This window comes from Triticum dicoccoides, chromosome 4A (genome assembly GCF_002162155.2).
Source record: "Triticum dicoccoides isolate Atlit2015 ecotype Zavitan chromosome 4A, WEW_v2.0, whole genome shotgun sequence".
NCBI lineage: Eukaryota > Viridiplantae > Streptophyta > Magnoliopsida > Poales > Poaceae > Triticum > Triticum dicoccoides.
This window is the reverse complement of record NC_041386.1, coordinates 170,416,419-170,488,507: the sequence shown is the minus strand read 5'-3', so window position 1 is coordinate 170,488,507 and position 72,089 is coordinate 170,416,419.

Genomic DNA, 72,089 nt, shown 5'->3' with positions numbered 1-72,089 from the left:
CGCTTTTATTAGTTACTAGCTTATGTTCTTGCCCATTGTGACCAGCCTTAGTACCACGGCCACGATATGGAATCCTGTGCAAGCGCGTGAACCGCGACCGCGCGGTCGATCGAACGGTGCGTCACCGTGTCGCGCTCGAAGGACATCCACCGAACCTTTTTGTGTGTGTGAAAAAAATCCTAGAATATTACTCAACTTTTTTTCCTGTGAAAGTTCTTGACGCTGCAATATTTCCCTATATTTGAATTTAGCTCCAGTTCGTGTTTATTTGGATTTGGACGGTAGAAGATCGTCCCTATATTTGGATTTAGCTCCAGTTGCGCCCTAGTTTTTTTAATACTGATTTTGTGTGTGTAACTGAGAGAGAACGTGTGTATGTGTCCATATGTGTGTTGTGGTGGAAGGGCAATGTGGAGACGGTGTGCGGATACAGACATAGAGAGGTGTGAATGTGCAAATGATCGTGCATGAGTGAGACATAGACAGATGCCGATACGTTGTGTATACATGAGAGAACGGTCTTCTAGTTTACTTGTGTGTGTGCGTGTGTGTGAGAGAGAGAGAGGGAGAGAGAGAGATAGAGAGAGGAGCATCCGTAACACAACAACCATCTCTCTCGACTCGTCCGTCCCTCGCACGGTCGCATGCAACACATGCATCAACGCGCACATTTTGACACCCTCACCCGGCCCCTGCCCACCTCAAGGCCCGCACAATCTCTTCGTGAATACCCATTTCTCTCCTCAGGTTTGTTTTCTCTCAATATCTGACACACACACACACACACACAGAGAGAGAGAGAGAGAGACACGCAGCACAACACACACACACACACTCCCCCGAGCACACAATTCATCCCCATCCAAGGTTATACGGCAACCACTCTCGCTTGTGCTTCTTTGCACCCCAACATGCACAACACCTCAATATTCAAAGAGGGAAACGAGCAGATCGAAGACGGCGACCACACCGTGCTAGAGAATGCGGGGTCATTTGGAAGCAGGGTGATGTGATGACGGCTGACTGACTCCTCCCCCCACCCTCTCTCTCTCTCTTGCACAAAATTACCAATCCCTCTCTCCCCCGCACAAAATTGTCAATCCCTCAACCCACGAGATCCTTCCCCTCTCGTCCATGTTTTCCTGCTCTCTCATCAAACATGTTGTCTCTTCTCCTTCCACGTATACGGAATCCAAATGCACACGCATCTCATGTATATTACATGTATGCATCTTTCTCATAGACCTAACTTCTTCCTCTCTCTTTCTCTCTCTATCTCTCTCTCTCTGTCTCGTTAGGTTTGTCTCCTGCTCTCTCGTCCACATACATATAATCTTTCCCGCCCTATCTGCTCCATCTTCAAAAGCTCTCTCTGCATGTTTCATTCGCACATTGGGATATGTCAAAGTGTTGCTTCTATAATGGCTGATGTAGAGTTATGGTTGTTCTTGTTGCATCCTACAAAGTAATAACTATGAAATGCATTTAGATTCTCATTTGACTGGGATTATGTGAGTTTGAGCATGTTGTGAAGTACTATAGACCTTGTATACATCTTGGGATTCAACAATGATTGTAACTATTGAATTGTATAGACCATTACATTCAAAGTCAATAGCCTAATATATTTATTAGTTCACTACAAACTAAGAAAACAAATGTGTACTCCCTCCGTTTTTATTTAAGTCCGCGTATTAGCATTGGTCAAAGTCAAGTTTTGTAAACTCTCAGAAAGCTTATAACAAAAAATATTAACATATACAATAACAAATAAATACCATTAGATTCATTATTGAATGTACTTTCACATCATACATATTTGTTATGGTAAATGTTTATATTTTTCTATAAACTTGGTCAAACTTTAGGAAGTTTGACTTCGGTCAAACTTAATATGCAGAGTTTACTACTACTACTCGCTAGTTGCTTAGCCGAATGACTCAACACGCCACATGGGGAGTCAAGTGTCACAAAATTTTGAGGTCGACGGGAAAATCTCCCGCGACCCTGATTCAAGCAGTGGGAAGTTATCATCATAGCCTTCGGAACAGGCCTACGGATGACGCTTGGTAGGGGGCTGTTTTCGTAACTTCAGGTTCACCCTACCCAGCCAACCCCACCCTGGCACCCAGAGTAGTACACCTGAATACTCCCCAATTTCTATCCCCACTGCAAAATAGACTTCTCCACGGCACTGTAGCCTTCGTGCTCCTCCCCTTTACATCGGCGCACTCATCCACCACAGCGCATCTGCCTAATCGACGACCTCGTATGCCGCACTAGAGCCGGTCCACGGTCGTCGTCGTACATGGAGCCACTTCCCCGCCGTCGTCTTCCACGGTCTCATATCTGCTTCCCGGAAGTTGACGCCAAGCGCAGAAGTACCACTGTCGTGGACAATGAACTGACTCCCATTGCCGACCATGACTCACAGAGGCCGCCGTGACAATCGTTCTCCTCCTTGATTGGTAATGTGTGTATTGAATCACTTAGCAGTACATGTGCAGTTCCAATTTTGTTCATACCTACCCTTCAAATTTCCTGGGTGCTATTGTTCCCGTAAAAGTAATTGGTTATAGCCTCCATTGTCCAACAGAATATCAGCTTGTAATTGTGTGTCGCTCCTGTATCACGCTGTGCTTGGGTAGGTTTTTCGTCTGCAACCAGTAGTGTGGCAAATGATGGAAAGATTTTTAGAACTAGCAAAATGCCCATGCGTTGCACGCATCAAGATGCATTTGTATGAGTAGTTTATCTTGTTGGAGATGCTCTAACATGGCAGACGAGTGCTTTAATGTTGCCCACAAGATGCGCGAGTATTACTAGTAGTATATTTTTCTTGCCATGTTGAGATTTTAAAACCACGAGTGCGAACATGTAGAGGAGCAATGAAGATCAAACACGGGATATTCGGGACATCTTCAAGGAGCGTGGCAAGTTAAAGAGGAGCTGCACCGAACCTGTAAAACGAGCTTTGGTAAGTAACACCCTTTCAATTACTTTCATGTAGCCTGATGTTACTTTCATGTAAAACGAACTTGTTTCTCTTAAGCGTGGTGTTCTTCGATGTGTAATAATGTAACGACCCGAGACCGATGTGCCAGGTGTCTTCCAGTTATTCGCCGTTGTTGCCTTGTCATGTGCTTGCGTGTCATGCATTGCATATCATGTCATCATGTGCATTGCATTTGCATACGTGTTCGTCTCATGCATCCGAGCATTTTCCCCGTTGTCCGTTTTGCAATTCGGCGCTCCTATGTCACCTGGTGTCCCTTTCTACCTCTTTTCGTGTGAGGGTGTTAAACGTTTTCGGATTGGACTGAGATTTGTCATGCGGCCTTGGTTTACTACCGGTAGACCGCCTGTCAAGTTTCGTGCCATTTGGACTTCGTTTGATACTCCAACGGTTAACCGAGGGACCGAAAAGGCCTCGTGTGTCTTGCAGCCCAACACCCCTCCAAAGTGGCCCAAAACCCACCAAAACCTCCTCCATCCTCTTGGTCGTTCGATCACGATCGCGTGGCCGAAAACCGCACCTCATTTGGACTCTCCTAGCTCCCTCTACCTATATATTTGTGCCCTCCTCCGAAATTCCGCGTAGATCAAACCCTAACCTCCTCCTCCGCGTGCACCGGACATTTCTTCCACCTCCGGACATGTCCGCCCTCCACCTCACTCCAGCCAATCCCTTTGCGCCACGTCATCACCGCCGCCTACCGCATCCAATCACGCGCCGCCACCTCATCCGAGCGTCCCGCGCGCCACCGCGGCCCGCGCTCGGCCCTCCCCGGCACGGCTCCTGCGCGCCGCGTGCCGCCCGCTCCACCGCGGCTCCGCGCGACGCCCGTTCGCCGGCGCCGCCACGCCCACTCGCCGGACTTCACCGGCCATCGTCGCCGTCGCTTGGATATGGATCCCGGTGACCGGATCCGCCTCCCCCGGGCTCCTCCACCTCGGATCTGGGCGCCCCGCCCCGACTCCCTCTGCGCTGCGCCGTTCCTCCTCGCCGGAGCACATCGGGCCCGCCGCCGCTCGCCGTGCCTCGCCTCGGCCTCGACAGGAGGTAGGAAAGGAGCTCCCCTCACGTGGGCCCGCGCTCGTCCCAGCCGCGACCGAGCCGGCCCAGCCCAACCGGTATCGCAGTGGGCCCATCTCCAGCATCGGCCTGCCTCGCCTCCTCTGCACTTGGGCCGAGCCCATGGGTGAGCAGTCCCGTCCATTTTCTCGCACATGCGTCATATAGCTATTCTACGGTCGGGTGTTTTTTTCACCAAGTCCCCAGATCTGCATAATTTTTAGCATTTTTCATCGCATCATAACTCCGCATCCGTGGTCCGATTCGCGTGTGTAGCATATCAAAATGTTTGTCTCGACGAGTACATCATTTCATCTCATTGCATCATTTTCAGTTGAGCTCATCTTGATGCACGAAATGCTGTTGGAAGAGGGCTATGTGAGGATTGTTTCAGATCTATTTCAACAAATGCCCTTTTGTCATTTTTGCCATGTTTAATGTGTGCATGCTATGATCCTGAGCTCTACATGTGTTTTGAAATATGCCATGTTATCTTTACAGGGGTGTATGCCATGTATTTTTGTGATCTTCGTGGTGACTAGCACAAGCATGCAAAGTAGCTTACTCAATGTTGCTGATTTCAGGGACTTAGAAATATTCTAAGTCTCTGCCCTGTCCTTATTTTTATGCCATATGTTCAGGTTGATACCGAGTGATCCGTGCATGTTTTGAGCATGATCAGTAAGGATGTTTTGTAGATATTGTGGTGCTCTATCCATCCATGTCTTTGTTTGAAATTATGGAGCACCCTAGCTTGAGTCAATCAAGCTCTACTTTTGCTATAAAATGTTCCTGGCAGATTGTTAACATGTTTAGCAATTTTGCCGAGCTTGTTGTTGTTGATCCGTGCATGCTATCTTGTTGTTCTTGTCATGTCTAGCTTCTATGCCATGTCTATTTGCTGGGTGTATGCTTAGTTTGTTATGAAATTCCTAGTAGTGAGTGCATCGAGCTCGTAAACATGCCTACTCGTTATCTGTTTTGCATGCTCCAGTTTTTCACTAAGTCTGAATCTGTTTATGTTTTTGCTATGTTCACATGCTTGCAATTGTATTTTCCGATCCCTTTTGGCTGATGGTCACTAAGGGACTTTTGTTGTATACTTTGAGTAGCTTCATACCATGCCTTGATTTGCCATGATATGTTCCTGTAGCATGTAGTTTTCATGCTCTAAAGTTTGCTTCCTGATGATAAATTCCTGACATGCTGTTAATTTCACCAAGTCTGAAACCTGTTATCTTTTGCACTTTTGCCATGCTTGTTTAAACCTTTTAATGAGTGAATTAGCCGTAGCTCAGTGTTCATATTTTGTCAAGCATCAGGAGTGGATCCCTGCCATGTATTTTGTTGCCATGTTTGAGTGCTGTAGCATATTTATCTTGATGCATTTAAGAGGCTACTTGTTGTTTATCGCATACCGGTGCCATATTTGTTTTGCTTGCCATTTCCAAACAGTGCATCCGATTCCGGTGATCTTTATATCGATTTCGACCGAAATCAACTCCTCTTTCCAGTGGCACTCTTGGATTTCCAAGTTGAGGCCAGGTTCAATCATTCCTTTCCAAATCATGCATATGCACCGCATACCGCATCCCGCATATAATGCCATGTTCATGTGTTGGTTGTTTACTATGTTGTGTGCTTCTTTCCGGTGTTGCTTCTTCAGGTTGGTTCCGATAACGTCGTGTTTGTGAGGACCCGTTTGACTACGTCCATTTGTCTTCTTCATGGACTCATTCTTCTTCCTTGCGGGATTTCAGGCAAGATGACCATACCCTCAAAATCACTTCTATCTTTGTTTGCTAGATGCTCGCTCTTTTGCTATGCCTATGCTGCGATACCTACCACTTGCTTATCATGCCTCCCATATTGTTAAGCCAAGCCTCTAACCACCTTGTCCTAGCAAACCGTTGTTTGGCTATGTTACCGCTTTGCTCAGCCCCTCTTATAGCGTTGTTAGTTGCAGGTGAAGATTGGAGCTTGTTCCATGTTTGGAACATGGTTATTTGGTTGGGATATCACAATATCTCTTATTTATATTAATGCATCTATATACTTGGTAAAGGGTGGAAGGCTCGGCCTTATGCCTGGTGTTTTGTTCCACTCTTGCCGCCCTAGTTTCTGTCATATCGGTGTTATGTTCCCGGATTTTGCGTTCCTTACACGGTTGGGTTATAATGGGAACCCCTTGACAGTTCGCCTTGAATAAAACTCCTCCAGCAAGGCCCAACATTGGTTTTACCATTCGCCACCTAGCCTCTTTTTCCCTTGGGTTAGGCCAGCCCAAGGGTCATCTTTATTTTAACCCCCCGGGGCCAGTGCTTGTCTAAGTGTTGGTCCAAACTGAGCGATGTCCGGAGCTACCAGGGGCAACTCTGGGCTGGCCCACCCGACATCTGGCTCATCTGGTGTGCCCTGAGAACGAGATATGTGCAGCTCCTATTGGGATTTGTCGGCACATCTGGGTGGCTTTGCTGGACTTGTTTTACCATTGTCGAGGATGTCTTGTAATCGGGATGCCGAGTCTGATCGGATTGTATTGGGAGAAGGAATATCCTTCATTGACCATGAGAGCTTGTGATGGGCTAAGTTGGGACACCCCTGCAGGGTTTGAACTTTCGAAAGTCGTGCCCGCGGTTATGGGCAGATGGGAATTTGTTAATGTCCGGTTGTAGAAAACCTGAAGCTTACCTTAATTAAAATGCATCAACCGCGTGTGTAACCGTGATGGTCTCTTTCCGGCGGAGTCCGGGAAGTGAACACGGTGTTGGAGTTGTGCTTGATCGTAGGTTGTTCTAGGATCACTTCTTGATCATAGTTTCTCGACCGTGCATTGCCTTCTCTTCTCGCTCTCATTTGCGTATGTTAGCCACCAACTATGCTAGTCGCTTGCTGCAGCTCCACCTCATACCTTTTACCCTACCCATAAGCTTAAATAGTCTTGATCACGAGGGTGTGAGATTGATGAGTCCCCGTGACTCACAGATACTTCCAAAACCAGCTTGCAGGTGCCGATGATATCGTGCAGGTGACGCAACCAAGCTCAGGAGGATCTCGATGAAGATCGTGTTTGTTATGTTGTTTCCGTTTCTAGTTGATCAGTAGTGGAGCCCAGTTGGGACAATCGGGGATCTGTGTAGCATTTGGGGTAGTCTTCTTTTATTTTGGTTCCATAGTTGGACCTTGTTTTTATCTGGATGATGTAATGCTTTATTCATGTATTTGTGTGAAGTGGCGATTGTAAGCCAGCTATGTATCTCTTTTCCCTTATGTATTACATGGGTTGTGTGAAGATTACCTCAATTGCGACATTGCTTTCAATGCGGTTATGCCTCTAAGTCGTGCTTCAACACGTGGGAGATATAGCCGCATCGAGGGTGTTACAAATAAGAAGATTCTTAATCGTCCTATTGCTTTCGTTTTTAGCTTGATGTAGGAAGTGGGTGTTCTCACCTTGTAGTCTGTTTTTATTTATTTACTCCTTTTGAATTCACTTCTCCGAGTTCTGTTTATCTGGCTTCTACTAAATGGATCTAGGTTGTTGTGAGTATTGATCTAAAAAAGAAGTAACTTCATGTCAGGATGTAGTTCCTACGAGGACGGAAGTATGGTCAACCTCGAGATCATGTTTCCAAAATGAGGCTGGATTACACACAAGGTGCCAGTTCCCTAATGATGCTGGATTAGACACAAGGTGCAAATTCCCAGATGATGCTGGATTACACACAAGCCAGGTGGAGTCGTCAGCTGTTCGTGTCCTTGTGGCATTAGTAAAGGCTGAAAGAAAGCATGCAACAGCCCTTGAGAATGTAGCTGAGTTCCTGAAGAAGCGAAAAGAGCAATCAGATGCTCTCTTCACCCAAGCCAAAGAAGAGATGGAAGAAGCCAGAAATAAGCTAGCAGAGGCAGAGCAGGCTAGGCGTCTCCTGCTATCTAAAACTATTGTCAATACAAAATTTCCTTCATAATAGCTAGGTTCAAATGATTATCCAGTCAGCATGCCTGTTGTGATGTCCGTGCATCTACTGATGTGGCACAAAATGTTTTTTTGGTCATGTAATAACAGCAATTACTTTCCAAACAATAACAGACGAAGCATTGGACATGGTATAGTTCACACGCAAGCCCGACATTCCAAGTTCAACTTCCACATCAAACTCATGTTCACAGATATCTGCACATTCATACATAATGTCCACAACCATGATTCACTTCAAAGCCAAAAAATGTGAGGAGAGTTATAAATAAAGAAAATCCTCTACTAGTTCCTGCTACCAGTGCGAGCACAACAAGTCAAGACCATGCGTAAATTAATTATATTTTAGTCATTTTTTGTGTTCTAAAATTCCTGCCGGCTCGCGGAAGGACATGTTGTCGGCACACGCGCGGATTCAATGAAGGCAGACGGGGCAGTCTTAAGCTGGTTGCACGCGGCGAGGAGGCATGCTTAGCCGGGCCTGTAGCGAGTGCGGCCCTCTTGGCCGGCACGCCGGTTCAATGCCTGCGCTATGAGAGGTCGCGTCCGTGTCAGAGCAATCACTCCCTCCAGTCCTTTTTTGTTTGGGTATAACAAAATCTTGTTTTCCATTCACATTTTAGTGATAGGAGTTGTACGTGTGTGTCTGTGTGTGTGAGAGAGAGGAGACGGTAGCCGGGGTTGTCTGATCGGTAAACAAATGAATAATGTCAGTCTGGGATGGAGACGAAAAGGAGACCGCAACAAATGTTGTGTCTACAGGAGAGATAGAGAGAGTAATTTTAGTGGTATGAGTCATATGTAGAGACATATAGGGTGTGTGAGAGAATCCCATAGAGAGAAAGACAAAGTGAAATACGAGTGGAGACTGTGTGTTTGGCGGTGAAAAAGAAAGCTTAGGTACCGAGTGATACTAGAGAACAGTAGAGACGTGAGAGATAATGAAAACTGATGTAATTTATAATGATAGGGAGAGTGTGACACTTCTCAAGGGAGACGTCGAGAGACCATGTTTGCGAGGATAGGAGCAACATGAAGTGACCGTGCGGGTGAGCTGGAGAAAAGAGAGTGATAGCTACCTGAAGGAGCATGCATGCGAGATAGATGGGCGTGAAAGGAGTGAACAAAAAAGGGATTCAAATATTTGAATTCGAGATGATGATACATGTAATCCATACTCGAACCAAAATTGATCTATCAAACATGCATACTCATATGAATTCACGCACATCTATGTTATTTAATATGTAGATATTACTGATCCATACATTTTAGTAGAACATAATTTGTTTAATTTTTTTGAATTCAACCTTAAGATTTCGAGATCGTTGTATTTGTAAATCATATTATACATATAAAGGAGCAGAATTCTTTGTTGTGCTTTTGAAAGTATATATATTAAAAAATGATGTATATAGAATGTAATTCCAATTGAAAATGGATCCCGCCGGAAAAAAATAGAATACAAATGGGATTCGAATTGAGTTGGCATGGTAAACGTGCACTCTGCAAAATTTGAACGAAGCGGGGAAAGTCGCAGTAACCGCCCGAAACCAAAATCTACGAGATGGAAATCACTACTGCCTATCCCTGCCACGCAAAGCCTATATGATGGATTTCTATAGGTTTCGATAGGGGTAGGTTTGTAATTTCACCCAAACGTGAAGTAACCGCCTCTCACCTAGATTCATACACGGTGGGCGCCAAAACACAGTGTGTCCTAGGCCGAAATCGACTCCCTCCCCGATTCATATTCATACACGGTGGGTGCCAAAAACAAACTCTCGTCGGCAAATATTCGGTGTATGCGAGATTACCGTCCTATCCCCAACCGACTAGTGATGTTGTGATGTAGTAGAAATTTGAAACGGGGGCTAAGTTTGTAAATTTCCTCGCATTTGAGACAAGCACGCCCTGAATACATGGTTCCCCCCTTTGTCTCTACCTCCCTTTTCCCCATTCGTACTCCGTGGGCGCCAAAACACCCTATCCACCCCACCCTCCTCCGTCCGCCGCCGTCCGCCACCCCATCCACCGCCGTCCTCCTCCACCATGTCGGAGCTGATACCCCGACGCCGCCGTCCATTACAAGAGATCGACCTCTCTCATCCACGGCTTCGGACCGGGATCATTGCCTCCCATCCTCTCGCTTCATCCCCGTCGTCGTCCACCTTGCCGGCGCTGCTCCTACGACCGTCTCATCCACCGCTCCCCGCCTCCACCGTCTACCCTCCTAGATCTGCTTCCACGCCGCCGACAGCCATCTCTACCGCAGCACCGTCAAATTCTCAGCAGATGCGTACACGGCGCCGCACCAGAGGCGGTACTCTTTTGTATCTGCTCAACTTATTTATCGTAGCAAGAAAATAGATCGCCACTGCTTTACTCTTATTTCTTGTCTTGGTTGCGAAGTTGCCTTTGTCTGATTTTCACCTTTAGATCCGCCATGGCACGCTCAACACCATACTCGCAATGCTTATGGTTTTCCCCTTTTATATTCCACACTAGTTAAATCACAGTAGACTAAATTTCAAAATTGGGCCAGTCGATTTTTTAGAGCTCGTCGGAGTTCGCCGGTGCGATCGAAGGGGCTCGGGTGGTTGTGGGGCCTCACCGAACGAAGAAAACTCGACGCGGGTGGGGGTGGGGGTGGGGGTGGCGGAGGAACACAGGCGATGGGGGCCGGTGGTCCGACCGGCGGCTCGTGCGGTGTTCTGTACAGGAAGAATCAGAGACGAGGAAGAAGAAGGGTTAGGAGACGTAGGATCTTCATCCAACCGCCTAAAATGGTCGAGAGACAGCTAGGAGTTGCATTTTTAATGCGCTCTGGATCATCATGTGTGGGCACTGCGCAACCAACATTTTATTATCCAAAATCTGCTTGCTCTTCTTTACCATGTTCCTCTTCCGTTCTTCTTTAATATGTACTCTCTCTGTTCCTAAATACAAGTCTTTGTATAGATTCCACCATGGACTACATATGGAGCAAAATGAGTGAATCTACACTCTAAAATGTACCTGGATACATCTGTATATGATCCATAGTGGAAATCTCTACCAAGACTTATATTTTGGAACGGAGGGAGTATGATAGTAGTACAGTATGTTCCTTGTACTGAAGATGAGCAGGGACATTTGCAGTGTAGAGGTCTATACAGTCAGTTGTGATGGACACTTTGAGCCTCTTTGATTCGTAGGATCTTGTAAACATAGGAATAGGATTTGTAGTGGCCTGCCCACTTGAATCCTATAAGAATAGCAAGGAAATGCGGGGAGCTGTGTCGCCTTTGAGAGTTACATTGATATTAACAGTACCGCACCTTCACTTGAAGAGAGCTGGTATCCGAAGACTTTCTAGCCGTACTAGCAATACTAGCACATATATTCCAGCAAGTTCCACTTTGCTAATTTTACTCTGATGCTTAAGGTTTTCCCATTATATCTACACTATGATCTGTGTAGCTGCTTTGTGTCGCACTAGCAGCAGTCCACTCTTGAAGCTAAACACTGCAATGACTTACAAAATTGGCACCAAGGCATTGAGTGCCATTCTGGATGCAATGAAACTCATACGCTCCCCACCTATTGATTCTTGTTTAGAATACGATCCTAATGACTATTCTAACCTCGAGGAGTCAAAGGCAGATGGACTGTCCTGTTCACCCATCAAGGTGTCTGTTCTAATTTGGCAATGTTTTATTGATTGTGGGTATCTTGGATATGTTGTCTTGCATTTCTTCTACTTTGTTGCACCGCCATCTGCTTAGTTTACTCATCATATATGTTGAGATGCCATGCCCATCCATTATCAATACATATTCCATCTGTCATCATACCATGTTTTTCCACTCAAATGTTGTTCTTGTGCATCAGACATCAAAAAGGAAGAGGGTGATTGCCGAACTTGAAGGAGCACCAGCAAAGTCCTTGAAAAACATGGTGGTGCCGGAGAAATCAGGCAGGACCCCACTTATATTGGTTGTACAACCAGTGACACAAAACGTAGGACCGACTCCAGCAGACTATACCCATACTTCACTAGCCACACCACTAGCCCCACCACACAGGACCTGCACTCCAGCAAAAGGTATACCAATTTCATTTGCCATAGCACCAGCTATACCACAGAAAAATCCCACTCCAGCAAAAAGTACAGCAAGTCCACTGGCCGAAGACCTATCCCAACTGCAGAGACGGCCAATTCCTGTAGATTGGAACCCCATTCCATTTATTCCCAGTTTAAAAGACAATGCTTTCAATGTTGTTAGGGACTATGTGCATACATTCCCATCATGGGAAGATTATTGTGAAGACAAACACCATTTTCACATCTTCCTGTCCAACTTACATGTAAGTGCTATTATTCATGGCTATTATTTTCCTGTTTTCTGCTGATTGAACACATCAATGATTTACATTACATTGTTGTAACTAGGCGAGGGTCAATCTGGATAGTCATGACGAGCAAAGCTTGCTTGTGCTTTTCAAGGAAGCATTGCAGCAGTATCAGTGTTACCTGAGGAAATCACACTTTGATGGCAAGTCTATAAACGAATTTCTGGTGAAGTCTCCTGTGCTAAATTTAGAAGAAATTGAATGGAAAAACCTTGTTATGCACTGGTCTCCTTCCCAGGATGAGGTACTGTCTATGAAATCACATGACAATTTGAACTTCTACTTTTTCGCATGTGCCTTACGGATCTTTTTTGCAGGAAATCTTCTCGAAGAAGAATTCCAGTTTGACAAGAACGACAGGATATCGCAAATATGCTTCTTGTTGCTTTGCTCTTGTTAGTACCTGTTGTCCTGTATCACTGTACTTGCATACATACCTGGTTCATTATGTGACAGCAGTATGCATGATAGCTTGCTTATCAATTGTTCGCTCCAAATTATCTGATCTGTACGAATGGTTACATTAGTGTAGAATATATCTAATGCCAATGTTTTTTATCTCTGCATTGTTCTTGTAAGTACATGATGTCCTTTATCAGTGTACTTATAATGACAGGTAGTTGTTCATGTACCATCACTCTCCAGCATATTTTCCTTTGTCCTCCATTTTTTACACATCAGATCTATATTTACTCTTACATAAGGTCGGTACTGAAGAAGTTTAGTTGTGCATTGCTCTTGGCTGTACCTTTTGCCTATATCCCTGCACTTACATTTATAGCTACTTGGTTATGTAGCATCACTCTTCATCTTATCTTAAATATTCTCCATTTTTTCGTATATTATCACATCTATATTTACTCTTAACAAAATGTAGAATAAAGGCAATGCTTTTGAAGAAGATTATGTGGTAAACTTCTTGAATTGCCCCCCCCATCAGCATGGACAAGGCCTTTATAGAGACTGTCTTCACCAATAATGTAAGTTTGTCCATCTCAAGCCTTCAAACTTTGTTGTATATATTTGGTTAGGCATGACTGCAACAGCTGTTTATTTTTGGTGTTTGCATCAAATTGCTTGTTTAAAGTTTATTATATGTAGTTCATAAACAAAAGTTCGTCCTTTCTTAATTTAAGTTTTCAGTTTTACAACCAAGTTCCTTCTTCATACCATGTAAATTAAACTATACAGAGCAAGTGATCTTCTTTTGCACTGCATGTATGCTTCTGTTCTTCATCTGTAATCCAGTGGTGTGGTGAACCTACCCACTACAGCACAATGTCATATTCTGCAATGTCTTAACTATGAAAAATGTCATATCATTCTACTATTATTTAAACCATCTCTTTATTTGCCAATCTGAAATGGTATAAATTGATAGCACACTAACCATTGATACTTATGAGTTCTTGATCTGTAATCCAGTGGTGTCGTGAAGCTGCCAACTCCTTCACAATGTCATTTCCTGCCATGTCTTGACCTGAACATATTGTGTTAATGCAAATTTAAACTGTGTCACTTTATTCATCAGTAAGAAATGTGATGAATTGTCAGCATTGATACTTTTATGTGCAAAACCTGTCATCTGTCTGCTTGTTTATCTTTCAGAGTGAGGAAGATATAAGTGTTGAACAAGCGCAGTCTCATCATCTTGCTCAGCTGCTTGCGCTGCAGCTCCCCAGCAGGGCTAACCTTTCTTGAACTCTATTGAAGTGATGTCGGTTTTGTATATTATTTTGTCGGCGTGTTTATTCGCACTGGTGGCGATCTTTGATGCCCAATGTATGTAATCTGCTGTCTGCTTATGCTTTATTATCATAGTGACGAACTTTGATGCCCAGTGGATGTAATATGACGTAATTTCTTTATTGTATAGTATAGGTTTTTTTCTTATTCACGATGCTGCAGTTATTTTACTGTATATATATCCTGTCTTCGCAGTAAACCGGCCAAACCGTAAAATTATGGTACATAATCGGGCCGTCATGCAATCACGATGTTTGGGCCTGAAACATGCCGATCAGCTCACGGGCCGGCAGCAGCCCGAAATGAACCCCGACCCATGATTGTGCGAATCAAATCACATGCTTTTAACAGGCCAAAAAATTGTCTCGGTCCTTGTTTGGCCCAATCAGATATCGGCTGCGAGCAGGCCGGATGCAAACCGGGTCGTAGTTAGGCCCAACTATATGACGGGCTTTTAATAGGCTGAAATTAATATAGGGCCGAAATGTTAAACGGGCCCTTAACAGGCCAAAACTAATATCAAGCCAAATTACTAAGTGGGACTTTAGCAAGTGGGCCCAAAAGCATAGTGTCCAGTTGACGGGCTGAATCTGATATGGGCCATAATTAGGCCCAAAACCTCTTAAAGGGCCAGACCTGATCTGGGCCGTAATTTGGCCCAGAACGTGGTAGGCTTTTAACAGGCCGGATCTCATATGGGCCACTATTAGGCCCGGAGCGTGGCAGGCCATTAATAGACCATATCAAATATGGGTCGACATTTGGCCCAAAACATGGCAGCCAGTTAACGGGCCGGCCTACTAGGGTCCTCAAAATCTTGTGGGCCTATAGCTGGGCCGGCCCATTAATGTCGGTGAAATCTCGTGGGCCTTTAGCTGGGCCGGCCCATTATGATCTGCAAGAATTTTGTGGGCCTTTACCTAGGTCGGACTATTATGGCACACAAAAATCTTGTGGGCTTTTACCTGGGCCGGCCCATTATGGCCCGCAAAATCTTGTGGGCCTTTAGCTGGGCCAGCCCATTATGGTCCGCAAAATCTCGTGGGCCTTTAGCTGGGCCAGCCCATTATGGTCCGCAAAATCTTGTGGGCCTTTAGTTGGGCCGGCCCATTTAAACTTGTTGGGCCGTGCCACGTGTCGACGTATCATAGGCGCCTTCTGTCCGGTGAGTGGATGACATCTGTCCCGACGATGAGCCGACATGTGTTTCCTCTAGACAATGATGATTTTACACATGGAAAATCCCCATTGGTCGGGGCTGTTAACGGGTTATCAGATTCAAAACCCGACCCGATAGTTTAACGGTGTTCCGTTACGATGGATGCCACGTGTCGGTCACCCTTGACGAAAGCACTTCTGTGACGTGCGATTTATCGTCATGGAAGTGGACACTTCCGTGATGATAATCTTGGTAATGTCATGGAACACTTCTACGACAGCACATGTATGACTATCTTGATTCTGTCATAAATTTGTCATGGATGTACATGCATGACAAAAAAAGTGACCTACTGTGACAAACACGTATCATCACGGAAGTGTATTTTTTGTAGTGATTTTGAGCGGTATACTTTCATTGTCAACATAACAACCGAGAGATCTCGATATCTTCCATGCTACACACATTATAGGCGGTTCCCAAACAGAATGGTAAAGTTTATACTCCCCCCCACCAACAAGCATGGCTTGCTCGAAACAACGAGTGCCTCCAACTAACAAAAGTCCGGGGGGAGTTTTGTTTGCAGTTATTTTGATTTGATTTGCATAAAGCACGGGACTGGGCATCCCGGTGACCAGCCATTTTCTCATGAGTGAGGAGCGGACTCCACTCATCTTGAGAATAACCCGCCTAGCATGGAAGATACAGACAGCCCTAGTTGATACATGAGCTATTCAAGCATACAAAACAGGATGTTTATTTGAAAGTTTAGAGTTTGTCACATACAAATTTACTTGGAAAGGCAGGTAGATACCGTATATAGGTAGGTATGGTGCACTCATATAGAACAACTTTGGGGTTTATGGAGTTGGATGCACAGGCAGTATTCCCGCTTAGTATAGGTGAAGGCTAGAAAAAGACTGGGAAGCGACCAGCTAGAGAGCAACAACAGTCATGAACATGCATTAAAATTAATCAACACGAATGCAAGCATGAGTAGGATATAATGCACCATGGACATAAATATCGTAGAGGCTATGTTGATTTTGTCTCAACTACATGCGTGAACATGTGCCAAGTCAAGCCACTCAAATCGTTCAAAAGAGGATACCACCCTATCATACCACATCACAACCATTTTAATAGCATGTTGGCACGCAAGGTAAACCATTATAAGCTCCTAGCTAATTAAGCATGGCATAAGCAACTATAATATCTAATTGTCATTGCAAATATGTTTTGTTCATAACAGGCTGAATTAGGAACGATGAACTAATCATATTTTTCAAAACAAGAGAGGTCGAGTTCATACCAACTTTTCTCATCTCAATAAGTTCATCATATAATCATCATTATTGCCTTTCACTTGCACGACCGAATAGTGTGGATAATAATAATAGTGCACGTGCATTGGACTAAGCTGGAATCTGCAAGCATTCAATTCAAGAGAGAAGACAAGGTAATATGGGCTCTTTGTTAGATCAAGAATAATGCATATGAGAGCCACTCAACATTTTCATTATGGCCTTCTCCTCTCGACCCCCAAAGGAATGAAACAAAACTATTTACACGGGAAAGATCCCAACAAGCAAAAGAAGAACGAGAAATCTTTTTGGGTTTTCTATTTAATTATTACTACTACATGCATGGAAAGTAAACTAGCTAAAAGCTACAACTATTTTTTTTGTTTTTTCCTTAAGGTTTATCAAACACACAAGAAGAAAACATAAAAAGGAAAATAAACTGGCATGGATATTACAGTGAAAAAGTATGAGCACCGACAACTAGCATGAGTGTGTGAACATAAATGTAATGTCGGTGAGAAATACGTACTCCCCCAAGCTTAGGCTTTTGGCCTAAGTTGGTCTATGGCCACGGCGGCGGATATCCAAAGTTGTAGCTGGGGTCGTACTGAGATGCAGCGGCAATTGCCTGATGAGCTGCAACATGGAGGCGAGCTGTCTCCGCCCTCCTCTCGTACTCGGTCGCCTCCTTCCTGGTTATAACATATCTCCCTTTTGCCTGAAAGTCAAAGAAAGTAGGAGCAGGGAGAGCGACGTGATAGGTGTGTCGTCTGTCAAAGAATAGTCGGTACAGGAGGAACTAATCGTTCCTCTCAACAAACTGATGACGAACTATAGCATCATAATCTAGATAAGAAGGAGGCAACTCAATATCATGTCCACATTTGGGTATCTCAAGAAAGTAAGCTATACAGGTTGCATAAATCCACCAAAGAAATATCCATGAATACGATTATTATGCAACCTACGTGCAATGATAGCCCCCAAGTTGTATTGTTTATCTCCTAAAACAGCGCTTCTGAGAACGCTAAGATCAGGCACACGCATGTGACATGCTTCATCTTTACCATTAATGCGTCTACCTATGAAGAGAGCAAAATAATGTATAGCAGGAAAATGAATGCTCCCTATGGTAGCTTGCGTCACATCCCTAGATTCCTCCACAGTTATACTAGCAAGAAAATCTCTAAATTCAGACTTGCGAGGTTCACTAACATCACCCCACTATGGGAGTTTACAAGCAGTGTTAAAATCTTCGAAGTCCATGGTATAAGATTTATCATAAAGATTGCACAGGACAGTTTGAGAATTGTGTGATTATGAAAATTTAAACCTTCTCACAAATGAATCAGTTAAATACAGGTATTGATGGCACTTATCTGCCTCGAAGCTCCCAAGATCAGCATTACGCACATAAGCTTCAAATTCCTCCTTGATTCCTGCTCGAACCATGAAGTCCTCTGACGGCCATTCACAGGGCCGCACTTGATCATCCCTTGGTGGTTCCTCGTCCGCATCATGTATTGTGAGTCTGGGTCCTTGCTTCCTTGAAGAACCACCTTGGTACATTTTCCTAAACATATTTCTTCCTTTGAAAAATTTCTGAAATTTTTAGTAACTTCAAAATAAAAGTGAACCAAACTCAACAATATTGATAGCAACTACTCCTACAAGTACCTAGAGGATATATCATGCATTAAAACTACTTTTGACCATATAAATTTGACATGCAAGCTCAAGAACAGGGTCACCTAAGTAGCAAAAATTTGCAATGAATAAAGCACTAGAACAAAAACTAATTGGGCCATTGGAGGAGTCACATACCAAAGAACAATCCCCCAAAGCAGTTTTGTGAATGGAGCTTTGAGCAAGGAGATCGAAAATGGCAGCAAGATGAGTTTGGACTCGGGTTTCAGCTGGCTAGTGAAGTTTTTGGGAGGAAGAAGGAGTGTGTGGTAGCTGGAATAAGTGGAGGGGAGCCACCGTGGGACCACGAGGCAGGGGGCGCCCTCCACCCTCGTGGCCAGGTGCTTGCTCCTCCTGTTGTGTTCTCAGTGCCAGATATTCTCAAATATTCTAGAAAAAATCATATTTAAATTTTAGGGCATTTGGAGAACTTTTATTTTCAGGGTATTTTTTATTGCATTGATAATTCAGAAAACAGAATTTTTTTTTACTATTTTTGCTTCATTTAAATAAATAACAGAAAGTAAAAAGAGGGTGCAGAGAGTTGTGTTTTCTAAATTCATCCATCTCATGCTCATCAAAAGGAATCCACTCAGAAGGTTGATCAGGTCTTGTTAACAAACTCATTCTGAATAACATGGAACCGGAGAATTTTCGAATAACACTAGGTTACCTCAACGGGGATATGCACATCTCCAACAATAAGAATATCATATTTCTTCTTGACAGTAGGAAGAGGAAATTCAAAACCTCCAATAGTACTTGTTGAAATTTTTCCAATAGAATTCATACTGTCGACTTGAGGTTGTTTCCTCGGAAAGTGTACCGTATGCTCATTAGCATTAACATGAAAAGTGACATTGCCTTTGGTGCAATCAATAATAGCCCCTGCAGTATTCAAAAAGGGTCTTCCAAGAATAATAGACATACTATCGTCCTCGGGAATATCAAGAATAACAAAGTCTGTTAAAATAGTAATGTTTGCAACCACAATAGGCACATCCTCACAAATACCGACGGGTATAGCAGTTGATTTGTCAGCCATTTGCAAAGATATTTCAGTAGGTGTCAACTTATTCAAATCAAGTCTATGATATAAAGAGAGAGGCATAACACTAACACCGGCTCCAAGATCACATAAAGCAGTTTTAACATAGTTTATTTTAATGGAGCATGGTATAGTTGGTACTCCTGGATCTCCAAGTTTCTTTGGTATTCCACCCTTAAAAGTATAATTAGCAAGCATGGTGGAAATTTAAGCTTCCGGTATCTTTCTTTTATTAGTAACTATTTCCTTCATGTATTTAGCATAAGGATTCATTTTAAGCATATCAGTCAAACACATACGCAAAAAGATAGGTCTAATCATTTCAGCAAAGCGCTCAAAATCCTCATCATCCTTTTTCTTGGATGGTTTAGGAGGAAAAGGCATGGGTTTCTGAACCCATGGTTCTCTTTCTTTATCGTGCTTCCTAGCAACAAAGTCTCTCTTATCATAACGTTGGTTCTTTGATTGTGGGTTATCAAGATCAACAATAGGTTCAATCTCTACATCATTATCATTACTAGGTTGAGCATCAACATGAACATCATCATTAACATTATCACTAGGTTCATGTTCATTACCAGATTGTGTTTCAGCATCAGAAATAGAAATATCATTGGGATTCTCAGGTGTGTCTACAACAGGTTCACTAGAAGCATGCAAAGTCCTATCATTTTTCTTTTTCTTCCTCTTAGAAGGACTAGGTGCATCAATATTATTCTCTGAGAATCTTGCTCAATTCTCTTAGGGTGGCCCTCAGGATACAAAGGTTCCTGAGTCACTTTACCTCCTCTAGTTGCAACTCTAACAACAAAGTCATTATTTTTACTATTCAATTCATTGAGCAAATCATTCTGAGCTTTAAGTACTTTCTCTACTTGAGTGGTAACCATAGAAGCATGTTTAATAATAAGTTTAAGTTCACCTTGAAGATTAGCCATATAATCACTCGAGTGTTCAATCATGTAAGCATTATGTTTCAATTGTCTACCAACATAAGCATTAAAATCTTCTTGCTTAACCATAAAGTTATCAAATTCATCCAAACATTGGCTAGCAAACTTAGCAGGAGGGATTTCAGCTTTATCATATCTATAGAGAGAATTTACCTTTACTACCCGTGTCGGGTTATCGAGACCGTGTATTTCTTCAACAGGCGGCAAATTAAGACCATGTATTTCTTCAATAGGAGGTAAATTCTTAACATCTTCAGCTTTAATACCTTTTTCTTTCATAGATTTCTTTGCCTCTTGCATATCTTCAGGACTGAGAAATAGAATACCCCTTTTCTTCGGAGTTGGCTTAGGAGTTGGTTCAGGAAATGTCCAATTATTTTCATTAGTCAACATATTATTCAATAGAATTTTAGCTTGATCAATAGTTCTTTCCGTGAAAACACAACCAACACAACTATCCAGGTAATCTCTGGAAGCATCGGTTAGTCCATTATAATAGATATCAACTATTTCATTTTTCTTGAGAGGATGGTCAGGCAAAGCATTAAGTAATTGGAGAAGCCTCCCCCAAGCTTGTGGGAGACTCTCTTCTTCAATTTGCACAAAATTATATATCTCCCTTAAAGCAGCTTATTTCTTATGAGCGGGGAAATATTTAGCAGAGAAGTAGTAAATCATATCCTGGGGACTACGCACACAACCAGGATCAAGAGAATTAAACCATATCTTAGCATCACCCTTTAATGAGAACGGAAATAATTTAAGGATATAATGGTAGCGAGTTTTCTCATCATTAGTGAACAAGGTGGCTATATCATTTAATTTAGTAAGATGTGCCACAACAGTTTCAGATTCATAGCCATAGAAAGGATCAGATTCAACCAAAGTAATTAACTCAGGATCAACAGAGAAATCATAATCCTTATCAGTAACAAAGATAGGTGATGTAGCATAAGCAGGATCATATTTCATTCTAGCATTTAGAGTTTTTTCTTTAAGCTTAGCTAATAGTTTCTTAAGATCACTTCTATCATTGCAAGCAAGAAAGTCTCTAGCAGTTTCTTCATCCATAACATAACCCTCAGGAACAACGGGCAATTCATATCTAGGGGGAGAATCTTCATCACTACTTTCATCAATATTATCAGTTTCAATAATTTCATTCTCTCTAGCCCTAGCAAGTTGTTCATCAAGAAATTCACCAAGTGGCATAGTAGTATCAAGCATAGAAGTAGATTCATCATAAGTATCATGCATAGTAGAAGTGGCATCATCAATAACATGCAACATATCAGAATTAATAGCAGAAGCAGGTTTAGGTGTCGCAAGCTTACTCAAAACAGAAGGTGAATCAAGTACAGAGCTAGATGGCAGTTCCTTACCTCCCCTCGTGGTTGAGGGAAAAATCTTGGTTCTTTGATCTTTCAAGTTCTTCATAATGAGAAGCAGATATAAATCCCAAGTGACTCAAAGAATAGAGCTATGCTCCTCGGCAACGGCGCCAGAAAATGTTCTTGATAACCCACAAGTATAGGGGATCGCAATAGTTTTTGAGGGTAGAGTATTCAACCCAAATTTAATGATTCGACACAAGGGATCGAAGCAATTTCTTCACCACTTCATGGTCGATGATGTCAGTGGTAGCAAGTGCTTGAAGCTCATTTGAAATGTCAGTGAGGCGATTGAAGGTTTGTTGAAAATTTTCATTGTCGAGTCTTTTGAAGCGGTTGAAGAGATTGTGAAGAACGTCAACTCGATAGTCACGCTGTGTTGAGACTCCTTCATTGACCTTGGACAGCCTGTCCCAGATAAGCTTTGCTGTCTCCAGAGCACTCACTCTGCCATACTGCCCTTTACTCAGATGACCACATATGATGTTCTTCGCTTGAGAATCGAGTTGCTTGAATCTCTTCACATCAGCAGCGTTGATGGTAGGAGTTTCAGAGGGAACGCCATTTTCCATAACGTACCAAAGATCGTTGTCAATTGCCTCAAGATGCATTGGCATCTTATTCTTCCAGTAGGGGTAGTCCATCCCTGATAACCCACAAGTATAGGGGATCACAACAGTTTTCGAGGGTAGAGTATTCAACCCAAATTTATTGATTCGACACAAGGGGAGCCAAAGAATATTCTTAAGTATTAGCAGCTGAGTTGTCAATTCAACCACACCTGGAAACTTAATATCTGTAGCAAGGTATTTAGTAGCAAATTAATATGATAGTAGTGGTAACGGTGGCAAAAGGTAACGGTAGCAAAAGTAATATTTTTGGGTTTTGTAGTGATTGTAACAGTAGCAACGGAAAAGTAAATAAGCGAAGAACAATATATGAAAAGATCATAGGCATTGGATCGGTGATGGAGAATTATGCCAGATGCGATCGATCATGTAATATGCATAACCTAGGGTGACACAGAACTAGCTCCAGTTCATCAATGTAATGTAGGCATGTATTCCGAATATAGTCATACGTGCTTATGGAAAAGAACTTGCATGACAACTTTTTTCCTACCCTCCCGTGGCAGCGGGGTCCTAATGGAAACTAAGGGATATTAAGGCCTCCTTTTAATAGAGTACCGGACGAAAGCATTAACACATAGTGAATACATGAACTCCTCAAACTACGGTCATTACCGGGAGTGGTCCCGATTATTGTCACTTCGGGGTTGCCGGATCATAACACATAGTAGGTGACTATAGACTTGCAAGATAGGATCAAGAACTCTTATATATTGATGAAAACATAATAGGTTCAGATCTGAAATCATGGCACTCGGGCCCTAGTGACAAGCATTAAGCATGGCAAAGTCATATCAACATCAATCTCATAACATAGTGGATACTAGGGATCAAACCTAACAAAACTAACTCGATTACATGATAAATCTCATCCAACCCATCACCGTCCAGCAAGCCTACGATGGAATTACTCACACACGACGGTGAGAATCATGAAGTTGGTGATGGAGGAAGGTTGATGATGACGATGGCGATGGATTCCCCTCTCCGGAGCCCCGAACGGACTCCAGATCAGCCCTCCCGAGAGAGTTTAGGGCTTGGCAGCTGCTCTGTATCATAAAACACGATGAATCCTTCTCTCTGGGTTTTTACTCCCCGAAAGTGAATATATGGAGTCAGGGTTGAGGTCGGTGGAGCATCAGGGGGCCCACGAGGCAGGGGGCGCGCCCCCACCCTCGTGGACAGGTGGAGGCCCCCTGATGTTGATCTTTCTTCGGTATTTTTTATATATTCCAAAATAATTCTCCGTTGATTTTCAAGTCATTCTGAGAACTTCTATTTCTGCACAAAAATAACACCATGGCAATTCTGCTGACAACAGCGTCAGTCTGGGTTAGTTCCATTCAAATCATGCAAGTTAGAGTCCAAAACAAGGGCAAAAGTGTTTGTAAAAGTAGATACGACGGAGACGTATCAGAGAGCCAGGAGCTCACATGGCGCGCCCTATGGGGTGGGGCGTTCTCCCTGAGCTCATGACGCCCATGCAACTCTGTTTGACCTTACTTTGGGTCTATAAATTCCCAAATAATCCAAAAACACCAAAGAGACATCTGAAACACTTTTTTCGCCACCGCAAACTTCTGGTCTTCCTCAATCCCATATGGAGGCCTTTTCTGGTACTGTGCCAGAGGGGGAATCGATCAGGGGGGCTTCTAGATCATCCTTGTTGCCTTCCGATGATGTGCGAGTAATTTACCACAGACCTACGGGTCCATAGTTAGTAGCTAGATGGCTTCTTCTCTCTCTCTCTCTGATCTTCAATACCATGTTCTCCTCAATCTTCTTGGAGTTCTATCTGATGTAATCTTATTTTGCGGTGTCTTTGTTGGGATTCGATGAATTGTGGGTTTATGACCAGATTATTCATTGAAACTAACTGAATCTTTTCTAGACTTTATTGTGCATGATTGTTATAGCTTTGTATTTCTCTCTGATGTATTAGTTTGGTTTGGCGAACTAAATTGATTTATCTTCAGTGGGAGAGGTGCTTTGTAATGGGTTTAATCTTGCGGTGTCCTCACCAAGTGACAGAAAGGGTAGCAAGGCATGTATTTTTATTGTTTCCATTAAGGATAAAACAATGGTGCTTATTCATATTGCTTGAGTTTACTTTGTGTGCATCATGTCATCATACCTCATGCATTACTTTGTTTGTTATGAACTTAATACGTAGGGAGACAAAAATGGAAGTGCTCTTGAAGTGGAGTAATAGTAGTAGATGCAGGCAGGAGTCGGTCTACTTGTCACGGATGTGATGCCTATATACATGATCATTGCGATGAATAACATCATAACTATCCGCCTTTCTATCAATTGCCCAACAGTAATTTGTTTACCCACCGTATGTTATTATTTCAAGAGAGAGAAACCTCTAGTGAAAACTATGCCCCCCGGGTCTAATTTAATCATATTACTAAAACCAAAAATACCTTCCTGTAATTTATTTACTTTTATTCTGTTTTGCAGTTTATCTATCTACCATTACATGATTTGATCCTTGCAAGTAACGAGTTCAAGGGGATTGACAACCCTATTGTCCGCATTGGGTGCAAGCATTTGCTTTTGTGTGTGCGGGTACTATTCACTAGGATTCGTGTGGTTCTCATTTTGGCTTGATAAACCTTGGTTCTCACTGAGGGAAATACTTATCAGCCACTATATTGCTTCACCGTTCCTCTTTGGGGACAAGCTCAACGCAGTTCACAAGTAGCAAGGACGTCGCTGCACTAGTGGGGGTTTGAGTGTTGAGAATTTGGAGTTTAAAAAACAAGTGTTTGTGTAGTAAATGGCTTTATAGGTTACTAAGGAGGAAGGGGTATGGATACGGTTATTGCATAACAAGTGTCTACATTCCAAGACCTTATCGCAAGTAACGGGTCAACTAAATGATTCGTTCTTTTGAAAGGGTCTGATGATAATTAAGTTTGGTTTTCTTTAATAGGGGTAAGTTTATTGTTGGTGCAATATCTGCCTACCTATATTTTGGAGATTGTTGATAGAAACAGGTATGGACTGATTTGTTTGCTAGTTCATACAAAGAGAAATACTCCATACAGAAACCAAAGAGAATGATGTCTCCGGTTCCAAGTTCGAGGAACTTCACTGAAGTATATTTGCGTTGGAGAGAAGAAAGAGCTACATCTGTTGAAGATATGTAGACAAGAAGATTGATGTGAAGGAATTAACCCCTCAAATGTTTACTGCTAAAGCGAAGCATTTGGTTCAGTATCATCATCCGAAGAAATTGACTACAACGAATGGAAGTCGAAGACAAAGTGAAGACGCAGTATTCATTTCGTTGTTCTTCTTTTGTTCATTTGAGTCATAGGACCTCCATACTATTAAGAGGGGTATAGGTTCTCGAAGCTTAGATCCGCTGTGATACTTAGCCCAAAAACCTATGAAAGATGTGAGAGAAATCTCTTTATGCTCCGAATGATTACCTAGTAGGAGTAGACGTTGTTCTTCGTGCTGTAGGAGATATCTTTCGGACTAAGGAGTTAGCATTACTTGCTCCGCAAGTAATGTTACCATTGTGCTCAAATTTCCGACCGCTAGACTCGTGTCATTCGGTCGTTGGCTGATCCTCGTGTTTGATGACCCACAAGTATATGGGATCAATTGTAGCTCTTTCCGATAAGTAAGAGTGTCAAATCCAATGAGGAGCAGAAGGAAATGACAAGTGGTTTTCAGCAAGGTAATGTCTGCAAGTGCTGAAATTGTAAGTAACAGAGTAGTTTGATAGCAGGATAATTTGTAATGAGCAAGTAACGATAATAGTAGCAAAGGTGCAGCAAGGTAGCCCAATCCTTTTGAGGCAAAGGACAGGCCAAAATGGTCTCTTATGATAAGCAAAGCGTTCTTGAGGGTACACGGGATTTTCATCTAGTCACTTTCATCATGTTGGTTTAATTCGTGTTTGGTACTTTGATAATTTGATATGTGGGTGGACCGGTGCTTACGTGATGTTCTTACTTGAACAAACCTCCTACTTATGATTAACCCTCCCGCAAGCATCCGCAACTATGATAAAAGTATTAAGAATAAATTCTAACCATAGCATTAAACTTTTGGATCCAATCAGTCCCTTACGGAATAGCACATAAACTAGGGTTTAAGCTTCTGTCACTCTCGCAACCCATCATCTAATTGCTACTCCACAATGCATACCCTTAGGCCCAAATATGGTGAAGTGTCATGTAGTCGACGTTCACATGACACCACTAAGGGAATCACAACATACATACTATCAAAATATCGAACACATATCAAGTTCACATGATTACTTGCAACATGATTTCTCCCGTGACCTCAAGAACAAAAGTAACTACTCAGTGAGATATAATCATGCTCAAGATCAGAGGGGTATTAAATAGCATAATGGATCTGAACATATAATCTTCCACCAAATAAACCATATAGTAATCAACTACAAGATGTAATCTACACTACTAGTCACCCACAAGCACCAATCTATAGTTTCGGTAACAAGATTGAACACAAGAGATGAACTAGGGTTTGAGATGAGATGGTGATGTTGAAGATGTTGATGGAGATTGCCCTCCTCAAGATGGGAGAGTTGTTGGTGATGATGATGACGATGATTTCCCCCTCCGGGAGGGAAGTTCCCCCAGCGGAATCGCTTCGCCGGAGGGCAAAAGTGCTCCTGCCCAAGTTCCGCTTCGAGACGGCGGCGCTCCATCCCAAAAGTCCTCTCTTTATTTTTTTTCTAGGTTAAAATGACTTATATACCAGAAGATGGGCACCGGAGGTGGGCCTAGGTGAGCATAACCCACCAGGGCGTGCCTGGGCTCCCTGGCACGCCTAGGTGGGTTGTGCCCACCTGGTGGGCCCCCTCTGGTAGTTATTTGCTCCAATATTCATCATATGTTTGATAAAAAATCTCCGTGAAGTTTCAACTTGTTTGGAGCTGTGCAGAATAGGTGGCCTGATGTAGCTTTTCGAAGTCCAGATTTTCCAGCTGCCAGAATTCTCCCTCTTTGTGTATACCTTGCATATTATGAGAGAAAAGGCATTAGAATTACTCTAAAAAGCATTATTATGGATAAAAACATCATAAATAACAGTAGGAAAACATGATGCAAAATGGATGTATCAACTCCCCCAAGCTTAGACCTCGCTTGTCCTCAAGCGAAAAACCGAAATCGAAAAACATGTCCACATGCTTAGAGACAGATGTCGATAAAAACAAAATACGGACATAGAAGCATCATGTTCATTATTATAACAGCAACAAACTTAAACATAAGACTCTTGTGATAGAACTTTTATCATATACTTCTCATGAATAAATATCAGTTCATCACACAATCGAAGTATAAAGAAAAAACTCTATTAAAAACTAACAAACTATGTTCTCAGTCAACTTTGCAACTACAATTCATCATCTTTTCAGGAAGGGTCACGTATCGGAGCCTTTAGGCAAGTCCACATACTCAACCATCATATAGTCTTCTATGATTGCTAACACTCACCGTGTACACATGAGCAAAACTATTCAACCGGACACATAGAAAGATAGGGGCTTATAGTTTCGCCTCCCAACATATTCACCTCAAGGGCGATGTTAACAATAATAACTCATGCTATCTATATTCAACTGGACATATGTGCCTAGATCTTTCCTCACCACATGATGCTTGCCAAAGGAGGAAAATAAAAAAGAATAGAAGGAAAACTTTGACTCTTTGCATAAAAGTAAATACATAAAAGTAAAAGATAGGCCCTTCGCAGATGGAAGCAGAGGTTGCCATGCGCTTATTTGTTTGTATACTCAACCCCTTAGTGCAAAAGAATGTCATGTTGTATTGCCCCTTGTGATAGCAACCTTTATTATGCAGTCTGTCGCTTTTATTCTTCACCATCACAAGTTTGTACAATGCTCAATTTTCTCTTACACTAAATGATCTCACACTTTTAGAAGCCATTTTTATTGCCTTTTTGCACCGATGACAACTTACTTGAGGGATCTTGCTCAATCCATAGGTAGGAATGGTGGACTCTTAAAGATAAGATTTGGGTTTAAGGGTTTTTGGATGCACAAGTAGTATATCTACTTAGTGCGGAATTTTTGGCTAGCAAAGATAGGGGCAAGAACCACATGTTAAAGGATCCATGACAGTATGACTTCTATGTGAATACAAAACAAACATAAACCATTAAGTTGTCTTCCTTGTCCAACATCAACCATTTTGGCATATAATATTTTGATGAGGGCTCACAATCATAAAAGATTTCTAGGATAGTATATTTATATGTGAATCTTCGCTTCCCTTATTAATTATTTCATGAGTTGCATCACTGACTAATGCTATGTTTGTCAATCTCTAATAAAATTTTCTACTTATACTTGTCCTTATGTGGTGTCATCACCTACCATAAGATTAGCATATGATATTTTTCATTTATTTCCTTTCTCTTTTTCTTTGTTATTTCTTTTATTTTATTTGCAACATGAAAGTAAAGAAAGCAAAACCTCAAACTAAACTTTATTATATAGCTTGCACATGATTACATGGATATATCACTAATCAAACTCTCGAAAAGAAAGGATCGAACTAAACTTTTATTCATCTAAAGCAAAAGATCGAACTAAAATAAGTATAGGCAAAAGATAATGGGATGATACGATACCGAGGCACCTCCCCCAAGCTTGGCGGAAGCCAAGGGGAGTGCCCATACCCTATACTCAATTCTCTTTCGGTGATGAAGAAGAAGGTGGTGGTGAGGAGATCTTGTCCTTGGATTTCCATGGCAGTAGTCCACCATCATAAGAGGAGGAGTGAGTCTCACGGGTCCTGCAACTAGAAGCCAAACTCATACCTTTAAACCTCGCCTCATATTCAAAGACTTGGTTTTGGAGATGTTGATTTTCTCGTTGAGGGTGAATACAATGTCCTTCACGGGCTTGCCGTCCACCTTGAGATCACGAGAAAGGTCTATGATCATGAGGTGATTAGCGTTGAGTCCATGCTCCACCATCCCCTTGCAGCGGAAGACATCTTCTTCCATAGCTTCAAGCCTGGCCTCCACGGTTCCCGTCCCCTTGGGACATGGCACATCGCGGAGGTGAAGCACCCCCTCCCACAAATATGGGTTGATGACGTTCTTGAAGAACTTGTCCTCTTGGAGGAGCTTTAAGCGGCCATGGTAGATGGGATCTGACAGAAAATAGCAAGAAAAGAAAACAGAAGATTTCTCCGCGATACGGCGGTCAATAGGTTCCGGGGGTATGTAAAGATTTTTTATCTTAGGAAACAAACAACGTATAGAAAAACGGAGTCCGAAAGGTACCCTAGGTGGGCATAACCCACCTGGGCGCGCCTAGTGTGTCTTGTGCCCATCATGGTATGCTTCTTAGAAGTTTCTTATTTTCCTATTTTTCTAAATATTTCAAAACTCACAAAATATATTTTTGCGGATTTTTTGGAGTCCATTTACTTACCGTATCATGTACCTCCTTATTTTCACGATTCTGGAGTGTTCCGGAGGGACTCTTTTATGTGTTCTTCCGGTGTCATAGTTTGGATAATATTACTTTCAACATTAATGGGCATACCTGATATAATGTTTTATTTGTTGCCCGTTAACAACCTTCGGGTTAGTACATTCGGCATTATTTATTTTGATCGCTCCATACCGATAAACCTCCTCGATAACATAGGGTCCTTCCCATTTTGAGAGGAGTTTTCCAGCAAAGAATCTAAAATGAGAGTTGTACGAAAGAACATATTCTCCGACTTTAAACTCACGTTTTTGGATTCTTTTATCATGCCATCTTTTAAATTTTTCTTTAAACGACTTAGCATTTTCATAAGCTTGTGTTCTCCATTCATCTAAAGAGCTAATATCAAATAACCTCTTTTCACCAGCAAGTTTGAAATCATAGTTGAGTTCTTTGATGGCCCAATATGCTTTATGTTCTAACTCAAGAGGCAAATGACAAGCTTTTCTATAAAGCATTTTATAAGGAGACATGCCCATAGGATTTTTATATGTTGTTCTATAAGCCCAAAGTGCATCATCTAATTTCTTAGACCAATTCTTCCTGGACCTATTGACAGTCTTTTGCAAAATTAATTTTATTTCTCTATTGCTAAGTTCAACTTGACCACTAGACTGAGGATGATATATAAGGCAATGCAATTCTATGCTTAACATCATACTTGGCAAGAATTTTACGAAAAACACCATAAATAAAGTGTGAACCACCATTAGTCATTAAATATCTAGGGACTCCAAACCTTGGGAAAATAACTTCCTTAACCATTTAAAATAGAGGTGTTGTGATCAGCACCACTGGTTGGAATAGCTTCTACCCATTTAGTAACATAATCAACAGCAACCAAAATATGTGTATACCCATTAGAGGAAGGAAAAGGTCCCATGTAATCAAATCCCCAAACATAAAATGGTTCAACAACAAGTGAATAATTCATAGGCATTTCTTTACACTTACAGATATTACCTATTCTTTGACATTCATCACAAGATAAGACGAACTTACGGGCATCCTTGAAGAGAGTAGGCCAATAAAATCCAGATTGCAATACCTTGTAAGAAGTTCTATCTCCAGCATGATGCCCTCCATAAGCTTTGGAGTGACATTTCCGTAGGATTTGTCCCTGTTCATGCTCAGGTACACAACATCTAATAATACCATCTACTCCTTTATAAAGATGTGGGTCATACCAAAAGTAATGTCTTAAATTATAGAAGAATTTTTTTCCTTTTTTTGATATGTAAAACTAGGTGGTAAATATTTAGCAATAATGTAACTAGCATAGTCAGCATACCAAGGAGTGTTGTGAGCAACATTTATTGCAGCTAACTGCTCATCAGGAAAACTATCATCAATAGGTAGTGGGTCATCAGGCACATTTTCAAGCCTAGATAGGTTATTAGCAACGGGGTTCTCAGCTCCTTTTCTATCAATAATATGCAAATCAAATTCTTGTAACAAGAGAACCCATATAGTAAGTCTAGGTTTAGCCTCTTTCTTTTCCATAAGATATTTAATCGCAGCATGGTCTGTGAACAATCACTTTTGAATCAACAATATAAGGTCTAAATTTATCACAAGCAAACACCACTGCTAAGAATTCTTTTTCAATAGTTGCATAGTTTCGTTGAGCATTGTCTAGAGTTTTACTAGCATAATGAATAACATTTAGTTTCTTATCAACTCTTTGTCCTAGAACAGCACCAACAACATAATCACTAGCATCACACATACTTTCAAAAGGCAAGTTCCAATCAGGTGGTTGAACAATAGGTGCCGAAATTAAGGCTTTCTTGAGTGTTTCAAAGGCTTCTAAACAATCATCATCAAAAACAAAAGGAATATCCTTTTGCAAAAGATTCGTAAGAGGCCTAGAAATTTTGGAAAAGTCTTTGATAAATCTCCTATAGAAACCAGCATGACCTAAGAAACTACGGATACCTTTTATATCTTTAGGACATGGCATTTACTCAATTGCATCAACCTTAGCTTTGTCCACTTCAATGCCTCTTTCAAAAAATTTATGACCCAAGACAATGCCTTCATTAACCATAAAGTGGCACTTCTCCCAATTTAAGACAAGATGTGTTTGTTCACATCTCTGCAAAACTCGATCAAGATTGCTTAAACAATCATCAAAAGACATTCCCATAAACAGAGAAGTCATCCATGAAAACCTCAACAATCTTTTCACAAAATTCAAAGAATATAGTAGTCATACATCTTTGAAAGGTAGCAGGTGCATTACATAAACCAAAAGGCATACGTCTATAAGCATAGGTTCCAAAGGGACAAGTAAAAGTGGTCTTTTCTTGATCAGGTTGAGAGACAGGTATTTGTGAAAAAACAGAATATCCATCAAGGAAGCAAAAATGTGTGTGCATGGATAATCTTTCAAGCATTTAATCAATAAAAGGCAGAGGGTAATGATCTTTCCTAGTTGGTTTGTTTAATTTTCTAAAATCAATTACCATTCTATAGCCTGTAATAATTCTTTGTGGAATAAGTTCATTCTTATCATTAGGAACAACAGTTATACCTCCTTTCTTAGGGACACAATGAAAAGGACTTACCCATCTACTATCAGCTATGAGATAGATTATACCTCCTTCCAGAAGTTTTAAGATTTCCGTTCTTACAACTTCCTTCATTTTCGGATTTAACCGACGTTGGTGATCAACAACGGGTTTAGCATCAGGTTCCATATTAATTTTGTATTGTAGAGTGGGACTAATGCCCTTTAAATCATCAAGAGTATATCCAATAACAGCCCGGTGCTTCCTTAGAACTTTCAATAATCTTTCTTCTTCATGTTCTGAAAGGTTAGCACTAATAATATATATATATATATATATATATATATATATATATATATATATATATCTTCTTTTCACCAATATAAGCATATTTCAAAGTGTCTGGCAATTTTTTTAACTCGAACACATGATCACCTTTAGGTGGAGGAGGACCTCCTAGAGTTTGAATAGGCAAATTGTGTTTAAGCAGAGGACGTTATTCAAAAAAATCTTATCTATTTCATTTCTTTCATGTATATGTAAATAATTTTCATGGTCTAGCAAATATTGTTCTAGTGGATCAGTAGGTGGTACAACAATATAAGCAAGACCAATTATTTTGTCCTTACTAGGCAATTCTTTTTCATGATGCTTTCTACTAAACTTGGAAAAACTAAACTCATGAGACTCATCACTAAAACTAACACCGACAAATTGTTTCTCACAGTCTATTCTGGCATTAACGGTGTTCAAGAAAGGTATACCAAAGATAATGGGACAAAAGTCATGTTGTGGGGAACCAAGAACAAGAAAATAAGTAGGGTATTTTATTTTCCCACACAAGACTTCAACATCTTTAACAATCCCAATTGGTGATATAGTGTCTCTATTAGCAAGTTTAATAGTAACATCTATGTCTTCTATCCCTGCATGTGCTATGTCATTCATAATTTCTTGATATAATGTGTAAGGAATAGCACTCACGCTAGCACCTATGTCACATAAACCATGATAACAGTGATCTCCTATTTTAACTGAGACAACAGGCATGCCAACAACAGGTCTATGTTTATCCTTTTTATCAAGTTTGGCAATTCTAGTAGCTTCTTCGCAGAAGTAAATAACATGCCCATCCATATCTTCTTCCAAGAGATCTTTAGCCATAGCAATACTAGGTTCTACTTTGATTTGTTCATCAGGTTTAGGTGTTGTAATATAGCTTTTGTTAACCACAGTTGAAACTTTAGCATGTTCCTTTATCCTAACAGGGAAATGTGGTTTCTCAATATAAGCAGAAAAAACAACTAGATCAACATTATAAATTATGGTTTGTTCCTTAATTGGTACCGGTTCTTTAATTTCTTCTTTAATAGGTGGGTGATATTTAAACCACTTCTCTTTAGGGAGATCAACATGAGTAGCAAATAATTCACAAAAGGAGGCTACTATCTCAGAATCAAGTCCATATTTAGTGCTAAACTTTTGAAAAGCATCGGTATTCATAAAAGGTTTAACACAATCATACTTAAGTTTAACACCTGACTCTTTTCCTTCGTCGAGTTCCCAATCTTCAGAGTTGCGTTTAATTCTTTCCAAAAGATCCCACTGGAATTTAATAGTCTTCTTCATAAAAGAACTAGCATAAGAAGTATCAAGCATGGTTTGATCATTATGAGAAAGCCGAGCATAAAAATTCTGGATAATAATTTCTCTTGAGAGATCATGATTGGGGCATGAATATAACATTGACTTAAGCCTCCCCCAAGCTAGAGCGATACTTTCTCCTTCACGAGGCCAAAAATTATATATGTAATTCCGATCACGATGAACTAGATGCATAGGATAATTTTTTTGGTGGAACTCCAATTTCAAACGATTCCAATTCCAAGATCCAATATCATCGCATAGCCTATACCATGCCAATGCTTTTACCTTCAAAGATAAAGGGAAAACCTTTTTCATAACTTCATCCCCGGGTAAACCTGCAAGCTTGAAGAATCCACAAATTTGTTCTACATATATCAAGTGCATATCAGGATGTTCGGTTCCATCTCCTGCATAAGGATTAGCTAGCAGTTGTTCTATTATACCTGAAGGAATTTCATATCCAATATTTTCAGTAGGTGCAGTAGGTTGAGGGGTAGCTAATTGTGGTTCCGGTCAAGGTAAAGATTCCCCGAACAAACCCCTCAAAGGATTGTTTTCCATAGTAACAAGTGACAACAAATTTCAACACACTATATAAATGTTTCCTTACCAAAGGTGCTTCACTCCCCGGCAACGGCGACAGAAAATATCCTTGATGACCCACAAGTATAGGGGATCAATTGTATCTCTTTTTGATAAGTAAGAGTGTCGAACCCAAAGAGGAGCAGAAGGAAATGACAAGTGGTGTTCAGCAAGGTAATGTCTGCAAGTGCTGAAATTGTAAGTAACAGAGTAGTTTGATAGCAAGATAGTTTGTAACGAGCAACTAACGATAATAGTAGAAAAGGTGCAGCAAGGTAGCCCAATCCTTTTGAGGGAAAGGGCAGGCCAAAACGGTCTCTTCTAATAAGCAAAGCGTTCTTGAGGGTACACGGGATTTTCATCTAGTCACTTTCATCATGTTGGTTTAATTCATGTTCGGTACTTTGATAATTTGATATGTGGGTGAAACGGTGCTTAGGTGTTTTTCTTATTTGGACAAACCTCCTACTTATGATTAACCCTCCCGCAAGCATCCGCAACTATGAGAAAAGTATTAAGAATAAATTCTAACCATATCATTAAACTTTTGGATCCAATCAGTCCCTTACGGAATAGTGCATAAACTAGGGTTTAAGCTTCTGTCACTCTTGCAACCCATCATCTAATTGCTACTCCACAATGCATTCCCTTAGGCCCAAATATGGTGAAGTTTCATGTAGTCTACGTTCACATGACACCACTAAGGGAATCACAACATACATACTATCAAAATATCGAACACATATCAAGTTCACATGATTACTTGCAACATGATTTCTCCCATGACCTCAAGAATGAAAGTAACTACTCACAAATGATAACCATGCTCAAGATCAGAGGGGTATTAAATAGCATATTGGATCTGAACATATAATCTTCTACCAAGTAAACCATATAGTAATCAACTACAAGATGTAATCAACACTACTAGTCACCCACAAGCACCAATCTATAGTTCCGGTAACAAGATTGAACACAAGAAATGAACTAGGGTTTGAGATGAGATGGTGTTGTTGAAGATGTTGATGGAGATTGCCCTCCCGAAGATGGGAGAGTTGTTGGTGATGATGATCACGATGATATCCCCCTCCGTGAGGGAAGTTCCCCCGATGGAATCGCTCCGCCGAAGGGCAAAAGTGCTCCTGCCCAAGTTCCACCTCGAGACGGCGTGCTCCGTCCTGAAAGTCATCTCTTTATTTTTTCTAGGTCAAAATGACTTATATACCAGAAGATGGGCACCGAAGGTGGACCTGGTTGAGCACAACCGACGAGGGTGCGTCTGGGCTCCGTGGTGTGCCCAGGTGGGTTGTACCCACCTGGTGGGCCCCCTCTGGTAGTTATTTGCTCCAATATTCATCATATATTTGATAAAATATCTCCGTGAAGTTTCAGCTTGTTTGGATTTGTGCAGAATAGGTGGCCTGACGCAGCTTTTCCAGGTCCAGATTTCCAACTGCGAGAATTATCCTTCTTTGTGTATACCTTGCATATTATGAGAGAAAAGGCATTAGAATTACTCCAAAAAGCATTATCATGGGTAAAAACATCATAAATAACAGTAGGAAAACATGATTCAAAATGGACGTATCAGTGTCCAATGTGGTTATTTCCCAGCAGGGAAGGCTGCGGCTATAAGTAGCCACCCCGCTTCAACACTGTCCGTCGGCTGCTCCGTGATACGTCTCCAATGTATCTCTAATTTTTTATCGTTCCATGCTGTTATATTATCAATCTTGGAAGTTTTATAATCATTTTATAGTCATTTTATATCCTGTTTGCTACTAACCTATTGACATAGTGCCAAGTGCCCGTTGCTATTTTTTGCATGTTTTTTACATCGCAAAAAATCAATACCAAACGGAGTGCAAATGAAGCGAAACTTTATGGAGATTTTTTATGGACCAGAAGACACCTAATGGGCCAAGGCAGCGCCTAGGGGGTGCTCCGAGGAGAGCACAACCCACCAGGGTGCGCCTGGAGGCCTAGGCGCGCCCTGGTGGGTTGTGCCCACCTCGGGTGCCCCCCGGACCGCCTCTTTGCTCTATAAATACCCCAATATTCCAGAAATCCTAGGGGTGTCGACGAAAATCAATTCCACCCGCCGCGGAGTCTAGAACCACCGGATCCAATCTAGACACCATCACGAAGGGGTTCACCACTTCCATTGGTGCCTCTCCGATGATGCGTGGGTAGTTCTTTATAGACCTTCGGGTCCGTAGTTAGTAGCTAGATGGATTCCTCTCTCTTGTTTCATTCTCAATACAATGGTCTCTTGGATATCCATATGATGTAACTCTTTTTGCGGTGTGTTTGTTGGGATCGGATGAACTTTGAGTTCTTGATCAGATCTATCTTTTTATATCCATGAATGCTATTTGAGTTTCTTTGATCTCTTTTATGCATGATTGCTTATAGCCTCGTATTCTTCTCCGATATTTGATTTTTTTGGACAACCTGATATATTTATCTTGCAATGGGAAGAGGTGCTTTGTAGTGGGTTCGATCTTACGGTGCTTGATCCCAGTGACAGAAGGGGAACCGGCATGTATGTATCATTGCTATTAAGGATAAAACGATTGGGTCTATCTCTACATAGATAGATCTTGTCTACATCATGTCATCATTCTTATTGCATTACTCTGTTTCTCCATGAACTTAATACACTAGATGCATGCTGGATAGCAGTCGATGTGTGGAGTAATAGTAGTAGATGCAGGCAGGAGTCGGTCTACTAATCTTGGACGTGATACCTATATAAGGATCATTGCCTGGATATCGTCATGATTATTTGAAGTTCTGTCAATTGCCCAACAGTAATTTTTTTCACCCACCGTTTGCTATTTTTTCTCGAGAGAAGCCACAAGTGAAACCTACGGCCTCGGGGTCTCTTTCTCATATTATTTGCCTTCGTGATCTATTTTATTTGCCTTTTATTTTTAGATCTATTAAATACAAAAATACAAAAATACCTTGCTGCAATTTATTTTATTTGGCGTCGGATCTATCAATATCTACAATTTTATCTCACGTCCGTTTGCCAATTTCTGGCGCCGCTACCCGAAAGGGATTGACAACCCCTTTTACACGTCGGGTTGCGAGTAGTTGTTATTTGTGTGCAAGTGTTATTTACGTTGTTTTGCTTGGTTCCCCTACTGGTTCGATAACCTTGGTTTCACATCTGAGGGAAATACCTACCACCGCTATGATGCATCATCCCTTCCTGTTTGGGGAAATACCGACGTAGCTTCAAGCAACATCACTCCGCTTGAGATTTCTAAGAAGATTTATTTGAGCAACCCCTCTCTGAGTGATTTGAGTTTAAGATCCACCAAGAGAAAAATCAAGAGCCCAAAACTTAGACGGTGATTTAGCATCACAATAGTTCTGTTAGAGTTCTTGTACCTATTACTCTTGAGAACTACGCACTCTCTAGACAGATATGTTTTGGCTCGAGTGTTGAAGAGTCGTTGTCTTCACCGAGCTAGATCTTTAGCAACTGAGGGAGTCCTGGATTAGGGGGTATCCGGACAGCCGGACTATATCCTTTGGCTGGACTGTTGGACTATGAAGATACAAGATTGAAGACTTTGTCCCGTGTACGGATGGGACTCTCCTTGGCGTGGAAGGCAAGCTTGGCAATACGGATATGTAGATCTCCTTCCCTGTAACCGACTCTGTGTAACCCTAGCCCCCTCCGGTGTCTATATAAACCAGAGGGTTTAGTCCGTAGGACCAAGAACAACAATCATACCATAGGCTAGCTTCTAGGGTTTAGCCTCTTTGATCTCGTGGTAGATCAACTCTTGTACTACTCATATTATCAAGAACAATCAAGCAGGACGTAGGGTATTACCTCCATCAAGAGGGCCCGAACCTGGGTAAACATCGTGTCCCCGGCCTCCTGTTACCATCCGCCTTAGACGCACAGTTCGGGACCCCCTACCCGAGATCCGCCGGTTTCGACACCGACATTGGTGCTTTCATTGAGAGTTCCTCTGTGTCGTCATCGTTCGGCTGGATGGCCCCTTCAATCATTGATAGCGATGTAGTCTAGAGTGAGACTTTCCTCCCCGGAAAGATCTTTGTATTCGGCGGCTCCGCACTGTGGGCCAACTCGCTTGGCCATCTGGAGCAGATCGAGAGTTACGCCCCTGGACACCGGGTCAGGTTTGGAAGCATAAACCACATGGCCGACATCCACGGAGACTTGATCTTCGGCAGATTCGAGCCCTTGCCGAGTGCGTCGCACGGTCACGGTGAGCATGATTTAGCTCTGCCATCGGACAGTGTTCGGGAGATCGCACCGGCGACCATTCTGACCCTCAATTCGGAGCCCATTGTGCCATCCAAGGACGGGTGGATAGACCCTGTAACGGTGGCCGCATCTTTAGCAGCGATCGAGCCAAATACCGACCTTACCCTTCATGGGAGCCGTGACGCCGAACTGTCGGACTCTTCTCCGGCCACAGACTCCGAGCCGCCTGCGCCCGTGCCTATCGAATCCGACTGGGCGCCGACCATGGAGTTCACCTCTGCAGATATCTTTCAGCACTCACCCTTCGGCAACATACTGAATTCATTAAAGTCTCTCTCCTTGTCAGGAGAGTCCTGGCCGAACTATGTCCGGCAGGATTAGGATGCGGATGACGAAGAAATTCACCGCCCACCCACCACCCACTTAGTAGCCACTGTCGATGATTTGACCGACATGCTCGACTTCGACTCCAAAGACATTGACGGTATGGACGACGATGCAGAAGACGAACAGGAGCCACCGCCCATAGGGCACTGGATGCCCACTTGATCATATGATGTATACATGGTGGACACACCCAAAGAAAACGACGACGAGGAACGGAAGGACGCGGCGAAGGATCGATCCCTCGAGAAGCAGTCAAAGCGGCAGCGTAGGTGTAACATCCCAAATTTTCAATTTGGAATGTTATACATTAGATCATCATGCATATCATATTTTATTTTGCTTTTGGTTTTGATCCAAGAAAATCCTAAGCAACTCAAGGACCCACGGAGAGAGTTGGGGATTTCGTTATTTACATATTTGAGTTTTCTCAAATTATGTAAACAAGATCATTTGATTTTATTTATTTTATCATCAATTATTTCTATTACAAAAATATGAGAGAGGGAATAAAATGACTTTCCCAAAATATGGAAATATTGAGGATTTAATAAAAAAATCAAATAAGATTTATTTCGGAGTTTTTCGGTATTTTTATTTGAATTTAGGAAAAATGCGCGTTTTTCAAAGTTGTAGTTTGGGCCCAGATAAATGTTCACTTTATCAGGCTTGATTTTAGAAACTCGGCAAAATTTATTTCGTGATTTTTGGAGTCCGTTTAGTATTTCTTTTTATTTTTCTTCCGAGCGGAATTATTTAAAAAAATGCGGAACCGACTTTGGGCCGTACTCGGCTAGGACACCGCCGGCCGAGGCTTTATAAGCCGCCGCCCCGGCCCGAGAGAGAGAGCCCAGCCGCCAGCCCCGAAACCCTAACCCTAGCCAGCCGCCGCCCCGCCGCCGACTCGCTGGAGCAGCGCGCCGCCCGAGGTTCGCCGCCGCCTTGTTTTCCGTGCCGTTTAAAAAAATTCTGTTCGTCGTTTTTTTTTCATCGGATTTTTCACGGTTATTTTCTGATCGCGATTTCTGATCCGATTTTCATTTTAGTATAACTTTTCGCTCGTTTATCGGAATCAGGCGATTCAAGCGCCTGGAGTTTCGTCTCGAAACCCTCTTTCCGAATAATCAACTTAAACATGTTTTTGCTACTGTAAAATTTTGACTTAGATCCAGATTACTAGAATGAAGTTGTTTCTTTCGCCGTTTGATTTCTTTTGCTTCATTCGATTTGATTCTTTTGCCAACCAGGGTTCTTAAGTTGAATTTTCTGGTTAGATCTTCTATTTGAGTTTTACCTGTGCACTAGATGAGTACTTATTGTATGCTTGTTTGTTTGTCTGCGATAGAATACCCGGAGTGCGCCGCCTGTTACGTTGAATCTCTAGGTTTCGCGGATCATCAGCAAGGCAAGTAACATTTTGATCATACCTTTTTCTACAACCCAGTTTTATTGCATTAAATCAATCCTCACACATTGCATGATTAGGATCTAATTAAATTGTGGGATGGGAAGTAGATGAGGTAGTACCTATTACCTGTTTATTATCAAACCTTTGGGAGTTACTTCTACATTTGCTTATTATGCCATGCTATGCTAGTAGACGTGGATTGGGTGAGTGAAATCCATGACAGATGTGAGATTGATAATTAATGGTTTATCTAAGGTGGCAACCTAACACACATCTGGGTGGATTGAGGCACCTGGGGTTTCCAGGACTTGCCTGTTTTTCTTTTGGACCGCCACCCAGGCTCAAAGGGATCATGAGATTATTCATACTAGAAACTTCCGTGTGCAGCCACAAGCCATTATGGGCTCTGGCATAGTTGACTAAGTTGTGCGAACTCTTACAGTGGTAGACTAGCAGATGTAGGGGATGTAGGTGGTACGGTCTACCCGATCGTAAGGTGCTAGCGCTTCTGAAAGACTATGTCTCGGTCATCCGTCTTCTCAAACACCCTCTAGTGCGAGAAACCAAACGGAGGCGGTCGAGTCTTGTGGGGAAAAGTGCGCAAACCTCTGCAGAGTGTAATAAACTAATCATGGTTAGCCGTGTCCCCGGTTATGGACAATCTTGAGTATCTAGTACCTGGATTATCATGTGAATCTCAACATGTTACTCTAAAGTTAATTTTGTTGGGTTAATGATGTTATTTTAATTGGGATTGAGAATGCTGTCAACCATTCCCAATGTTTAACAACCACCATGATAGTAATTAAATTTATTCCTTTGAAGTAGGGAAAAATTGGCTTTACGCAAAAACTGTAACCATAGAGCTTTCCACCAGCCAAATATGCATATAGTATAGCTGTTGCATTCCATTACTCTCTATGTGTTACCTTGCCAGCATATTCCATGTGCTGACCTGTTTTCGGGCTGCAACGTTAATGTTGCAGACTTTTCAGACGACGATTAAGGAGTTTTTAGGTCGTGGTTCTATACTCAGTGATGCCGTTGGAGTTGATGGACTCACTTATCTTCCAAGCCTTCCGCTGTTATCGTCACTAGATGGCCTTAAGCCATATTTATTGTAATAAGTTCTCTTTTGAGACTCTCGATGTAATAAGTGTGTGATTGCTACTCTGCTATAAATCCTCCGAGTACTGTGTGGTGTCAGCATTACTGATCCAGGGATGACACCGGAGCACAGAGATCAGACTGTTTGAGGTCTGGTCGCTACAGAGATGGTATCAAAGCACACGCTGACTGTAGGACACGACCACTAAGCTAAAGACCTAGATCACTACTCACTCTCTTCTCTTATGACTTCTCATCTTTTCTACTCTTTAGGATGGCGGATGCAAGAAACAAGTTCACACAACCAGATGAAGATACACCCTTTGGACGCCACTTGAGGGAAGTCACTAGGTACCTGAACATAGGAGTACCAAGCTTCACGGGAACCTACAACGCCACTTTACCTGAAGAAGAGCGCTGGATGATACAAGTTCAAGTTCCAGGAAGGACGTTCATGCCAGTCACTGAGCCCATAGAGTTTTGTTTAGATGCACCAACTTGGAGTCTAGGAAAGAGTATGGTAGCTCACATCACCATGGGACGCATTGGAGAAGTCTACCACAAGGATCTCAAGGATACTATCTACCAGATTTGTGGGCACCGAGATGAACACTGGGAGATGATCAGCACCAGGAAAGATAGATCAATCGCAACTTTTATCCAGGAGTTAAACCAGCACATTCGACGACAGGAGAATCAGATGTGCGCCGACATGATAGATCTGAAGAAGGCTAAGACTAGAATCAAGGAACTGGAGGAAGAACTCAAGGCTACACGTGAAGATTATGAAGAAGAAATGGAAGTATTGGTGGATAAGAATGCCGACCTAACTATGAAGATAGTAGTATTTATGGGAGGCCCGACCCCAGTAGATGAAGACGAAGAACCCAAGGAGATTAGCCCGGAAGACTACATCATCATTGACGGCACCGACTCGGAACAAGATAGTAGCGATGATGACTATGTTGATGAAGCAAGAGCAGATATCATGGAGTCTACAACCGTAGAATATTTCTAGTAGACCACCTCATCAGTAGTAGTAGTCCACCATGTAAATATAGTAGTCCGAGCACTTTGCGATAGTTAGACCGATTGTATGCCTTTGTTTGATTGATTGAAGTGAATTGTGTGCTTTTGCCTCATGTGCATATGGGTAGTGTTTTCTCTTTAGACCCCTCTATTTTTATATCTCATCTTTTCTAAACCCTCAGATGCCTCCGAGACGTGACCCCGGATTTGCCTTTCCGCCGGAGCTCACCCAGTTGATCCAGCAGCAGAACACCCTGATGCAGTTGTTAGTTCAAAATCAGAATTAGGGGAACAACAACAACACCCCACCACCACCACCACCACCTATTGACCACTTAGCCCGTTTTCTTAGGCTAAATCCGCCGGTGTTTTCCAGTAGCACCGAGCCGATAGTAGCAGATGATTGGCTCCGCAAGATAGCTAGGGAGTTGACCACAGCAGGATGCACAGATGTGGAGAAGGTTAAGTTTGCCGCACATTAGTTAGAAGGACCCGCAGCATCCTGGTGGGAGAATTTCACAGCCACCTTCCCAGTCGACACTGTCACATGGGACCAGTTTCAGCAGGCTTTTCATACTGCCCATGTTTCAGCAGGAGCAATGGCCATGAAGAAGCGTGAGTTTCGTAACTTGCGCCAAGGAGGACGGACAGTTGGCCAGTATGTGGAGGAGTTCAGTAAGCTAGCACGTTATGCCCCAGATGACATTGCTACGGATGCAGCTAAGCAGGAGAAATTCCTGGAAGGACTGAATGATGAGTTGAGTATGCAGTTGATGGTAGCCACCTTCAACAACTACCAGGAGTTGGTAGATCGTGCTCTTATGATTGAAGGGAAGCAGCAGCAAATTGAGAACCGCAAGAGAAAGTATGGACAAGGAAAGTATAATTCAGGAGCTCAGCAGAAGCCACGTTTTACCCCTAGACCGGGAGGACATTTTCAGCATACCCATGGAGTAGGTAGCTCGCACAATCACAATGGCACCAAGAATGGTAATGGGAATGGAGGAAGCAACGGACAGAACCGCAACACCCCATCAACCCCAGCAAAGAAGGACTTGAGCCATGTCACTTGTTATAAGTGTTCGAAGCCAGGACATTATGCAAATGAATGTCCTGAAGGCCAAAATGGCAATGGAAGTTCTGGGAAAAAGCCAAACCCTTTCAACAGGGGACAGGTGAACCACGTTAGCGTGGAGGAGGTTGAAGCCCAGCCCGATGCAGTAATAGGTAAGTTTTTGGTTAAGTCATTTACTGCACTCGTTCTTTTTGATACTGGTGCATCGCATTCATACATCTCAAGGGGATTTGTGGATAAGTATAACCTACCAACCCAAGCCCTTAGGTCACCCATGTTAGTAACCTCGCCAGGAGCAGAGTATGTGGCTAGCCTATGGTGTGATCGGTTACCATTAAGGATTGGTAACTATGTTTTTCCCTCAGACCTAATAGTATTGGAATCTCAAGGATTAGATGTGATATTAGGCATGGATTGGTTATCAAAGTATGAAGGGAATATTGAGTGTGCTAGTAAGTCAATTTTGCTTACCACACCATAAGGGATAAGGATCAAGTATGTATCCCGACATGTACCAAAGAGGACACAAGTAAATTGCCTAACAGGAGTTGTGCAGGAGGAAGTACCAGTGGTAAAGGATTTTCCTGATGTATTTCCCGAAGAGTTGCCAGGCATGCCACCGGATAGAGACATTGAGTTTTTGATTGAGCTATTGCCAGGCACTAGGCCAATATCAAAGAGACCATATAGGATGCCAGAAAAGGATTTGGTGGAAATTAAGAAATAGATTAAGGAGTTACTGGATAAGGAATATATTCGCCCAAGTTCTTCGCCTTGGGGATCGCCAGTACTTCTAGTGGAGAAGAAGGATGGATTGTTAAGAATGGTTGTTGATTATCGAGGATTGAACGAAGTAACGATCAAGAACAAGTACCCACTACCAATGATCAACGATCTGTTTGATCGATTGCAAGGAGCTAAAGTGTTTTCCAAGATAGATTTGTGATCAGGGTACCATCAGTTGAAGATTCAAGAGCAGGACATACCTAAGACAGCATTCACCACAAGATATGGACTGTATGAGTATAACGATGTGTCATTTGGACTGACTAACGCACCTGCCTATTTTATGAACATGATGAACAAAGTGTTCATGGAGTTTTTGGATAAGCTCGTCGTGGTTTTCATCGATGATATTCTGGTATTCTCAAAGAATGAAGAGGAACATAAGGAGCATTTGCGTTTGGCACTTGGAAAGCTCAGAGAACATCAATTATATGCCAAGTTCAGCAAATGTGAGTTTTGGTTGAAGGAAGTAGGATTCCTCGGACACATTATATCTGGAGAAGGTATAGCAGTAGATCCCGCTAATGTTGAAACCGTGACCAAGTGGGAAGCACCAACAATAGTTGGAGAGATCCGGAGTTTTCTTGGACTCGCAGGATACTACCGGAGATTTATTGAGAATTTCTCAAAGATTGCAAAGCCTATGACGGAGTTGCTGAAGAAGTATACTAAGTTCAAATGGACTGAGGAGTGTGAGGCTAGTTTCTAGGAGTTGAAGAAACACTTGGTTACCTCACCAGTGTTGATTTTGCCATATCAAACCAAGGATTATGAGGTGTATTGCGACGCTTCACGTCGAGGACTTGGAGCAGTGCTTATGCAGGAAGGGAGAGTTGTTTCGTATGCCTCAAGACAACTGAAGCCCCATGAATTGAATTATGCCACACATGATTTGGAGTTAGCAGCCGTAGTGCATGCATTGAAGACATGGAGACATTTCCTCATTGGAAATCATTGTGAGGTGTACACGGATCATAAGAGTTTGAAGTACATTTTCACACAGAAGGAGTTGAACCTCAGACAAAGGAGATGGTTGGAGCTTATCAAAGATTATGATATGAAATTGCATTATCATCCCAGGAAGGCTAATGTAGTAGGTGACGCATTAAGCCGCAAGAGCCATGTCAATACGTTAATGACGGGAGAAATACCCAAGGAGTTAGGAGAAAATATTCGTGAACTATGTTTGGAAATAGTTCCGAGAGGCTATGTAGCAGCGTTGGAAATTCAGTCAACTTTGATGAATAGAATCAGAGAGGCTCAGAAAACTGACAAGGAGATTGCTTCTATAAAAGAGAAAATGAGCCAAGGAAAAGCTAAGGGATTTCGAGAGGATGCGCACGACACCCTATGGTTTGAGGACCGTGTTTATGTACCCAATAACCCGGAAATCAGGAAGTTGATTCTGCAAGAGGCACATGATTCACCGTATTCGATTCACCCAGGAAATACCAAGATGTATTTGGATTTGAAGGATATTTTCTGGTGGACCAGAATGAAGAAGGATATTGCGGAGTATGTAGCAGTTTGTGACGTATGTCAGAGAGTAAAGGCAGAGCATCAGAAGCCAGCAGGATTGTTGCAGCCATTGTCGATACCCGAATGGAAGTGGGATAAGCTAGGCATGGATTTTATCACGGGATTACCAAGGACTCGTTCAGGCTATGACTCGATTTGGGTCGTAGTTGATCGATTGACGAAGGTAGCTCATTTCATCCCAGTAAAGACCACCTACACCAGTGCTAAGTTGGCGAAGATATACATGACCAGGATCGTATGTTTGCATGGAGTTCCGAGGAGTATCGTATCAGATAGAGGAACCCAGTTTACCTCAAAGTTCTGGAAGCAGTTGCATGAGACTTTGGGTACTAGGCTAGAATTTAGTACAGCTTTTCATCCGTAGACAGATGGACAGACCGAGAGAGTCAATCAGATTTTGGAGGATATGCTGAGAGCTTGTGCGCTAGATTATGGATCTAGTTGGGACGATAATTTGCCATATGCAGAGTTCTCTTACAATAATAGCTATCAGACTAGTTTGAAGATGGCCCCTTTCGAAGCTCTGTACGGAAGGAGGTGCAGGACACCGTTGTCATGGGACGAAGTTGGAGACCGCCAGTTGTTTGGACTAGATTTGATTAAGGAGTCTGAACAGAAGGTGAAGTTGATTCGCGATAGGCTCAAGGTAGCCCAGTCCAGGCAGAAGAGCTACGCAGATTCTAAACACAAAGAGACAGTTTACGAAGTCAGAGATAGAGCTTATCTTCGAGTATCCCCACTTCGAGGGATTAAGCGCTTTGGAGTTAAGGGGAAGTTAGCACCACGATTTATAGGGCCATATCAAGTTTTGGAGCGTTTGGGAGAAGTGGCCTACAAGTTGGATTTGCTAGAAGGATTGACAGGAGTTCATGATGTGTTCCATGTTTCTCAGTTGAAGAAGTGTCATGCGGAGATGGCTGGCATACCTTTGAGAGACACGGTACCATTAGAAGCAACTCAGTTGGATAACAATTTGACCTATGAGGAGAAACCAGTCAAGATTCTCGAGTTTGCCAGCCGAGTTACTCACAGCAAGGTTATCAAGTTTTGCAAAGTTCAGTGGAGCCACCACACGGAGGATGAAGCCACCTGGGAGCGAGAGGAAGATTTGCTCAAGGACCACCCTCACCTATTTTCTAGCCAACCCGAATCTCGAGGGCGAGATTCATCTTAAGGGGGGTAGGTTTGTAACATCCCAAATTTTCAATTTGGAATGTTATACATTAGATCATCATGCATATCATATTTTATTTTGATTTTGGTTTTGATCCAAGAAAATCCTAAGCAACTCAAGGACCCACGAAGAGAGTTGGGGATTTCGTTATTTACATATTTGAGTTTTCTCAAATTTATGTAAACAGGATCATTTGATTTTATTTATTTTATCATCAATTATTTCTATTACAAAAATATGAGAGAGGGAATAAAATGACTTTCCCAAAATATGGAAATATTGAGGATTTAATAAAAAAAAACAAATAAGATTTATTTTGGAGTTTTTCGGTATTTTTATTTGAATTTAGGAAAAATGCGTGTTTTCAAAGTTGTATTTTGGGCCCAGATAAATGTTCACTTTATCGGGCTTGATTTTAGAAACCCGGCAAAATTTATTTCGTGATTTTTGGAGTCCGTTTAGTATTTCTTTTTATTTTTCTTCCGAGCGGAATTATTAAAAAAAACACGGAACCGACTTTGGGCCGTACTCGGCCAGGACACCGCCGGCCGAGGCTTTATAAGCCGCCGCCCCGGCCCGAGAGAGAGAGCCCAGCCGCCAGCCCCGAAACCCTAACCCTAGCCAGCCGCCCCAGCCGCCGCCGCCGCCTCGCCGCCGACTCGCCGGAGCAGCGCGCCGCCCGAGGTTCGTCGCCGCCTTGTTTTCCGTGCCGTTTAAAAAAAATTGTTCGTCGTTTTTCTTTTTCGTCGGATTTTTCGCGGTTATTTTCTGATCGCGATTTCTGATCCGATTTTCGTTTTAGTATAACTTTTGGCTCGTTTATCGGAATCAGGCGATTCAAGCACCTGGAGTTTCGTCTCGAAACCCTCTTTCCGAATAATCAACTTAAACATGTTTTTGCTACTGTAAAATTTGACTTAGATCCAGATTACTAGAACGAAGTTGTTTCTTTCGCCGTTTGATTTCTTTTGCTTCATTCGATTTGATTCTTTTGCCAACCAGGGTTCTTAAGTTGAATTTTCTGGTTAGATCTTCTATTTGAGTTTTACCTGTGCACTAGATGAGTACTTATTGTATGCTTGTTTATTTGTCTGTGATAGAATACCCGGAGTGCGCCGCCTGTTACGTTGAATCTCTAGGTTTCGCGGATCATCAGCAAGGCAAGTAACACTTTGATCATACCTTTTTCTACAACCCAGTTTTATTGCATTAAATCAATCCTCACACATTGCATGATTAGGATCTAATTAAATTGTGGGATGGGAAGTAGATGAGGTAGTACCTATTACCTGTTTATTATCAAATCTTTGGGAGTTACTTCTACGTTTGCTTATTATGCCATGCTATGCTAGTAGACGTGGATTGGGTGAGTGAAATCCATGACAGATGTGAGATTGATAATTAATGGTTTATCTAAGGTGGCAACCTAACACACATCTGGGTTGATTGAGGCACCTGGGGTTTCCAGGACTTGCCTGTTTTTCTTTTGGACCGCCACCCAGGCTCAAAGGGATCATGAGATTATTCATACTAGAAACTTCCGTGTGCAGCCACAAGCCATTATGGGCTCTGGCATAGTTGACTAAGTTGTGCGAACTCTTACAGTGGTAGACTAGCAGATGTAGGGGATGTAGGTGGTACGGTCTACCCGATCGTAAGGTGCTAGCGCTTCTGAAAGACTATGTCTCGGTCATCCGTCTTCTCAAACACCCTGTAGTGCGAGAAACCAAACGGAGGCGGTCGAGTCTTGTGGGGAAAAGTGCGCAAACCTCTGCAGAGTGTAATAAACTAATCATGGTTAGCCGTGTCCCCGGTTATGGACAATCTTGAGTATCTAGTACCTGGATTATCATGTGAATCTCAACATGTTACTCTAAAGTTAATTTTGTTGGGTTAATGATGTTATTTTAATTGGGATTGAGAATGCTGTCAACCATTCTCAATGTTTAACAACCACCATGATAGTAATTAAATTTATTCCTTTGAAGTAGGGAAAAATTGGCTTTACGCAAAAACTGTAACCATAGAGCTTTCCACCAGCCAAATATGCATATAGTATAGCTGTTGCATTCCATTACTCTCTATGTGTTACCTTGCCAGCATATTCCATGTGCTGACCCGTTTTCGGGCTGCAACGTTAATGTTGCAGACTTTTCAGACGACGATTAAGGAGTTTTTAGGTCGTGGTTCTATACTCAGTGATGCCGTTGGAGTTGATGGACTCACTTATCTTCCAAGCCTTCCGCTGTTATCGTCACTAGATGGCCTTAAGCCATATTTATTGTAATAAGTTCTCTTTTGAGACTCTCGATGTAATAAGTGTGTGATTGCTACTCTGCTATAAATCCTCCGAGTACTGTGTGGTGTCAGCATTACTGATCCAGGGATGACACCGGAGCACAGACATCAGACTGTTTGAGGTCTGGTCGCTACAGTAGGCGCCGCTCCAAATCCCGCCTCGGCAGAAACAACGATCATATAGACCCAGCGATAGAGCAGGGTGAGCCAGCGAACGACGAACATGGCATTGAACCACCGTCCAACCACGACAACACGGAGAATCAAAATGAACAACCCATCTCCGGCGAAGATAGCAGTCCGGATGACATCACACCGGACAGGCACCTAGAGCAACAGAATCCCCATCAAAGGCTTGTTGCCACTGCGAGGAGTCTGAAAAAGCAGAAGCAAAGGCTCAGGGCTGCACAAGACATACTCAGAATTAGATGGAGTAAAGTACTCAACACCGCAGCAAAGTACGGCGACAGTCGCCACACAAAGAGCTACCTGAAGTGAAAGTTGCTACCTGAATTCGATGATGAGGCCTTAGAGCCCCCGCAATCAAAAAAGAAAACAGCCATTCGGTCGGATAGACGACCTCGTGGCCAACATAGAGCGGCAAACTACGTCGCACACAAGCCAGTAAGCGATCCACGTGAGGACGCGCATCAAAAGGACGGCGCAACCAGGTCCATCTACGGGCCAACCAAGCGCGCTCCAGCAAGCAATGCAACACAACAAAAATCCGAACACCACGGTACACCCAAATACAGGGGTGCCGCACACCCCCTATGTTTCACCAATGAGGTGTTGGACCATGGATTTCCAGAGGGATTCAAACCCGTAAACATAGAGGCGTACGACGGAACGACAGACCCTGGGGTCTGGATTGAGGACTACATCCTCCATATCCACATGGCTCGAGGAGACGATCTCCATGCCATCAAGTACTTACCCCTCAAGCTCAAAGGACCGGCTCGGCACTGGCTTAAAAGCCTCCCCGAAAACTCCATTGGAAGCTGGGAAGAGCTCGAGGACGCTTTTCGGGCAAATTTTCAAGGGACCTATGTCCGACCACCGGATGCAGACGATTTAAGTCACATAACTCAACAGCCCGGAGAGTCAGCCCGAAAGCTTTGGAACAGGTTTCTCACTAAAAAGAACCAAATAGCCGACTATCGGGACGCCGAAGCCTTAGCAGCTTTCAAGCACAGCGTTCGAGACGAATGGCTTGCCAGACACCTCGGCCAACAAAAGCCGAGAACAATGGCAGCATTAACAAGCCTCATGACCCGCTTTTGCGCGGACGAGGACAGCTGGCTAGCCCGATGTAGCACCAGCGACCCAATTACATCCGAAGTCAGGGACGGAAACGGGAAGCCATGACGCAGCAAAAACAATCGCCGGAATAAAGAAGACAGCCCGAAGAGCACGGTGGTAAACGCCGGATTCAGAAGCTCTCGGCCAGGTCAGCAAAAGCTGCCCTCCAAAGGCAATAGAGATGAACTGTCCAGCCTAAACAAGATTCTGGACAAAATATGTCAGATCCACAGCACCCCCGATAAACCTGCAAATCATACCCATAGAGAATGTTGGGTCTTCAAGCAGTCCGGCAAGCTCAACACCGAACACAAGGGGCAGGATACACCAAGCGAAGACGAGGACGAGCCTCGCAAGCAAAGCACTAGGGAACAGAAGAAATTCCCACCAGAAGTCAAAACAGTAAACGTGTTACACGTGATGAAGGGGAGAAACAAAGCAGCACTCCTAGAGACACATGCCCCAGGGCCTATCACCGCGGAGTTCTGCCACTGGTCGTCCCAACCGATCACCTTTGACCATCAGGATTACTCGGCAAGTATCCGGCATGCAGGATGGGCTGCCTTGGTGTTAGACCCGATAATTGACAGATACCACTTCACACGAGTCCTGATGGATGGTGGCAGTAGTTTAAACCTGATATATCAGGACACAGTCCGCAAAATGGGGATAGACCCAACAAAAATCAGCCATAGCAATGCTACCTTTAAAGGAGTAATGCCAGGCCCAGAAGCCCATTGCACGGGCTCCCTACTACTAGAGGTTATATTCGGCTTTCCCGATAACTTCCGCAGCGAAAAGTTAACCTTCCACATCGCTCCGTTCCAAAGTGGCTATCGAGCACTACTCGGACGCGAAGCTTTCGCTCGCTTTAATGCAATACCGCATTACGCTTCCCTCATGCTTAAGATGCCCGGTCCACGTGGCATCATTACAGTAAATGGAAATATTGAGTGCTCCTTGCGCGCGGAAGACCGTGCGGCTGCCTTGGCAGCCGCACACTAAACGGCCTCACCAACTAGAGCATCTGACTGATCGTTAAGACCACAGACGCGGTTAGATGAGTCCGGTGTAGCTATAAATAATTGATAGAGGTTTGATGGCTATACCCCTATAACAATACAAGGGGCTCAACGCGTGTAAACAAGTGACAATTAGGCTCAACTTTACTCATCTTGAACTGTACATGGTTTATTTAGTATAACCTACCTTTTGCACGACAACTTTTCAGCTAAGTTCCTCTCTTTTACAGATGACCATCGTGCTACACCCGTCTAGGATATGGCACAACAGAGACACGGGCGCAGACGTGCAGCAGGGACCCGTTCCAAGGATTCTTTTTAGATTAAGACCCTGCGTAAACCTTTTTTACTGTCTCTTGTTGATACACATCCCCCGGATTCTCAGTACAATTAGAAGGATGGTGACGTATTGGCATGTGGCCACGTAAGAATATTGCATGTACCTGGACACCAGGGGCTTATTACAAAGGGCACTGTTTAGCCCGGTTTACATCATAAAGACCGAATAACTGAGGGAGTGTTCGGCGTCGCGAGTTTGGCCTTATATGCATCAGCTCCGAATCATGTCTTTGATCAAATGTTGGGTTTGCCCGGCTCCTGTGTTTTGCTGCCTTACGTTCTGCTCTATCGGCTAAGGCGGCACCAGGAGAACTACTGCGATTGTGCCTGGTTCATCCGGACGAGCACCTCAGTAGAGAAAGCCGAAAACTGACTGTCATGATATAGCGTGAGACTGGTCAACCACTCGATGACCTAGCGGAATCTTTGGGATTCCTCGACCTTAACGAAGGGCCGTTTCCCGGCCAGGCATGTACGCGCCCCGAATTCGGATGAGCGTGGAGCCACCAGGGGCTATATAGTAGCCCCACTGTCAAACTCCTCTAGCTAAGTGAAAGTGTTAAAGCATTATAGTCCGATTGACTACTTCGCTGCGCTATCACCTCCTTAATGGACCAAGACGTTGGATCAAGTGTGAACATGCGTCTTCTGTGAGCACCCCCGCATTATATGCGTGGGGACTGAAGCCGATGACTGCCATCTTTCAGGTTATATACATATATACATAAACGGCCGCACAGGAGGTATTATAATTCTTTCAAGCACAAGTATAAAATAGCCTTTACAATTCAGTAAAACATTGTTTTTCAATGGGAATACATGTCATTAGAACATAATATTCTTTGAGCATTGCGCTTCTATTGAACGAGCGCCCTCAAAAACTTCTCGAAAGTAGTGCTCGGCTGGTACTCGGCTCTCGTCCGAATCTTGGGCTGCAATGGCGGTGGCCTCCATCTCCGCCCAGTATGTCTTCACACAGGCAAGGACCATCCACGCACCCTCTATGCACGCTGACCTCTTCATCGCGTTGATGTGCGGCACTGCACCAAGGAACTGCTGCACCAAACTAAAATAACTGTTCGGCTTTGGCCCTTCCGGCCACAGATGATCCACAACAGACCTCATGGCGAGTCCGGACAACCTATTCAGCTCGGTCCATTCGGCCAACCGATCAGTCAATGGAAGCGGGCGCTCTAGAACGTTAGATTGTGACCAGAATAGCTTTTCCACTTTGCAATCTTTTTGATCTCGGAAGTATTCGGCCGCATCGGCAGCACTCGCCGCTAAGTACAGATATGTGTCCGCAGAACTCCACAACCGGTCCAAAGGGGCGTACCTAGGATCTTCGAACTTCATCTGCAGCATAAAGGGCTTCCCAGCCACGATATCCTCGGCTTGACGCAGCTCCTCCTTCATCGCTCTCATTGCAGAGCGGGTGTCTTTGGTCGCCATCGTGGCCTTCTCCAGGTCTGTCCTCTTCGCTCGATCTTCCTTTTCAAGAAGCTCGTAACGGTCAGCGGCATTCTTCAATTCCATAGCCATCCTGGCTATCTCCTCCTTGCTTTGGCAGTGAGCAGCCTGTTCGGCTTTCAGCTCCTCAACTGCCTTTAGGGCAGCCCCATCACTTTTCCTGGCTTATTCTTTGGCTCGGGCAAGTTCCGCCCGAAGGTTCTCCACGGCCGCAGCTCCATCTGCATTCACACACATGTTACAGATACTGGCATCATGCTCCTCTTCCATGTGTCACCGGAGGAATCACATACCATGTGCCTCGTCAAGCCCCTTGTTGACAAGTACGATGTCGGCATCTGCCACATCAAGCTGCCGCTTTAGCTCGGCAAACTCATCAGTCCGGCTGGCCACCGGACCCTCCGCCACCTGCATATTAAGGCGGCACGATTATTCCTGGGACTATGATCCTCTGTGTGTCATCGTCTTCGACAGCACCCAGAGACTCAGGGGCTACTATCTACATAGGGCACATCTAAAAATGTGCGGTACTGTCAAAAATGTACAACATTTCGCGTACCTCAAAACCCGTCAGTAGACTCATAAAGGCTTCATGCAACCCGCTTTCGGCGGACGAAATCATTTCAATCACCGTACCCATCAACGTGCAGTGCTCTTCTGAGATAGCCGCTCACTCTAGCAGATCCCCATATGGTGCCGGACTCTTTCAATTGCTCTCTTCAAGAGCCGAATACTGAGGACTTCGGGTGGCCATAGGATTGCCTTCTGGCCTTGCCGGATCAGGAGAAACCCTCCGCGACGACACCTCGGGGTCGCCCGCCTCATGAGGCGGAATGGCAGGGGGAGGCGTTTCGCTCTCCATCATTTCTGGAAGAAGATCCCCTGAAGACGAGCTCTGCTGAGAAGGGCTAAGATCTGAACTGCAAGATAAATGCTTCGATTATTTTCCTCAGAAGTAAAGCGAGGTATTTTCATTATTAAGTACCCTTTTACTTACAGCTCGGTGGAGGGCTGATCCCCTTGAGGGCATAGTGCGGCCGGGGTAGCCCCTGGGGTAGGACCCTCCGGCGAAGATTTCTTCCCCCGTTTAGAGACCATTGTCTCCGGGTCCTCGGAGGCGGTCCTCTTCCTTCCCTGGGGAGAGGAAGTTTCAGTCCCTCCTCCCCGGCTAACCTCCTTCGCGGAGGTGCTAGCCTCCTTGTCCCCCCCCCCTTTGTCTTCTCCTAAGGGCACTTGATAAGGCGCGATCTCCAGCATCCTGGTTAGCACAGGATTTGGTGAGGTCTCAGGGAGGGGGGGCGGACACCTGATCAAATTTGCCTTCGCTATCCAATCCTGGTCAAAGAGCGGCTTTTTTAGGGCGACGTTGCGATAAATAAACAGACAGTGTGTTCGGATGCGGGGCTACTTACTTGGGTATCCGGGCGATTGCAGCTCAGACCTGCATCCTCAGTGATGTCTGGACACATTATTTGTGGTCCGAAGAACAATTTGTACATCTCCTCGGGCGTCATGCCGAGGAAGTGTTGGATAGCTCGCGGTCCCTCCGGGTTGAACTCCCACATGCGGAGGGAACGGCATTTGCAAGGCTGGACTCGACGAACTAGCATAACTTGCACTACCATAACCAGACTGAAATCTCTCTCAAAGAGATCTCGGATACGGCTTTGCAGTATTGGCACGTCCTTGGCTGGACCCTAGCTCAGCCCCCTGCTGATCCATGACATCAGTTGTGGTGGGGGGCCTGAGCGAAAGGTGGGGGAAGCTACCCACTTGGCACTTCGGGGAGCTGTGATGTAGAACCACTCCTGCTGCCACAATCCGGACACCTCTGGGAAGCTACCCTCAGGCCATGGAGCGTCAGTGATTTTGCTTATTGAAGCGCCTCCGCACGCTGCGTGCTGCCCCTCGATCATCTTCGGCTTCACATCGAAGGTCTTGAGCCACAGGCCGAAGTGAGGGGTAATGCGGAGGAAGGCATCACATACGACAATAATTGACGAAATGTGAAGAAGGGAATCTGGGGCCAGATCGTGAAAATCTAGCCCATAATAGAACATAAGACCCCTAACAAAGGGATCCAGAGCGAGGCCTAGTCCTCGGAGAAAGTGGGAGACGAACACGACACTCTCGTTGGGTTCGGGAGTAGGGACGACTTGCCCTCGGGCAGGCAGCCGATGCGAAATTTCGGCGGTCAGATATCTGGCCTCTCTCAACTTCTTGATGTCCTCCTCCGTGACGGAGGAAGGCATCCACTGACCTTGAAGGTTGGATTCGGACATAGTTGAAGTTCTGAAGTGCCTAAACCTGAGCTTTGGGTGTTGGAACTCGAGGCAGGAGGCGGATTTGATTAAGATCGAGAGGAAAAAAGCCTTGTCCCCTTTATAAAGAGGGTGAATATCAAGCGTCCTCCTCATGGCTGTTTGGGACTTGCCTAAGATCTAGGAGTCCTACCCATAGGCACGGTTGGGTTACCCACGTCTGTATTGATGAGAATCCCATGATAAAGGGGACACGATCTTTGCTTCGACAAGACATGCCAAGGAAACCACCTCGCGAAACACGCTGAGATGGGTGATGAAAAACGATTCTAATAAAGACCTGGTTGTGGTGTGATGTCACACTACGGGGTAAGTCAGCGGATTAGATTTGTGGAAATATTATTCTCTCTACGGTGGTATGTGGAACTCGTTTTGCACAGCCAGACACGATCCTCGTGTTCAAGATCTTCTATGAAGTATTCGGAGGAGGAACCCACCTTGCAATGCCGAAGACAATCCGCGCGCCGGACTCATCGTCATTGAAGCCTGGTTCAGGGGCTACTGAGAGAGTCCTGGGTTAGGGGGTATCCGGAAAGCCGGACTATATCCTTTGGCCAGACTGTTGGACTATGAAGATACAAGATTGAAGACTTCGTCCCGTGTCCAGATGGGACTCTCCTTGGCGTGGAAGGCAAGCTTGGCAATACGGATATGTAGATCTCCTTCCTTGTAACCGACTCTGTGTAACCCTAGCCCCCTCCGGTGTCTATATAAACTGGAGGGTTTAGTCCGTAGGACCAAGAACAACAATCATACCATAGGCTAGCTTCTAGGGTTTAGACTTTCTGATCTCGTGGTAGATCAACTCTTGTACTACTCATATTATCAAGAACAATCAAGCAGGACGTAGGATATTACCTCCATCAAGAGGGCCCGAACCTGGGTAAACATCATGTTCTCGGCCTCCTGTTACCATCCGCCTTAGATGCACAGTTCGGGACCCCCTACCCGAGATCCGCTGGTTTTGACACCGACAGCAACCAAGAGTGATTGTGGTTCGCGAAGGTCGACCGAAGGTTTGGAGATCGCCGAAAAGTATCTACCACAAGTGAAACCAACCAGACTCTAATCAGATCTATGTTGAAAGAGAATAGGGTGAAGATAGTTTATCTTCCGTGTTAAGTCGCATCCCCTCGAACCAGATGTAGCCCTTTGGCAGAAGGGTGAACTGGTCTACCAAATCTCACTGTCTCCATCGAGCACCACTGGCTCATTCTACTTTACTGTAATTCCTTTAGAAGTTTTCCTTCGTGCTCAGTGTTGATAGTTTACCTAATCATTATCATCTATTGTACCTCTCATTTACATCGATCAACACTATTGTTCTCATCAGATATCATTGTGTTCATCCCGTTGCATTCTCATCACGTGTTTTCTTTCATCACTGTCATGTTCCTCAGTTCATCTGTGATAACTTACTATAGTTTTATTTCACTGTGGATGTCATGTTTATCTCATGTTACTTCATGTGGTTGCCTGTAGCATCACTATCATTGTGATCAAGCCTGTGTTACTTCATGCCCGTGCCATAATTGCTTCCTACGTCGATAAACATGGTCCCCAACATCGTGCTTGAAATAGCTATTTTCCTTCGTACCTTATTTCCGCTGCCATGATTGGGATTCGTTCAAAACATTCAAAAGAATTTTTTAATCTCCCATTCACCCCCTCTGGTCGATATATTCTCGATCCTAATAATTGGTATATGAGCCAGGTTCTCCCTATCACTTTTTATTGAAGGTCTAATGTCCTTGGAGTTTTGAGTATGTCATATGCAGGTAGATCCTCGCACTCTGAATGATTTCCTATCTTCGACGGAAATGACTATCTCTACTAGAAGGAACGAATGAGAATCAGAATTCAAGCTATCAACTTTGATCTGTGGCAAATTGTGGAAAATGGTTATACCATTCAACAACTGGATGATCCCAATTCCGATGACAAAGCAAAACTGTAGTTGGATGCTCAAGCAAAATATATCATATGCAGCAGTCTCTCAAAAGACATTTTCTTTCGGTTCCATATGCTAGAATATGCAAAGCAACCCTGGGATGCCATCAAAAATGCTCATGAAGAATTCATCGCCAGAATGGATCCCCACACTCAAATGCTTCGTGCTATGTTTGTTGGTTTCAGAAGTTTGCGTAAGAAAAGTGCTATGGAACTCACTAATCGATTGACAAACATTGTCGAAACACTTCATCAACGAGGAGTAACTGATATCACCGATAGAGATGTGGCCGACAAGCTGCTGAGCACTCTTGATCCAACATTCAATTCCATCATAGCAGAAATCAAGCAAAGACCAGACTATGAAGAACTTCACTATGTAGAGGTCATGACAATGTTGTCAATTCATGAAGAGAAGATGGAGCTTGAAAATGCAGATCAAGAATCTTCTTTGGAAAGTGAAGAAGAAATTCTCTCACACTATGTCAGTTAAGAAGAAGAAGATATTGAGAATCAACACACTATCACAAGGGAGCTAGAGATGGTCACAAAAAGGCTAAGTGATCTCAGAAGACAAAACTTGTGCCTCACGAATGATGACGAATTTGAATTTCCCGAATCATCAAGAAAGTTACCTCCGAAAGAAATGAAGTGCTTCAATGTAGCGACCCGACCTCAGATGGTCAAGCCTCTGTGTATCGGTGCCATCCCTGGATCGGTATGCTGGCACACACAGTACATCAATGTATATATCAAAGTGCAATCACATGTATAAATAACGTAAAACTGGTATATACCTCATAAGTCTCAGCGGAAACAATCAAACGGGTGTGGAGTCCCATCAACGCCATCGGCAGGTTGAGTGTAGACCGTAACCCTACAACGAAACTCACTCGTCATAGACAATCCTGCAACATGATACGTTGCAGCCGTGTAGGTCAGTACATTGAATGTACCGGCAAGATCACGGTAAGAAAAGCAGATGATAAAACTATACTATATGCAATATGGCTTTGTGGCTTTGTGTCTGAGTTTTATTTTGAATAAAAGCTAATTTTATTTTCCCTACAACAAAGGAATATCAGGAGTCTGTACTACTGAGTTTTCTATCATGACATGGTTACGCCAACCGATGTCTCATAACCCAAAACCTCATAAGTTGCCCACAATTAAGTTATCAGTCCAGTGTTGAGAGTTCCGAGATAGATCCAAGTCCTGAGGCTCAAGTTGTCCATAACCAGGGACACGGCTAATCGATTAGGTTTAAACCCTCTGCAGAGGTTTGTACACTTTACCCGCAAGATTCGATCCCTCCCTTTTCATCCTCGCACTTTAGATCGTTTGAGAACAGGACGATCAACATGGTCTTCCGAAGAGTTCCTCTGACCACTGTCTGGTGCTCATCCAATCCTACCGTAGTTCTACATCTGCTAGCACCATCCTAGCCAGAGTCACCACTAGGGTCAACCAAGCCAGAGCCCGTACTGACTTGCGGTTGCATAGGGGCTTCCGAGCATGAAGTATTCTTCCATATCTTTGAGTTTGGGTGAAGCTTTCCGCAAGATGTCATGGCGCTTCTCCATGCATCCCGGCCATCCACTGGTTGCTCCAGGGTGCCCATCATATCCGTCCTTCACCCAGTAGTGTGTATTGAATTCTTGTCTCGAGTCTCGAAATCTTGAGGTCTTGAAGTCCTGAATATGCAGTCCTTGCCGATGCCATCATGAAGTTTTCGCCATTGACGTAGGGGGTCCTTCATGCTCACACCACTCCCGAGCACTCATACCAACCCCATCTACTATAGCGTAGCATATAAACTACGTAACGTCCTGGCCTTGATAACAGGGAGATGGGTTCCTACCTCATGCATTCTACTCAACTACAAGAAGTCAATAACACTACTGGAGGGTCATGAATGGTGACACTAAATGCAATAAAAACATGGGTAGGAACCCACTGTCAATAGGTCCCGGAAGAATTGGTCTAAGAAATTAGATGATGCACTCTCGGATTATAGAACAACATATAAAAATCATATGGGTATGTATCCTTACAAAATGGTTTATGGAAAAGCTTATCATTTGCCTCTTGAGTTAGAACATAAAGCACATTGGACAATCAAAGAACTCAACTATGATTTCAAACTTGCCAGTGAAAAGAGGTTATTTGATATTAGCTCATTAGATGAATGGAGAACCCAAGCTTAAAAAATGCCAAGTTATTTAAAGAAAAAGTTAAAAGATGGCATGATAAAAGAATTTGAAAGTGTGAATTTAAAGTTGGAGAATATGTTCTTTTGTAAAACTGTCGTTTCAGATTCTTTGCAGGAAAACTCCTCTCAAAATGAGAAGGACCCTATGTTATCGAGGAGGTTTATCGGTCTAGAGCTATCAAAATAAATAATGCCGAAGGTACTAACCAGAAGGTTGTTAATGGGCAACGAATAAAACATTATATCTCAGGTACGCCCATTAATGTTGAAAGTAATATTATCCAAACTTTGACACCGGAAGAACACATAAAAGAGTCCTCCCTGGAACACTCCAGAGTCATGAAAATAAGGAGGTACATGATACGGTAAGTAAACAGACTACAAAAAATCTACAAAAATATTTTTTGTCAATTTCGGAATATTTAGAAAATTAGGAAAATACGGAACTTCCAGGAAGCGTACCCTGGTGGGCATAAGACGCCAGGTGCGCCCAGGTAGGTTGTGCCCACCTCGGATACCTTCCGGACTCCGTTTTTCTTCCATTTGCTTGTTTCCGAAGATAAAAAAAATCTTTATATACCCCCTGAACCTATTGACTACCGTATCACGGAGAAATCTTCTGTTCTCTTTTCTTGCTATTTTTGGTCAGATCCGTTAAGCCAGGGATCACATCTTCTTCCTCCTCCAACAACATAGAAGAGGATGCTTGGTTGACGAAGATCAAGCTGAGAGCTCGTAGAAGCCATCAAAGGAGACGGCAGCAAGGAGGCCACCGTTGATCAACTTCCGGTGGTCGAGCAAGCTCTGCCAGCCGAGGAGGAAGAAGAAGATATCCTTAGCAGAGGGAAGCAGAGGTTGCCATGCGCTTATTTGTTTGTATGCTCAACCTCTTAGTGCAAAAGAACATCACGTTGTATTGCCCCTTGTGATGGCAACCTTTATTATGTAGTTTGTCGCTTTTATTCTTCACCATCATAAGTTCGTACAACGCTCAATTTTCTCTTACACTAAATGATCTCACACTTTTAAAAGCAATTTTTATTGCCTTATTGCACCTATTACAACTTACTTGAGGGATCTTTCTCAAGCCCTAGGTAGGTATGGTGGACTCTACTTAGTGCTGAATTTTTGGCTAGCAAAGATAGGGGCAAGCACCACATGTTGAAGGATCTATGACAATATAACTTCTATGTGAATATGAACAAACATAAATCATTAAGTTATCTTCCTTGTCCAACGTCAACAATTTTGGCATATAATATTTTGATGGGGGCTCACAATCACAAAAAAATTCTAGGATAGTATATTTATATGTGAATCTTATTTTTCCTTATTAATTCTTTCATGAGTTGCATCATTGACTAATTCTATGTTTGTCAATATCTGATAAAATTTACTACTTATACTTTTCCTTATGTGGTGTCATCACCTACCATAAGATTAGCATATGATCTTCTTGATTTATTTCTTTTCCTTCTATTTATTTCCTTTCTTTTTATTACAGCATGAAAGTAAAGAAAGCAAAAACTCAAACTAAACTTTACTATATCTCTCGCACACGATTACAAGGATAGATCACAAAGCAAACTCTCAAAAAGAAAGGATAAAACTAAACTTTTATTCATCCAAAGCAAAAGATTGAACTAAAACAAGTAAAGGCAAAAGATAGTGGGGATGATACGATACCGGGGCACCCCCACCCCCCCAAGCTTGGCGGAAGCCAAGGGGAGTGCACATACTCGATACTCAATTTTCTTTTGGTGATGAAGAAGGCGGTGGTGATGAAGCAACCCTGTCCTTAAGGATCAAGAGATTCTCCAATCAACAGATGACGCTCCGGAGAAAGATGATGTGCTCTTGATGCAGAATATTTTCATGGGTGAGATACTTATTTTGCACACGAACCATTTCAATGATGTGAAAGGCTTCAATATCAGTAGGAGTAAGATGGGCATAATAGGGGGCACATATGTCCAGTTGAATATGGGTAGCATGAGTTATTATGGTTGACATCACCCTTGAGGTGAATACGTTGGGAGGCGAAACTATAAGCCCATATCTTTCTATGTGTCCGGTTGAAACGTTTTGCTCATGTGTATGCGGTGAGTGTTAACAATCATAGAAGACTATAGGATGGTTGAGTATGTGGACTTGCCTAAAGGCTCCAATATGTGACCCTTCCTAAAAATATGATGAATTGTAGTTGCAAAGTTGACTGAGAACATAATCTGTTGGTTTCTAATAGAGTTTTTGCTTTATACTTCGATAGTGTGATGAATTGTCACTTATTCATGGGAAGTCTATGATAAAAGTTCTATGATAAAAGTCTTATGTTTAAGTTTGTTGTTGTTATAATAATCAACATGATGCTTCTATATCCATATTTTGTTTTTATCAACACCTCTCTCTCTAAGCATGTGGACATGTTTTTCGATTTCGGTTTTCGCTTGAGGACAAGCGAGGTCTAAGCTTGGGGGAGTTGATATGTCAATTTTGCATCATTTTTTCCTACTGTTATTTATGATGTTTTTATGCATAATAATGTTTTTTGGAGTAACTCTAATGCCTTTTCTCTCATAATTTGCAAGGTACACACAAAGAGGGAGAATTCTGACATTTGGAAATCTGGACCTAGAAAAGCTACGTCAGGCTACATATTATGCACAACTCCAAATAAGTTGAAATTTCACAAGGAATTTTTATGAAATATATGAAGAATATTGGAGCAAATAAGTACCAGAGGGGGCCCACCAGGTGGGAACAACCCACTTCGGCGTGCCAGGGAGCCCAGACGCGCCCTGGTGGGTTGTGCTCACCCAGGCCCACCTCCGGTGCCCATCTTCTGGTATATGTCATTTTGACCTATAAAATATGGATAGAGGACTTTCGGGACGGAGCGCCACCATTTCAAGGCGGAACTTGGGCAGGAGCACTTTTGCCCTCCGGCGGAGCGATTCCGCCGGGGGAACTTCCCTCCCGGAGGTGAAAATCATCGTCAACATCATCACCAATAACTCTCCCATCTTGGGGAGAGAAATATCCATCAACATCTTCAACAACACCATCCCATCTCAAACCCTAGTTCATCTCTTGTGTTCAATCTTGTTACCAGAACTATTGGTTGGTGCTTGTGGTTGACTAGTAGTGTTGATTACATCTTGTAGTTGATTACTATATGGTTTATTTGGTGGAAGATTATATGTTTAGATCCATTATGCTATTTAATACCCCTCTGATCTTGAGCATGTTTATCACTTGTGAGTAGTTACTTTTGTTCTTGTGCTCACGGGAGAAATCATGTTGCAAGTAATCATGTGAACTTGATATGTGTTCGATATTTTGATAGTATGTATGTTGTGATTCCCTTAGTGGTGTCATGTGAACGTCGACTACATGACACTTCACCATACTTGGGCCTAAGGGAATGCATTGTGGAGTAGCAATTAGATGATGGGTTGCGAGAGTGACAGAAGCTTAAACCCCAGTTTATGCGCTATTCCGTAAGGGACCATGTCGGTGTCAAAACTGGCGGATCTCGGGTAGGGGGTCCCGAACTGTGCATCTAGGCCGGATGGTAACAGGAGGCAGGGACACGAAGTTTTACCCAGGTTCGGGCCCTCTCGATGGAGGTAAAACCCTACCCGAGATCCGCCGGTTTTGACACCGACATTGGTGCTTTCATTGAGAGTTCCTCTGTGTCGTCGCCATCAGGAAGGATGCCTCGCCCCGTCTTTAAAGACGGCACCGTTGCTAAAGGAGCTTTGGCTGTCGGCCAAACCCTCCGGCTAGGTGGTTTTCTTATGACCACCTGTTCGGCTTCTACGTCGACGATGACCTCTCGATCCATCAAAAAAAATCTTCATGTCAACTCGGAACTTGCCGAGCAGTTAGATCCAATAGAGCTTTCCTCTATAAACGAAGTCTTGGATCGCTTCGCCGCCCTGGGAGTCGCTACGGATTACGACCAGATTGGGCCTAAAACCAATCTGAGAGAGATTAACTCTCCCCAAGCCACCCACCACGTTGCCGTGGTAGAGGGACAGTGCGGCGACCCTTCATCTATCCTAAGGACTCGCTACGTCTGGATTCCCGATCCCTCCAAGCCGGATGTCCGCGAAGGGGAGGATATCACTCAAGACCTGAACCTAGAATCAGGCGATGGACTGGATTCATTGGACGACATCCAGGAATCCAAATTTCCGAGTTCGGAAATTCCTCGGCCTCTGAGCCTCAGAAGGGGTAAGGCTTCGGATTCAATTCCACCCACCCACCCAAACATTAGCGATCTATCCCAAATCAGGCAAGAGCCCAAAGAAACAGTACATCATTACTGGGCCAGATTCCTCCTCGTTATGCACAGGATAAAGGGCTGCCACGAGGAAGACGCAATTCTATCCTTCTACAATAATTGCACGGACAAGGGAATACTCAATGCCATAAGTCACCATGATATTACACGCTTCGTTGACTTAGCATCCATAGTACAAAAGTACTGTGCGATGGAAAGTGCCCGGAAAACCGAAACAAAATTTTGGGACAGCCCGGCCCTTAATGCAAGCCCAGTCCGAAATAAAAGGGTGCATCATCGCCAGACACCCGGGTCAAACACCAAAAGGCAAAAACCCTCTACAGGGCATGGAACCGTACTGGAAGGATGGCTTAACGGACCCTGTAAAATTCATAGTACAGAGGATGCCACACCAACTCATAGCCTTAGAGCATGTTGGATACTCCGGCAGGTGGCTAAAATTGGCGAAAACCTCCTAATCCCGGAAGCCACAGAAAGCCACCCCAGAGACACCAATACAGTATTAACAGTCTTCGAGACCTTCGCATCAAATAACATGCGAAAAAGGACACTCCGCAGCCTTGCCGAAGTCTACCAAGTAGCAACAATAAACCCATGGAGTGACACGGCCATTACCTTCAACGCCAGTGATGAACCTAAATTCCGAACAGCCCGAGCACCAGCCGCATTGGTCCTCAGTCCAATAGTGGACGGCTTTCATCTCACCAAGGTACTAATGGACGGCGGTAGCGGATTGAACCTCATTTATGAGGAAACCCTCCAAAAAATGGATATAGACTGGAACCGCATCACGCGAAGCAGCACAACCTTTAGAGGAATAATCCCCAGTCGGGAAGCGCACTGTACAGGAAAAATCACACTAGATGTGGTGTTCGGCACGCCGGACAATTACAGGTCCGAAGAAGTCATGTTCCACGTGGCCCCGTTCAGCAGTGGTTATCACGCTTTGCTAGGGTGGGAAGCATTCACAATCTTCCAAGCAATACCCCATTACGGGTACATGAAGCTTAAGATGCCCGGGCCTAACGGGATCATCACTCTCGCTAGTGATCCGGATATAGCACTCCGCACTGAAAACAAGACAGCCGCACTGGCCCTTGAGGCACTATCCGAAGCCCTAGCGGGCGAGGAACTGACTGCGCTGCGCTCTACCGTGAATAGGGAAGACGTGGTACTCGACAAAAGATCCAAATCCACCTCCTTTAAACCAGCGGACGAAATAGTCAAATTCCAAGTCCATCCAACGGACCCCAATAAAACAGCTTCCATCGGGGCACAGTTAAACCCTGATGTCGACGCCACATTGCGAGAGTTCCTACGAGAGAACTAGGACATTTTCGCCTGGCACCCTTCAGACATGCCAGGAATCCCACGCAGGCTGGCGGAGCATAGCTTAAATATCCAAACAGGATTCAAACCTGTCAAACAGGCTCTCCGGCGTTTTTCCGAACCTAAGAGACAAGCTATGGGAGAGGAGCTAGCAAAGCTATTAGAGGCTGGATTCATCAGAGATATAAAACATCCGGACTGGCTAGCAAACCTGGTGATGGTACCAAAGAAGGACAAATCTTGGCGCCTGTGTGTTGATTTTAAAGACCTTAACAAGGCTTGCCCAAAGGATCCCTTCCCCCTCCCCCGCATCGATCAAATTATCGATGCAACCGCAGGACACGATTCGTTGTGTTTCCTCGACGCATATTCTGGCTACCATCAAATCAAGATGGCAGAACCAGACCAAGCCGCAACGGCATTTATCACACCATACGGGCCATTCTGCTTCAACACGATGCCCTTCGGGCTCAAAAACGCCGGCGCAACATATCAGCGCATGATTCAGACATGTTTGGCAAGCCAGATCGGTAAAACAGTGGAGGCATACGTAGATGATGTGGTCGTCAAAACAAGACATGTTGAATCTCTAGTAGACGACTTGAGGCTCACATTTGATAATCTCCGAACATACAACATCAAGCTCAATCTAGAAAAATGCGTTTTCGGCGTTCCAGCCGGAAAGCTCTTGGGCTTCATTGTATCCAGCAGAGGAATTGAAGCAAATCCAGCCAAGATCCGAGCTCTGTTGCAACTAGATATCCCAAAGGACCTCAAACAAATACAAAAGTTAACCGGATGCGTGGCGGCTCTAAGCCGCTTTATCTCCCGCTTGGGAGAAACCCTCCCCCTTTACCATCTCCTTCGGCGCACCGAACACTTCAAATGGATGGACGCAGCCACGGCCGGACTCGACGAAATAAAAGCCATACTGGCAACAAACCCTATCCTGGCCGCGCCAAACACCGGCGAACCAATGCTATTGTACATCGCAGCAACACATCAGGTTGTAAGTGCAGTGCTCATCGTCGAACGAGAAGCGGACGGACACAAATTCCCCCTTCAAAGGCCGGTCTATTACGTGTCCACTGTCCTCACTCCCTGCAAATCACGGTACCTGCATTATCAAAAGATTGCGTACGTAGTATTCATGGCATCCCGGAAGCTACGACACTACTTTCAAGAGTGTTCAATAACAGTAGCCTCGGAAGTACCACTTAACGACATTATAAACAACCATGACGCAACGGGCCGGATTGCGAAATGGGCCATCGAGCTTCTCCCGTTCAACATAACTTATAAGCCACAACGAGCCATCAAGTCACAAGTTTTGGCCGACTTCGTCGTAGAATGGACGGAGGCCGAACTCCCTAGAGAGTATGGCACATATTCAAATTGGATCATGCATTTCGATGGCTCCAAAATGTTGGCTGGACTGGGGGCTGGCGTCGTTTTGACGTCCCCCACAGGAGACACAGTTCAATACGTACTACAGATTCTGTACACGGACTCCAATAATGCAGCCGAATATGAGGCCCTTCTACATGGTCTCCGGATGGCAGTATCCATGGGCATCCAATGCCTAGAGGTGCGCGGGGACTCGAACCTCGCAATCTCCCAAATAAATGGAGACTTCGATGCCAAGGATCCGAAAATGGCAGCTTACTGAAACGATGTCCTAAAAATGTCAGCTCGGTTCGAGGGACTTGAATTTCACCATATAGCCCGGGAAAATAATCAGGCGGCAGACGTCCTGGCACGCATCGACGCAAAACGCGATGTAGCCCCCCCCCCCCAACATCTTCTTGGAAAGGCTGTTCAAGCCATCCGTGGCATGGGAAGGGGAGCCAAACAATAACAGCCCGGACCCAACCGCACTGCCCGACACCGAACATTCTGACACAATCGGAGGCTCTGCCATTGAAATAACACCGTCAGCCCACGTAATAATGGCCGTCATCGCCCCGTGGACAGAACCATTCCTTGCCTACCTTACTAGGCAGGAACTCCCCGAGGACCAAAATGAGGCACGCTGCATAGTGCGGCGATCCAAAGCCTACAAAGTCCATGAAGGAGAGCTTTACAAGAAAAGCACTACCGAAGTCCTTCAAATGTGCATTTCCGAAGAGGAAGGGCAGAACCTCCTGGCTGAAATTCATGCCGGACTCGGTGGTCATCATGCTGCAGCTCGGTCCCTAGTAAGCAAGGCCTTCCGTATAGGCTTTTATTGGCCGATGGCCCGGGCAGACGCCCAGGACTTAGTCCAAAAATGCACCGGTTGCCAGCTCTTTGCAAACCAAAGCCATATGCCACCTACTGCCCTCCAAACCATCCCCATCACTTGGCCTTTCGCGGTCTGGGGGCTTGACATGGTTGGACCCCTTAAAGGCGGAACCCACAAACACAAATACTTACTGGTCATGGTGGATAAGTTCACCAAATGGATAGAAGCCAAGCCTGTTAAGACGGCCGAATCCGGACCTGTGATAGACTTTATATCCGGGGTTGTACACCGTTACGGTGTCCCCCACAGCATCATCACTGATAACGGCACGAACTTCACGGCCGACGAGGTAAAACTCTGGTGCAAAAACATGGGCATCCAGCTCGATTATGCTTCCATCTATCATCCACAAACTAACGGCCAGGTCGAACGTGCAAATGGTCTTATCATGAGCGGCATTAAACTCAGATTAGTGCGGTCCCTCACGGAATCCAACACGCACTGGGTAGAGGAGCTCGACTCCATACTCTGGGGGCTGCGGACCATGTCGAACCGCACCACCGGATACACACCATTTTTTATGGTGTACGACGCAAAGGCAGTTTTGCCTTGCGACATAATTCATGACTCACCTCGGGTGCGCATGTACGAAGAAAGAGAAGCCGAGCTCGATTGGCAGGACAGTTTGGACGCATTGGAGGAAGAGCGTGACGCGGCAAAAGCCCGTTCCATATTCTATCAACAGCAGGCTCGACGATACCAAAGTAGAGAAGTACGGGCCAAAAATTACAACATTGGCGAATTAGTTCTACGCCTGCCGGACAAGAAAAAGGACAAACTCAAGCCCAAGTGGGAAGGTCCCTTCATAATTGACCAAGTTCTGACTGGTGGAGCGTACCACCTGCGAAATGCATCGGATAACCGACTCGAGCCGAACCCATGGAACGCAGCCCGTCTCCGAAGATTTTATGCCTAGCGCCGGACTCAGTGTTCGTCTCCTTCCTCTGTCCATTTTTTATATACTTTCTGTCTTACATTCCTCTTCTTCTCTCTCAATCTCTTATAGCCTTTAAAAGCTCATAAAGTGACGCGCTATCCGCACTCATCAGACCTGGGGGCTTATTTAAACAGAAGCTTATTTATATGGGCTTCATGCCCCACACATGTGTCACACTTCCGCATGTACCTTTTATTCACCATTATATGCATCGATATGACTTAAGTTTTGGCCAAGTTGGGTTGCCTGGCTCCTGTGCTTACCCCTACGTTCCCGATTGTTTGGCTAGGTGGTAAAGGGAGCACCTCTGCGATTGTTACTGCCGGGTCAGCCGGACGTGTACCTCAAACTGGGTGAAGCCGAAAGCTAGCATTCTTAAGGGAATATTTGGTCGGTGAACTAAAGATGATCTTTTTTATTTTATCTATATGCCCCCAGATGTTTTTCCTGCGTTTCTTTTCGCAGCATGGACATGCACTTTAGGGCATGCCTCCCAGGGAAAGGAACCCCTAACGGAACTATTCTTCCTGGAAGATGTTTCTTACTAACCATGTAATATAACATAACTAGTCGGGCACTTGTCTGTTAACGCCATAATGACCCCTACGCCTGGTCTCCACGCATTCCCCGGTTCCTATATAACCACATGGGAATTCGGACACACTCCGGACCGTTAGGCCCCGAGGTTGAAGCAAAAAGGTCGGCCATGACAAATGATCTACAATCCGGCTAGAAGGCATTATAAATGTCAATTCGATTATAGAGTCATTTTGACTGACTGTACTCCTCTTCAATACCATCTAACAGGCTGTCCAATTTATAGTCCTGCTGTGAATACTTTGTGGCCAACTCTACTTGGCTGTATACTAAGCTCACAGGGATCTCCTTCCCATCGGGCCCTACAGGTCCAACCTCGGCCATATGGTTGGGGTCGGCCTGTGGATACCGCGTCTTCACCATGGCCCGGGCCTACCTAGCGCCTTGACGGCAGGCTGATATCTTCCACAACTGCAAGCGTCGCCGTGCTCCTCTCAACTTCTCCGCAAGCTCTCCCAGACCTTCGGGCATGGAGACGGATGGCCATAGGACCTGGGCGACACCTCGCATCGCCTGCCGAACTCGATCGAGCAATTGCAAGAGCTCGGGAAGAAGGTCACCCGTAGAACTGGGCATCTCTTCTGCAGGATGACCTGTTAACATACCTACAGATATCGCTCTGTTAATCAACGGCACCGTCGAACTTTCTTTTAAAAAGGTTCGTTCAAGCACTTACTAAATATGCTGCACCGAAGCCGCTGATTCTCCTTCACGGAGTCTGACAGCTGGGCACGAACATCTTTTAGCTCGACGCCCAGCCGGGTGTTGGAATCTTGGACAACGTTCTTCTCCCCCATCACCTTTAACAGCACCCTCTCACCAGCCTTTAGTTGGCGTTCGAGGTGTTGCCTTTCCGGATTCAATCCGGCGCCATCTGCAATTTTATTTGTCAGATTCGCACACAAACCGTGCTTCGCCACATACTTATCTTTCGAAATATATATTACCGGAGGGGGTCTCCTTAGGCTCCCCTGCCGCGGCTAGTGCGGCCTCCAGTTGGGCTTTGCACTCTTCCAGCTCCTGGGATAGTAGGGAATTCTTTTCTATAAGTACCTGCATTTCAAATGATCCTTAAACCAGTTATTCTAACTGTTTTCAGTCTCAGGGGCTACTGCTACATATATACCAAAGTTTTCTTACCCGTATGTCTTCTACATATTCCTCTGTGGCTCTGGCTAGACCATTTTTGAGTGGCACGGAGGTACGCATCTCCCGAATTGAAGGCATCTAATGCCCCTTGGGAGAAACAAGCGTCGCGAAGAATTGTCCGGCGGCGCCTGTGGTTCATGGCACTCTCCACCTCAGAGTTGGTGGCAGACAACCCGTCCGCTTCCTCCGTCGGAGGAGCGTCTGACACGCGCCTTGCGTTCGCCTCTACCTCCGGACCAGGCTTTGGAGCCTGGCTGGTGGAGGCACGATTGACAGCATCTCCGGATATAGTCCGGCGAGGTCTCTTTGTCCTAAAGAAAGCAAGTGTCAGATGTGCCTCGAAGGTATAACACCTAGGATGGGGAGGCGCACCATACCTTTGCACTGATGCCTCGGTCCGGACCGCACTTCTTTTCTGCCCATGGGGCCCTGTGGCCCCTCGTTGGCTTGTCGCCGCAGGTTTGGCCTCCCGCCTCAAGAACCTCCCCTACAAAGTTCAGTTGTAATCAGGAAACTGAAAACACGAGAGGACGGACACCTATTCGGGGTACTGGGACTTTGATCTCAGTTACCTGGGAGGCCGGAATTAGCCCTGGGTAATCAGCCGTAATGGCCACCAAGGCATTGTCCATACTCAATTGATGGAACACTCCATCAATTAGCTCCACAGATATGTCCGGATCCTCTTGAGAGGCCAGGTCGAGGGACCGTTCTGGGTCCTCGGGTTGTGGAGAAGGGCTGCTTATTTCCTTAACAGCCCAGCGTAGTTCCTGCGTTGAAGTCGTCAAACTAAATATTTAACAATGGGAATACGAAACGGGTGAGCAAGTAAAGGCAACCACTTACCCAGCTTGGGGGATTGTGCATAGAGAATCCACCCTGTGGGTTGAGGCGGAGAAATTCCTCCTCTTCTCCCTTGTACAAAGTGGACAAGATCTTTAGTAGAGCGGCAGCCGAATCCGGCCCCTTACGGCCGCAGCGGGTGGCGTCGTCCTCCCCGTTGAAGTCCCACATGGGGTGGCTTCTATACTGAAGCGGCTGCACCCCTCGCATGATGCATTCGGCCATAACCCCAATCATGGTTAGTCCGGAATGGGCCAACAGTCTTATTAGGCCCATCAGGTAAATGATGTCCCTGTCACTTTCCCTTTGAGGGCTCCGCGGACGCCAGCTTAGGCGCTTCT